Source organism: Salarias fasciatus, chromosome 15 (assembly GCF_902148845.1).
Source record: "Salarias fasciatus chromosome 15, fSalaFa1.1, whole genome shotgun sequence".
Lineage (NCBI taxonomy): Eukaryota > Metazoa > Chordata > Actinopteri > Blenniiformes > Blenniidae > Salarias > Salarias fasciatus.
In genome coordinates, this window is record NC_043759.1 from 9425410 (window position 1) to 9496384 (window position 70975).

Here is a 70975-nt window from a genome sequence, read left to right on the forward strand (position 1 = left end):
GTGTGTGTGTGTAGTGAGTGGGGGGCATGCTTTGTGTGTGTATTGCTCAAACACAAGTGAGAGACCTCGGTTGCTTTTGTTTAATCACAAACAGATACAAGTACGTTCGAAAGCGGATCAATTGGAAGGCGTGTGCGCGGATTGGAACAGGAAGCAATACCACACGCTGTTTGAATGTTACTCCCCACCCCAACCCACCCCCCCCCCCCCCCCCACCCCCACCCCCACCCCCCACCTCTCAAATCTTAACCGCTGAAGCACAACATGGCCTTATCACGTATCCTGCCTTCTCCTGACATCATTCTGCACCTTCGCCCCGACTCGCTCCCCAAATGCCACCCCAAAACATCCTTCTGTGTCAACACTTCCCACCCCCAGTCCAGCCACGAGCAGAGCCTTCACACACACACACACACACACTCATTAAAAAAAGGCTAAATCTCATCTGTAGGATTTAAGTTTGCCATAATCTTTGTAACACATACAGCAGCACAGTCTCAAAGAACGAACAGGTGTGTAACTGAAGCACACACTGACGACCTCCTTCTGCCGCCGCGATGCAGTCGGACTGCTCCACAGTCCTGCAACAGTTTGTTTTCAGAGCGCTTTCTTTTCTAGAGAGGGAGGAAGAAGCCACTTCACAAGACTTACTGCGACTGCTTCAATAACCAAACACTGGCTGTCCGTCTGTCAGACGCACAGCCCGGGCTGCAGGCCCGCGTCCTCCTGCAGGAAATTTACTGGTTTTACATTTTCGTCTGCGAGGAACCAGAAAATTAATGTTCTCAAATGGCCATGTGTCACACTTTACATTTTGTCTGTCAGTGTTTTCATATACACTTCTAAACAATGTGTGTGTTAAAGTCAGTTCATTTTGTGTTCTCATGTGCTTCTTACTGAGTCATTGATTTGTTAAATTGATACAAAACACTGTATTTTTTTATGTTATTTCTATGCTTGCACTTGACCAAAAGAAACTGGTCCGTCCAGTAATACCGACCAGTAACTTACAAATTAATTACATGCGACGTAGCCGGTAATGCAATAACTTCACAGAAATTTAAAAAAAAAAAAAATAAAATAAAATAGCATTCCATACTTAATTTTGATATTTGCTTTATTTCATTTCAAATGACTAAAAGTATAACATTACAGGCAGTTATTACACTGCTGGTTGCTACAAGGCGTGTCGCTTTGCAAAGTTCTGCAGTTTCTTAAGTGATCTCACTACCAGTTTTAAATGGAATTTAGTTCAGCCTCAAAAACTCAAAACGTTTCTTTTGGGTTTGAAATTTCACTCAGGCAACCACAAAAACACTCAACACTGTGACAGCAAGAAAGAATCATTTACATTTTTGTAATTTCTGTACAACTAAACAAAAGATCCATAAACTGTGCCTAAGAGGTGTTAGGTTTAATTGAAACGTTATCTATTGGCCGTGTGTTTTAATGCAAAATGTTCCCCAAAAACCATCTATTTTTTTAAGTGGAGGTTTCAGCCTAAATGAAAACAGGTTTACCTCATTTTTTCTTGAATCAGTGAATACAAACATTTTGTCAGATTGCAGAATTGGAATAAAAATGGTCTATTAGAAAAGAAAAGCGTGTTTAATGCGAGAGCCTCTCGTTGTGTTCCCGCTGCATCATTCGTCCGCTGCTCTCCTGGAAACAGCAGGGGTTTTCTCTGAGCACCGCGGTCACGCCGCATAATGCTGATGGCACTGTCATCATTTGCAAAACTAGTCTAAACATGGCTCAGCAGGGAATACCATAACATTTTTGCAGGTGTGTTAATGTTACAGCTGTAAATCTGGCATGGTCGGAGCTGGAGTGATTGTCTGTCTGCCTGAGCTTGATCTCACCTCCCCGAGATGTATTATCTGTGGAAACTTCTTTTTGTTCCTTTTATTTTTTCAGTCTGCTCTACTTTTATGTTCCCTGAGATTAAAATGAGAGCCGGACTGGACCACCAGAGGCAGCTGTCACGTGACTGTGATATGTTATAAAAATGAATTTATTCTGTTTCATCAGGCCTCATTTCACCTATTAATGGATTTTTTTGTATTTTCTGAGAATGTGCGCGAGTGCATCTACAAAGCTTGTAAGTAAACATTTCTCCGGTGTGTAAACAGGTGTGTGTCTGTGTGTGTGCTGCAGAGCCAGTGCCTTGGCCGTGCCACTGATGCCTGGCTGACCGGTCCCCGTAAGAACCGAGCTGATGTAAACAGGCTCGGCCGTTCCCACGTCTCTGTTTACACTGAGAGACCCCAGAGCAGCATAGCCAGAGGATTCCCTCTGCACGGCCAGCTCACACTCTATCTATCCCCGCCTCACACACAGACGCTCACCTTTAGGAAAGTGCCTCGACATGCAGATAGAGTTTAAGTGCATGCAAGTATAGAGCTTTAGGAGATGTACAAAACCGAACTCAGTGTTGTTGCTGTTCTGTTTTTCTTGGTCTTCATCTCTCAAAGTGAGCTTGCTTTTGACTGTATCACATCCAGCATGATCATTTTATTGTGTTTTTCCTACAGAAAGACCAGTAAACATCTGAAAGTTCCACACAGAGTTCCCACGAAGCACGCACTGACATATCTCAGTTTTACAACGCTGCAGCAAAGGGAAAAGGCTTTCACCTCGCTCCGGGTCCTTTTGAAACGGGCCTGTGATGTACGCCCAACATAAACACAACACTGGGGTCCTAACAAACAGGCAGCGGGGAGAGAGAGAGGTCTCCTCCAGCAGCATCTGCTAGCATGGGCCACTCAAGAAGCATGTTTTTGGAAAACAATGAAGAGTCTAAAGGGAGGAAGGGATGTTTGATGAGATTTTCATAGAGATACTTCAGAGATTTTGGGCTAAGTTATGTTGACCTTGAAGTTGCTATTCAAAGAAAGCCAGAAATGTCCAGATCAACTGGACCAGGGGAGGCCAGTCCTTTTTTCTGCAGCCACGTAATAAATTAGGACTGCTGTGGTGGGCTCATCCTTCAGTTGAACCCAATTCTATGGAGAAATTGGATATTTTATCATTCAAAAACAATCTGGATCTTCCATATAGTTTTGATACTACTTCTGTTATTCAAGTTTTTTCTTGTATTTGTGTGCATTCAGCCACAGCGTCTCCTCAGTTTTGTACAACCGTCAATGCAAACAAAGGTAAGTGAACATGCACCATCTTTTGATAAAGGCGAAGCATTTTTCCTCAATTTCTGTTGATTTCTAAACTCTCTCTGACCTCTGGTAGACCACTCAGGGACGAGTGGAGGGCTGCATGCGGCCCACAGACCGGATAATACCCCATCTGACCTGAGCAGTCAGGTTTCCTTTTCCTTTCCAACAATAGCAGTTTGTGCTCCGCTGAGCGGCGCGGCGACGGAGGGGTTTTCGCTGTAGACTTTTGGAATCGTCTGTGGTTTGACTCTGGGTCAGGCTTGAGGGGGTTCACATGTAGAGTTTGCATGTTTCGTTTTGGTTTTTCACTCACTTGAGGTTAATTGATGGATACGTGTGGACGCTTGTCCTCTGATTCCAGTGTGTAACCTGCTGTCAACTAGGGTGATACAGTAACAGCCTCAGATGATCCTTGTTAGTTTAATGTTGTTTCACCCAACATAAAACATCTGACTGTGTTACTTGTTCTATTCTGTGTTTATTGAAGGAAAACCGAGATCCTTAAACTTCCTGATAGCTTAAATGCACATTGTTTGTATCTAAAATTCAGTATCAAAACTATCTTTACTCACAGATCACAAAAAATATTAAACAATAATTAATCTATCACTCTACATGGGTCACTTTCTGTTTTACACACACACATACACACACACAGAGCACGGTTGCAGTGATGGACAGTCTATTTATCCGCGGACATATTTGCATCTCTTAAGGAGTAAGTGTTTGCATCTGTGGGTTTACATGCTGAATCTTATGACCTAATGAGAATAAGAGCATTGTTCCCCTGGGAAGAAGCTGCCCCAGCGATATGCGGACCAGGAAACTGTAAACACACTCCTGCGCCCTGCGTCAGCCAGCTCACAAACACATGCACGCCATCAATGCGAGTGGTCTGACTCTCCTAACCTGCCCTAAATCTAAACCTTTATAGTAAACAACCCGGGACATCTGAACAAGGCTCTTCTGCAGAATGGATGTGAGTAACTGCGCTATATTTCAACAGGAGAAACCCCGGAGGATTAAATGAAAGGAGGAAAGAGACAATTTGGTAACCAGGGAGGAAGAACAATAACAACAAGGCTGAATCATGAAGAAGTTATTTTTCAGTTTGGTTTGGGAGCAGGCCAGGCGGGAGAAGTGTTTGCAGTGGTCAGAGCAGAGGAGCTTGGTCACAGCATACAATGTAGGAATGCTTACAAGCAGGCAATAAGTTATGGATATTAGCACACAAACAAACACATTCACATATGGACTGTCTTTAGTTAAGAAATTTTATCTCACAAAGATAATAAGTCATGCTTATCAGCTGAACGCATCCAGGGAATGTTGTGCAAAGCTGCACAAAATGCTGCAAATCAAATGAGCCCAAAAAGTCAAACCGGAGCAAATGTTCATGATGTCATTATGAGGCTGCATGAAGACGACGGTTTCTGTAGAAAGACAGGACACAGACACTTCAGAACAACACTCACTGACAATATTCATTCATGAGTCAGGGGAGCGGCTGTAATTTCTCTGCTTGATAACGCAAACATTCTCAGACGCCTCTCACATCTCACTCCTTCTCTTCTATTGTTGGTTGTCTTAGAGTTCCCTGTGGAACATTTTCTCTTCCAGATGTGCTCATTTTGCTTGGAAATGTTACTAATCCACATAGTTTAAATGGTAATAAATCATAAATACTGAAAAGGTTACATGCTGTTGTCTTAAAGTTGTGTTAAGACGAGCCTTTTAAGCATAGTGTTGATTTAACAGTCACATTTGTGCATCAAAGAATCTTACAAATAACAATAACTCAAGCAACAAAATATTACATTTATTTTTTTCAAATTGTGGCAAAACTATGGCGATGTGTAACAGAATGAGTTGTCACTTCTAGAAAACGAAGAAGAAAATTAAAATCATGCATAAAATTGTGTGTTTTGATATTTGTGTTGTTCTAATTTGCACAAAAGAGATAATTTGACTTTCCAATTACATATTAAAAATGCACTTCTTAAAAACATGCAGCTGATGCGTGAGCTGAAATAAGGTTGTTTTTTCCCCAAAGTCTTATTCATATTTAAAAAGGACTTATGCTTATCTTAAATATGAATTTCATATGCCTATGTATTTGCTGATTTGTACGTTTTTTGTTTGTTTTTTTACTATTTCCATCACTTTTTATATTTTAAAATACATTTTATTAATAATATATATTTAGAACTTTATCCCACGTGCCAACAGGGTATGTACCACATTTTGAGGCTCACAGAATTTGATATAAGTTCATTATTTGCATGTCATTCACATCTTTGGTATTTTTTCCCAGAGACACAATGTTTGATATCGATGTTTCCCATGTGCTTATATTTTGAAGGTCGTAAGGTGAACTTCCGTTGTCCTTTATTTTGAAACACACAAGTGCCGGATGTTAGCATGTTTGCTGTTCGCTTGTCTGCAAAGGAAGCGGTTAGTCCACAAATTCTACCATTTTCCAGGCTAGTTTATCAGAGTAATGGTTCCGAGAGCAATAAAGAGGCAGCAGGAGACCTTTAGCGAGCGTTTTAGATTCACAGTACTCTCATTAAAATACAGATAACGGTGTAAATGAAGGAACTTCCTCGTCCTCAGTGTGACGCTTGCTAGCTGTTAGCTAGCGAAGCTAACAACTTTTCATTCATTACTGCCTCTTTGTTGCTAGCTAACGAGGAGCTTCACAACATTGGCCTCAGACTATCGCATTAATTCTTTAATTTATATCACGATGTTGTGGATATTTGTTAACAATCACAGTTATGTTTTCTTATTCTGTGACCAACTGTTGAAAGTCGTATTGTTCGGCAGATTTGTTAGCATCGTTAATAAATAGCCCTTAGATGCATCGACACATGAAGATACTGCAAGGAATATTTAATGCCACTGCATTAATTGTATGTTTTCACGATGATTGATGTTGCGTTGTGTTGTTGTTTTTTGTTGTTGTTTTATGCGTGCTGTTATAACGGTGCTGTGAATTACGGAGGCGGTTGTTGAATATTGATGCCAGAGGAAAATTATTAAAATAACTCGCGTTTCCTCGTTGCATCTTAATAATTCCTCCCACGTATTTGCAGGTATATCTGGCCGTTTTGAGTTTCTGGATTGATTAGTCTTTGGTGTCACATCTTCTCTTCAGAGACGCTCCACTTTCCTGTGTTTTGCTTCTGTAGAGTTATGGAGAAATTTAGCGCAAAGTTTTCTCCATTCATCCGTTTTTAACCGCTTATCCGTGACCGGGTGGCGGGGGCAGCAGTCTGAAAGCAAGGATGTCCTGACTTCCCTGTCCCCAGACTCTCCCTCCACCTCCAGGATTGCTATAGTAACAACACATTACCTGTAGGGTAAAACTAACCTGTCTCACGAGAGCTGAAGGAGGAGGTAAACTGTACTTCAAGGGTCAAATGACATCCAGCCAGTCTTTGTTTTAGTCAATCAACCTTTCAGCTTAAATGTTTCCCTTTAGCACTCTCCCATCACATTTAGAAGATCATGTGTTCAAATATAAGCTTTCAGTATGGAGTTTGCATGTTCTCCCAATGCCGAATACTTTCTGACTTTCAACATCTAATAAACCCTCTCTTCTTTTTTTTCTGTGCTTAGCTGAGTCTCCTTGTCATCCATGAAATGATGGTGTTGAAGCTTTCGGCGATGAATGTGTGAGAAGAAAGCCCCGGTGGTCCTCCTGCCACGCCACACACTTCCTCATGGATTCCAACAATGACGATGCTCTTGATATAATCATCACCAATGTGGTGGCCACCTTCAGGACCAGGTGTCACCTTAACCTGCGCACCATTGCCTTGGAGGGAACCAACGTGATCTATAAACCTGAAGTAGGGGTAAGGATACCGAACTTGGTGGAAGAGGACTTTCTTTTTGTTTTGACTTAGAAAGGGTCAGTTATGGAAGGACACTGATATCTTTGTCATTGGTTTTGTTTTCAGAAAGTCTTGATGAAACTCCGTAAACCCAAGATAACGGCCTCAATCTGGTCCTCAGGGAAAATCATCTGCACAGGTGCAACAAGGTAAGCAATCCACACACAAAATGAATTCTTGGACATATAGACACAAACGGTGAGGGTTGCAAATTTAATGCCTGTTGACCAAAACCAGCACTGAAACAGTTCCTATCCAGTCCGCCAAGCCACCAGGCAATTTATAAAAATTTCAAAGAAAACATTGATTTATTTGACAAATTTCTTAAGAGATCTGAGATCCGAGCAGAGAGATCTGTGACAGTGGCATGAAAGATAGATACCTTATTGCTAGCAAACTCAAAGACATGCCATCAGGGTGAGTTTCTAAAAACATGCTTTATACGACTGCTCCATGAGAAATTTTTGGACATTTCACTGTGTTTTTTTGCAGCAGAATATAACAAGAACTTTGGCTTTATGTTGAGATTGTTCTCATTTGGTGATGATTAATTGCTTGGTTTTTTTTTATTTGTTGCTGAGATCAGATCAATGCTGTGTGTGTTTTACAGGCTGTTCGATACATGTCTAACATATTTTTGTGCTGCCCTTCTCTGATTGTCAGTGAGGATGAGGCAAAGCTGGGCGCTCGCAGGCTCGCCCGCTGTCTGCAAAAACTAGGCTTCAAGGTGAGAGCAATGTTGTATGTAGTTGAAGACGAACTGCTTTGTTACAGAGAACACTTTCCTTTGAAACCTGTGATAAAAACATGCCTGACAGTGTGTAGAAACATAAGCGTTTGTGTCACATATGTGATGTCCCTTTTGTCTGATTCAAGACACTTAACCTGATGCAAAATACAGAATGTAAAGAAGCTATTGAAATGGGTTTGTAGCTTGCACCTTTGAAGATGCTGCACTGAAGCCAAAGGAAGAGTTTACCTTTAGTTATGTAAAGGAAAATATGTGTAGCTATCCAAACATGAATATTTGTCTATGTGGTGTGTTCAGGTTCGATTTTCAGCCTTCAAAGTTGTGAACGTGCTGGCTGTCTGCTCCATGCCGTTCGCTGTCCATCTTATAGACTTCACAGTGAAGAACCGGCCCATCGCCAGGTAATTCAGTCCTCCGTGTCTTGAAGCCCTTAACAACGGCCGATGATTTGAAAGCGGTGTTGCACCGATCAGTGAGCCTCTGGGAAGGATTGTTCTGTGTGCTTGTGGATGATGACCTCTGGTGGTGTGAAGCTGGAGTCCGTATTCTTCACACAGCTCAGAAGACTGGAAATGAATCATGATTATCATCTAGTGGTTGTTGTGATGATTATTAGCAGTCCTCACAAGAGGCATACACATGTTTTTGTAATGTATCTATATGTTGATTCAACTTAACTGTGCACGTGTGTGTGTGTACCAGCTATGAGCCCGAGCTCCATCCTGCTGCTACGTACAGGATCAAAAACCTAAAGGCGACCATACAAGTGTTCTCTACCGGCAGCCTCACTGTTACAGGTATCTCCTCCTCCGTACCTAACCTTTCTCAGCCTCCTGCACTCACAGCTTACCGGATTGAGGTCATGTTGTCATAATGTCTGTTAGCACCAGCAAAGAGGTTTGTGAATAACCCAATTCCCCAAAGAATTTCAGCCCGCGGGGAAATAGTTTAGCTGCCTGTTATGTGGCCGAGTGAATTTTCAGGTGACGCTTGAAGCACACGGCGAGACGTTGTTTGAAGTTGCTCCATTTCCCCCTCCGTGTTGTCTCAGGACCAAACGTGCAGAATGTGGCCACAGCGGTGGAGCAGGTCTATCCGCTGCTGTTCGAGGTTCAGAAGCCGCTCTGCAAGTGAAGGGAAACCGCGCGAGACAGAGAGGTGGAGACTGATGAGGACGCACGCTGTCTTGGGATGGGTTCGCTTGTTTCCGTCACTACATGGCGGCAGCCACACACTGCTAACACGACTGACCCACTTCAATTTGAACTCAATATTAAAATGACCCTTGTTGAAAGTTGAAGAAAAAGGTTTTTTATCACCAGGTTTTAATGTTGCTGTATTTGGGTTCTTCTGATTTAACAGCCTAATACTGCAAACGTCTTCCAAGTTTAATAATATTTAGAAGAAAGAACCCCTCCTTATCTGATAGACTCAATCTGACTCTGCTTTTGCTGTTTTGTTTTCTTTTGCATGGACAAAGAACGATCGGTGTAACTATTAATTATTAATGCTTAACACAGTGGCGACTCAGTGCGTTAAGATTGAGAAGCCTCACATGTAACTCTGTGTGCAGGAAGTTGTCCCGTTTGGCACTTTTCTTTGGAAGAATCTCCGTCCATACCTTGTTAGGGAAGGTTCCTACACTAAAGACTCCTCAGCATTAAAACCCTTATTGTGGTCGGGAGTGAAATAAACAGTGAGGCTGTTACAAGTGTACACAGTGTGAGAGCAGGTCCTCTGGCAGAAACATGTACATGTTTCCCATGTTCATCGTCCATTCATTCACTTCTGAGTTAACCTTTTTTGGATTGGTTTAGAATACACACACACACACACACACAGACGGTTTCACTGCATCATTTCCTAACCTTTGTACGCACTCGTTTTCTTACGCTTCAACAGTGTGATTTTTAGTCACTCAAATCACCATAACACAACTAGCCTGTTCATTCAAAATTACTCGTTTATTGAGGAAAAGGTGAGAGAATTAAAGACACGTTGTTCAAACTCGGCCACATTCAACGTGAACAAACCCTTAAAAAGTTCAAGAAACACAACAAAAACATTTTAGCAACTCTTTACAGTAAACAATGTGTTCAGGGGCTACAGTCAGAAAAATTTCACACAGTCTGCAAAACTAAACAAGTCAAGTTTCACAAAACGAGAAAGAGGGATGCGGAACGTTTCTGAACTAACGAGGACTCCCGGCGGGTTTATTGGGCTTAGCATGGGTATGTATATATTTAATGCATCTATCAGGAAAGATGTTGATAAAAGCTTTGATATGTTGTATGTGTGTAATGGAGTACTTTTTGAGCCCGTGTACGCAGATATTGTGGCACAATTTTTTTGTATTTTGTATAAAAATAAACTGATGGTTTAACTGGCCAACATGGAACACACGTTTCTGCTTTGATTGTTTTGGTGAATGCTCTGCATGTCCCCAGTTTCTGCACAGAATCCTCCTAAAAATAATAAAAAAAAAAAAATGTGATGGCACAAATAGATTTAAAAAAAATGCAATTTTAATAAGTCAGACAAAAAAAAAAAGCTTTATTTCAGTTAAAAAAAAAAAATCTAAATTATTTAACAAATGTCATTTTGCATTGCTGGTACCAATAAAAACATTCACTCGGCACTTTTTACACATTTTATGACACCAGTATCAGATGTTGCATCACTGAAGCAGAGACCTGTCAATTAGCCGCACTGATGGGATCCGCCCACAAAACGCAAACAAAAGACAAAGAGCTTTTCCTGAGAAATTGCTGGAATCACTCAAAAATATCTTAGTTAAAAAAAAAAAGAACGAATTACTTTCCCACTCCATTGAGAGAAAAAAAAAGCTACAAAAATACATTTTTAGTGTACAGTTGTCTACATGTCGCACAAGCCGTTTTTAAATTACTAATATGTTATGTAACCACAGCAGGGTGGGTGGACTTTACTAATATTGCACCATTTTATTGCTTGGCCGGCCTCAGCGCACCTAACAGGATCTATTCAATGATCTATCACATCCACCCGCTCACACACGCACACACACACACGGTTCGGACAGTGGCACACGTGAAATCGAAACCTCGCGGCAATGCAGAGATACCAAACAGCCCGTATGCTTGTTTTTTAGATGTAGAGAGAAATGCATAGAGAAAATATGCAAACTCCACACAGAAAGTCCACGGATCAATAGTTTGGAATCACAATTGGTCTGTCTTTTCTTAAAGAAAAGCATTAAATAATCGAGGGAAATTTCATTTATGTATTTTTTAGTTTGAGTGATTAAGATATGAGTGAGCTATCCTCAACAACACTTTATAATAGTTTTCTTGTGATTCACATCATACCTGATGCTTAAAAAAAAAAAAAAAAAAGAGACTGCATGACAGGAACCAGCTGTGACTGCAGGAAATACACAGATGCGGAGTCGTCTTTTCTTGAGCTTTGCACCCGACTCTCCGGTGGGGTCGAGCGGCGGCGCGTTAAAGGAGTTTGGCGTTTGCTGGGATCTCCGTGGAAGAGCTGACGGTGCGAATCAGGCTCTGCTGAGGCTGAACCGGTTTGCAAATCCTCACCTCGAAGTTCTTCCTAGAATAAAAAAATGAAGAATCAAAACACGTCATTTTCAAAAAATCAGTTTGCTGTTTCGGGGTTTTTTGTCTAATCAGTCACTCACTTCTTGGCCAGCTCTTTTGAGATCTCCTCCAGAGTGCGGCCTTTGGTCTCCGGGACGCAGAGGATGACGAACACCAGCAGGATGAAGCTCATAGCCGCATACAGGAAGATTACATTTGGGACACCAATTTTTTCTGTAAGAGAAAAGAAATTAAATGTTTTTTGTTAAAGTTTTGAAAATCTTTAAGAAGCAAACGTGATATTTGAACATCTGCAACAAAATGCATTCTACAATAAATAAGCTTTTTGCAGTTGCACTAGAATAGCCAGACCTCACTCCTCTGACCACAAAGTTTACATGACAGAGATATTTACATTGGCGTGGAACTAATGCGTCTAAATTATATTAATCTGCAGATTTTCATGACGCCGGCTTGTGGTCTCAGCCCAGAAGTGGGAATTTCCCCGCCTCATATCAGCTACATGAACTCTACAATATGAAAATCAATAACAGATTTCACACTTGGTGTATTCATCGCTCTTCTAAGTAATCCTGAGTCATCATCACCTGTAACCGTGAGGAAGGTCATGGAGATGAGGAGGTTTGTAGCCCAGTTCACAGCCGACACCACCGACACGGCCCTGCCTCGCACTCCCATCGGGAAGATCTCACTGAGGACGACGTACGTCACTAAAACACACAGAGATTTGTACGGTCATATCTTCTACTGGCAAGTTGTAAACGACACGTGAGTGTGCACGGCGGAGAACGTACTTGGCCCGAGGCTGAAGGAGAAAGCCGCCACGTACACGAGCAGGCTGATCAGCGAGGCCCACTTCAGAGAGGAGGACACTTCGATACGAGTGATCTCTCCGCTTGACGCCCAGTCCTCCAGCTCCTCGCCGCTCCACTGGCTTGGAACAGTCGGGAAAACGTCGCTGCTGTCCAAGTCCAGAGAAGTTCTGTTTGAGTCCCACTGCACGTGCGTGTGGTTTAGTGCGTTTGGACTTTTGCACAGGCTCGTCAGGTGTGTGTGGCTCTGCAGCGTCAGCGTGCCCAGCGCGGCCAGCGACACCGCCATGGTGACGGCGCCGACGCACAGGAAGCTCTTGGGTCCCAGGCGGTCGACCAGCAGCACGGCGGGGATGGTGCCCACCACTTTGACGATGCCGAACCCCGTGGAGGCCAGCGTGGCGGCGGCGTCGCTGTCGAAGCCGACGCTGCGCAGCAGCGGGGAGGCGTAGGACAGGATGTTGGGCTGTCCGGTCACCTGCTGCAGGAAGACCAGCGCCACGCCCGTCAGCAGCCGCGAGCGCAGGTTGGCCTTGGTGCTGAACAGCTCTCCGAAGCTGTGCTCCGACTCCTCCTTCAGCCCTCCCTGAATGTCCCTCAGCTCGGTGTCCACGTGCTCCTTGACCCCGCCCCTCAGCCGGGTCAGCACGGCGCGCGCCCGCTCCACGTCGCCCCGCCCGACCAGGAAGCGCGGGCTGGGCGGGAGGAACAGCAGCGCGCCGATCTGCAGCAGCGCCGGCGGGATGACCAGGCCGAACGTGTAGGCCCAGCCGTGGGGCACGGTGGCGAAGGCGTAGCTGCAGCCGAACCCCAGCATGACGCCCACCACCAGCATCAGCTCGTACAGGGTCACCAGCAGGCCCCTCCGCTCCCTCGGCGAGATCTCCGCGATGTACAGGCACGCCGCCGTGCCCGACAGGGCCGTCCCCATGCCCACTATCACCCGGCCCAGCGTCACCGCCACGAGCGAGGTCACGACCACGGCTACCGCGGTCCCCCCGACCACCATGGCGGCGCTCAGGAGCAGGGAGCAGCGCCGGCCGTAGCGGTCGAGGACGGGGCCGCCGGCCAGGCAGATGAGGAGCGCGCCCAGCAGGTGGGAGCTGACCAGCAGTTCCTGCTCCCTGCAGGAGAGGGAGAGGAGGCCCCGCAGCTGCAGGAGGACGCCGGAGGTCAGGCCCATTTCGTAGCCCAGCATCAGACCGCTCAGAGAGGCCGCCACAGCCGCCACCGCCACCAGCCAGCTGCAGCCTGGAGGCGGGAACAGACACGGGGAGAGCGGGAGTCAGAACACAGAAACCAGTCCAGATCTCGATCAGGCCACACAAGAGCAACCTTGTGTTTGACGCTGTAATGAAGAAGACCTGACTTCATTCTAGCTCTTCACGAGTCGGATAAACCAGAATAAAGACGGGTTAAAGGATGTGTCTTTGGGCACATTTTAAATCTAATAGTCACAATTAGTCACATTGGACTCAGGCTGTCCTCTTCTCTTTCAAGCTCGCACTAAAGACAGGACATCAGGACCAACAGCTTCTGATTCCAGCTTTTTATTTTATTGTTCTCTATCAAGTCGACTCATTAGACTGTATAGATAAGCCAGCTGCAGTGTAGTATGTAGCGCAGGAAGTGTGTAACTCTGCGTGATCATTGTGTAACTGGGTTGACTGGTTACATGAGGAGAGAAACACAAAAAACAAGAAAAAGTATTCATTTTGGTTATGCTGAATGACAACCTGATGTACAACCTGAAAGTAGACTAAAGTCCAAAAAACAGTCAATTCATTGTTTGTGGGCAAAATGCTTCTCTGTGCACTCTCTCTCCCTGCAGGTTCCACCCAGCCGTGAAGTGGCTTCACCAGCGCTGACTGCGTGGAATTAGAGGTCAGAGGTTCAAAAGAGGGGAGATGACTTGATCTTGTGAGCAGTAATGATTCAGTGTGTGTTTGAGTGTGAGTGTGTGTGTGTGTGTGTTGGACATGTGAGAGGAGGGTCGAGTCTGCTCGATCACTGCAGTCAGACCGATGGGGAGCAAATAGAAAATGGATGAGCTTATCCTACACTGATGAGATAAGTTGCACAATTGCCGCGCTATTAACACGGGCCGCAGTAAACGTCAGAATGACTGATTGATCTTAACGGCACCGTATCGCTGCGATCAATACTATCGTTGATTAGCACATGCGAGTCGGCTGAATCCATTCATTAGGAAGCCGCAGCGTACAGCTGCATGTGCAGCTGTACGTCGAGAGTGCTGGGGTCACGCTTGCGAGACCTTTTGTCATCGTTTGAAGTTTTGCATTGAACGTTAAAGAAAACCAAAGACGCAGCTGCAAACTGGAGGGCCTGGCAGATATTTTCATTGGCGGTGGAGCTGACCCCCACCCGTTCGATCTGCTTCGCTGTTCCCCAAAACGTGCGGTGGGAAGCGACGCTAGCTGCATCGCGTCGAATACCGAGAAAATCGCTCGCATTCTTCTGAACTGAGCTACACACCTCAGCGCCTGTCGGCCCACGGTAACAAGGTACTTATTAACAAAAACCGGTCAAAATAGTGTTGATAGACGGCTTTCTCGTGCAGAGCTGGAAACAGAGATAACCTGAAGTTTAATAAGTTTAAATCTATTGTTGAGAGAGAGAGAAAAAAAAGGATTGTATTGATGAGTTTGTTTATCTAAAGAATAACAATAAAATCCTGATTCCAGTCTGGGTTAGATGTTATGTGTGTCACACAGGTCAGGTTAACTAGATAGCAGCATAAACGCTGTCATAAACAGCTGGTTTCATCACGAAGCGCAGAGCGATAAACGATCAAAGTGGAAGAGTAAAAGATGCCGCAAACTTTTTTTTCTTTAATTCCCCCTCGGGCGATTGATCATCACTTGGAATTCTTAGACAAAGAAACATGTTTGGTGAGTTTCGTGTAAATTCTTTAAAGTTCAAAGAAACACTGCGTTAAAAACATGACTTTAAACTCAACATTCACAAAGGTTCACCAAATATCATGAATTATTCGGAGGATGTTAAGTGTGGAGACTAAAGGAACATTTGCAAGACTCATTTACCGCCGTCTCCTCGACTTTAAAAACAATCCAGCCGCACATTTTAACCAAAAGACTGTTAGAACACTGAAATCACTGAAAATACGGTGGGCTGCATAACAGTCACCAGGTTCTCCTCCACAGGCACTCTTAACAGTTACTGATGACTCTGGACAGTGTTTTGGGGACTCCTACCATCAACTGAACATATCAGAAACTAAAGACATGGTTACTGATTTCAGAAAAACTCACTGTAATTAAAGATCAGAAAACAGAGCAAGTGCAACCATATAAAGGGTTCGAGTTCAGACACAACATTATAAACAACTTCGTTTCTCTAGCTGAGCTGAATAAGACGCACTGCACTTTATTTCATTTTTATATATTCTATTTATTAGTTCTTATCTCAATTTTTAACTTTATGTTCTCAGTTTTTATATCAGATGCTGCTTTTATCTCCCTCGCGTTTTATAATGTGTTTTATCTTAATCTTATTTAATGTATCTTATCTTTTTACTTATCGTTGAATAGAGGAATTCTGTGCCAAACCACCGAATCACCTCCTGCAAACTGATCTACTCACAGGTACGATTGGAGTGACGTGTTTGTATACCTGATGTTTTGGGTGGGGTCAGTCTCTGGGTCTCAGAAGAGACATTGCATGGGAGGTGAGAGGTCATCTTCTTAGACTCACTGTTGGGATCCATCTTCAGTTTCCACCAATCACAGTAGGCCTGGAAGAAATGAAAAAGATTATGTAATTTAGCAAAATATTCATGCTGCAACTTGACAAGTGATGACATGTGCTGCCAGCTTGGTATGAGCTGATGTGTTGATTATTTTGACCAACTGATCCAACAGATTACTTCATTAGTCTGCATTTGGTAGAAAAAGTAAAAAAAAATGTAAAAATATCAGAACTTTTTTTGTTTGTTTGCTTCGGCAGCTCAAAGTTAAACTTAAAGCCCTGTCAAGCAGCCCAGCTCCGGGAGGCCGACTCTGACACTCAGCTGTTTGGAGTATTTGCACGTTTTCTCCCCAAGACTGCGGCTCGTGAAAGTTTGTCTCGTGCAGAGAGAAGAAGCTGTTGACTGTCCTCACAACTGCAGCATCTCATGACAGCGAGTACAGCAGCTGACAAACCCTCTGCTTTTGTTTCTGCAACCCGAGCAAGGTGATTCCTGAATTCTTTTTTTTTTTTTTTTTTTTTTTTTTTTACTTCTTTGGAAGTGTGCACGTGTATCGGCACGGAGTTGAACCGTCTTCCGGAGCGCGTGTCAGCGGCTCGCTCCTACCTGACACCCCGGCTGTGTCTCTCGTCTGTCGCTCAGATCCCAGCTTTTCGGGCCATCCGCTCCGGGCTCGGCAGTTTGTCGCACTTTTCCTCCGATGCTCACTTTTCCTGCGCTCGTGGCGGCGGTGCGCACACTCCGCTTGTTTTGGTGAGGCCTTCGCTTAGCCCCGCCCCCTTCTGTCGCAGCGACCAATCGGATGCGTGGATTTGACGCGGAACGCCCATTCTCGTTTCCTATTGGTGGGAATTGATCCAGCTTGCAGAAGCATTTAATAATTTAACAATGATGAATTCCTGAAGTGAAATATCTAATTGCTGTGGTTCTTTACGAGGAGTTTCTGAATGGAAACCTTGGTGGCGTTCTTTTTATTGCTTGAAACTACAATCATGGATGATAAAAAAATAAAAATTATCTTGTAATCACGACTATAAAGCACCTGTATCAATAGTGTCCTCTCCTCATACAGCATTTTACAACAAACACATCAGCCACCAGCTGTTATTTGAGGTCCCATTTCTGTGAATGCATCAGGCTGAGACAATCCCACCATGCCCTGCTGCTTCACGGATGACAGAATGTAACCTGCACTGCTCTGTTTTTACTTGGGTCACTTTTCTGTAGATGTATTTAGATGTTCTGACCTATATAACATACAGTTTGACCCATTTTGGACCTCTGTCATTTGATCCTCAGCTTAAGTTTGCTGAAGGTTATGTAGCGTGCCTGCGTTACGTAACGACTCTGGAACTAAGATAACTTGTTGGCTTTGACTGTGTCAGCAGAAATACTCACCTTATCATTTAATTGGAAAATCACAAATTGCTTGTACAGATATGAATAAATATTAGTGACTTTATGGTAGCTGTGAATCACATTCTTATACGGTGTTGCTGATTTATGTAAGAAACAATAAAGCAATGTAATTGGTGAGCACACCTATTGAGAGACAGATATGATGTAATAGTTATCAATGATGGATTTGGCTTGGGATTTCCCCCCCCCCAAAAAAAAAAAAAAACATCTAACAGAAAAATTAGATGACATAGAGGAACCAATACAGAAGTGCCGTTTGTGCAAAACAGTCAAATTAGATAACATGTTTATAAGAAGCAGATTAATTGTGCATAAACTGTGTAAAAAAAAAAAAAGCACACTTACAGCAAGTTGAGATGGATTAAAGTATAACTACAAAGTTAATTGTTAATATGTTGCATAAGACATATTAGAAAACTGTCTTTTTTTCTCGAAGCACCTTAAAACCTTAGTGATAGTGTTTATTCTTGAAAATGTCTTGCAATAAATTGCACACAACTATGATAGAACAGCTTTAATACACAAACAGAAAAATGAAAACAAAAGTGATCACAGATGTCTCTTGTAACCATTGCAGTTCATTTGGTCACTCTAGATTGTCTGTAGGTTTGAATGTGAGTGTGTGTGTTTGTGTGTTTATGTGTTGTCTTCAGTCACTTTGTCCTTTGATGGACTGGAAACCTGTCCAGTGTGTCTTGCCTTCACCAATAATGAGCTGGGATCTCTCTAAAGATTAAAAATTGAACATTAATAAGGGAGTATACATTATCACAATTTCATAGTAATAATAAAAGTGAATACCCATATATTTTACCAAAATTAACCACAAACAAACAGTTTTAGAAACTCCCAGCTGTATCAAACAAATAGACGACCCTCATCTTGCTCCTGAACCAGTAAAGAGGATTTTATCTCCTGCATTCTGGCTCATCTGATATTTTAAGGATTTCCTGCAGTGTCAAATTTCACATTTAACAGTACTGCAAGTGAGCATAAGAAGAGGCACGGACGTCAGTGATCTCCCACCTGCCCAAGTCCCTTAACAGCGAAAGGTCAAGCGTTTCAGCTCCAGCTGCCACATTTGTGTGAGTGTGAAACACGCTCTAACAACCCAGTGTAGATCTATTTCTCTAATTATCTTCACAGAAGCCTTATCCAACTGTCATGGGGAGTCGGCGCTGATCCCAGCTGACTAAGGGCATGATTAGAATACAGTTAGACCGACTGTTATTTCACCACAGCAAACACCTTTGGAGAAAAACTATTGTACACACACACACACACACATCTATTGAGCAATTCCAGTCATGATCTGTGTGATCTGCTAATGATTAATCTGATATATCAACAGACTACCACTAAAAGTGTCATTATCAACTCTTGTCACCAGGACCTTAAGTAATACAATTAAACACCAACCTGATTAAAAGTGCATCAAGAAAACATTTCGATCTGATTAAACTATGATCAGATCAGAGGAGGCGGCGTAACACAGCTCCTGATCTGATCAGGTTTCATGTTGTTACCACATTGTTTTGCTCTCCGCTGCCATGACATGTCCGTTTCGTCATGTGACGATGCTTCGCCGCAACATTTTGGGACTTCGTGGAGGAAGCAAAGCTCAACGAGGTAATGCAGGATTTTTGAATGATTGTTTTATCCAGGATTCATTTGATCACTCAGTTTGAAGGAATCCAGTCAAATCGAAATGATCGGTCAACATTTTGCAGTTTCTTCTTCTTTCTCTTCATCAAACCTGATATCACCCACGACAGGCCCAGACATATATCGTTGGCACGGATCATTTCCTCCTCTGCATGCAGCTTATATATTTGTTACAAACGTTACTGAAACCTTTGACTGTCACCTGACCTTTTTACTGGCTCTTAAACGTCAATCTGACGTTCGCTGTTCCTCATTTGCCCTCTTTAAATTCGCTGTCGGCTGCAGTGACCTAACTAATACAGAGTTTCTTCCAGTTATACGATGTAATTGCCTCTGCTTCATATAACTGTTATCAGATAGCACATTAAAACACTGAACATGTTGCTAACTGTCCCTTCGAGCAGGTCCTCGACTGGAAAATCGCCTCCTCTTCCCATCCATGTTTCCTTTTTGCAGCTAATGTGTCACATGCAGCTCGTCTTCTAATATTATTAAAAGTCAGAAAAACATTTTAGGAATACTGAAAAGAAGCAGCAGCCTCACACATTCAGCAAATCAAAACAGTTCCCTCCCTCCCTCCTTTCAGATAATGACTGAATCAGTCAAAAGACAACATAGATGTCTTGTCAGAGATCTTCACAAGACGTTTGGGGACTTGAACCACGGAGTCATTCGTGCCGTGCTGACTGCAAACTTCCAGCGTTGACTCGAGATAAACAGAAATGCTGACGGTTCACCCTTCTATACACATCATAATCTGGAAAAATTACGTTTTAGAAGTGTGTTTGTTTTGTTTCGAGTACTCTAGAACACGGTGACTGAAGGAGAGAATCTCATCACACAGTTTCTATCTTACACACGAACGCAGAATGCACACATTTCCATGTTTATTTACATCTATTCAACTCTGAATTTCTCCATAGAAAACCTGAGCCGCCCCGTCTGGTACACATGTTTGAGGCCTTGTACATGTGTGCTTGCACAGGGAGGTCTAATACTGAGAATCGTGGTGGGGTTATCAGAAAAACCAAAGTGCACAATGGCGTCTGTACCAGAGTCTTTTGATATGCTTGTGTTGTATATGGTGAAAATACAATGAACAAAACACTTTGTGCCGGGTCCGCCTGGTGATGTGGCGTTAGGGCTTCCTTGTCGAGATAAGGTGACGGCTGCTGTTTCTTCAGAGCGGTCAGCAAAGCCCCGAGTGATTCAGATGAACGCCACAAAGCAACAAGTCGGAGTCATGAGTCAGTTTTGCACAATACATCAGTAGAAACAAAATGCAGCCAAACTGTAGATTCAGGTCATTGCAGACTGACTTACACGTACTCGAGACAAGTTAACCATTTGTATAAAGAAAGGCTGGACCGCAGTCAACTGATGATGAAGCGATAGCTGGTTTGCACAGTTTAAGTGCATTGAGGATTCCAGAAAATCTTCATAGTGAATGAGTTAAAGACACAGAGATGCTGCTGGACTGTTTCTCAAGGATACAATCTGATGAATCTGGAACACCGCTGAATCTCTGTGAAAGGAAAATTTCTCCCCACCATAGGTTTGATTAACTAGCTGATCTAAATAATTCACATTCATTTAATTACTTTTAGATTTCTTAATATTGTTATTGGAATTTTTTCTTTTTATTATTATTACAACTACTTCTTGTGCTACTACCACTAAGCATAGAATCAAATCTGGTTGTGTTTGATCAGTTTATTCTGACCAACACAGCTATTCGTGTATTTTAGCTGTTCTATGAGTTACAGTCGAAAATGTTTCAAGATTTTTTAAAAAAATTGCATATTTTCATCTGATTGGTTGCAGTGAAGCAGTAAAGTGGTTATTCTCTTTTGTCACTTAGTCCTGTGATGTGTTCTGTTAAAAATCAGGAACAAATTGATATTTTTGAAGCGGTCTTTCTCACTTTTACTTGTCTCTTTTTCCAGAAATCAGCTCTGTTAAAAGATGAATTTAATCTGTAAAGTGACTGTGAGAGAAGAATCCAGGAATCTGACATATTTTAAGATCTGTCCAGCAGATGGCAGTGCAGGACTTCAGCTGAAGATGTGAGCTCTCTTCAGGCCGGGACGCTTCACCTGTCTATTTTTATACTGCTCAATTCACATCAGGGCTGCAGAGGCCTGAGGCCAATCCATCACTGGGCAAACACAGAGACAGACAATCTGAAGCATTCTCTCTCTCTCTCTCTTTGATTTAAACATTTTTGTTTATTTTGGATACCTAGATCATGAAGAAATACAGAACTAGGACATTTGAGAAAACATGGAAATCAACAGTAACAAGTAAGTATTTGAATATTCAAAACTCGCCGTAGACCAGCAGAGTGTATGGAGAAACACACACAGTCTCTTATATAACCGTGCACTTGTGTTACAAAGATCGTTTTCACATACTGTTAAGAGAGACATCTAGACTGTGCTCCAAGTTGACCATTTCTGTGAGCCATTTCTTAAAAGAAGTCACTTTTCCACTCTTGCTATGTTTTAGAATATTCCCTTTTGTAATGATACTACTATATCGTATTCATCTTTTATATAATGCAGTGATTTGGAGAGATATCACAGAAAACATGAATGTATATCAGATCAAAATTGGTTGAGTTTGGGACAGAAACAGAAACAAATCATCCGATTTGCATTCTGAGAAAGTTGGTTGAATAGAAAGTTGATGCAGGAGTAATGTGACCTGTGGCGACCTTTTAAAATTAATATTTCATTGATTAGAATTGACTTGTTATTATCTTTAAAATAGCTTTCCCAGTCCTCGTGATTTATCTCTTCAACACGGCCTTTTTAAATGCAGTAAGGAGAGATGAAATTAGTCTGCCTCGTGTCTTTGCAGGCAGGACGGCTATTCAAATATCTTTATGGCCTCCACCTTCCTCAGAGTCCTCCGCTGTAAATCTCAGCGAGTCACTTCTCTTCTCACGTCATCCTCCTCCCAGGGAGTGAGAGGTCGGCCTCAGTGTGACCTCTCACCTGGACGATACTGACGGCGCCCTGAACTCAGAATGACTGAAGACAAAGTCACTGGAACTGTTAATTAAGAAAAAGATGCAGGTTTCCATCCACATCATTGTTTTTATTGGTTGAAATATCAATTAGCTGTCCCTAAAGTGAGCGTTGCATTGTCTCTGCTGCTTTTCCAGGATCCATATTTTATTTTTTACAGTCGAGTTAACTGCAATAAATGATTTGACACACTTGCTGGTAACACTCGTTGTGTAACGCCGCTGACGCACGGCGGGGGGTGAAGTCCATCCATTGTACAATAATCTGGCTCATTAGTCAGTAGCTCCAGTAACTAATAGTTTACTTTTTAAATTCTGTTCTTCACAGTTTCTTCAAGTTCCCTGTTTAACTATTAAAAAATGCTTTGACGCGCTCCGAGCCGAGGAATGCAGTTAACATTTATTGACAATAAAGAGATGAGATCATGGAAAGTTTCCTTCATATTTCACATCGCATTAAATAAACCAGCAGCCTTAAGTTTTCCTTCTCAAAAACACATCCCCGAAACAGTTTAGGTTGTAATAAAGTTAAACTTTTATTGCAAACCAAACATGGTCACATAAATCTTAAACAATTTTACAATTTACATGACATTTAACATGACTTGTTACATATCCATATTTAGGCATACCTTTTAGTTTTATTCTTTTTTTTGTTGTTGTTGTTCTTGTTCAATATACATTAAAACTAGTACACATGACTCCAAATATACAAACAAACTTAAATACCGTCAAACTGCAGTACAGCAATATTAAAATGGAATGTTCAGTTGTCGATGTGGAGGGCACGTCTGCGGACCGCCGCGGTGTTACGGTGAGGAGAATGGAAGACTGCTGGAGGGGGGATGTGGCTGACAAGCAGGGCGACGGGAACACTTCTCAACACATCTCTCCCTCTCTCTCTCTCTCTCTCTCTCTCTCTTTCTCTCTCTCTCAGCTAGCAGCAGTGCTCTCTACTTTCATCTCTCGACCAGCAATTCAGTTTTCGTTGTGCAAACGGAGGTGTAAAACATCATCTGAGTGCGTCTCGCATGTTAAGTGACAAGTGTACTGATTTAGTGCTACATTGTTTCTCTCTGGTGTTGTCGAAAACAGAAAGAAAATTAAAAAAAAAAAAAATAATAAAAAGTCGACGACGCGGACAAACCCAAATGACGTGAGGTCTAATGGAGAGAAAGGAAACTAAAGGCACCATCGAGAGAAATCAAAGGTCCCCCGCCGTAACGTTCGGCTTCCTGTGACTCCCTTTTGAAAAAGACCCGAATAAAAATGGAAAGGAACTAAAGCACCACGATGAATGTCATCTCCACACTGCTCGTTCAGACTCAACGCGGAGGTCCCCGCAGCGCGGCAGGAAGACTCCTGCGAGGGGGGGGGGGGGGGGGGACGTCTCGCTACATAGATGAAATCAGAAATCCCCGCCGGGGCTGGAGCAGGACTTTCCATTCCAGTCTTCTTCTTTAAGAGAAAAAGTGGAAGATTGTGTGTGTGTGTGTGTGTGTGTGTGTGTGTGTGTGCTTGTGCTTGTCAGTTGTGATTTAAGGATTTAGGGGGTTGGGGGGGTTCGAGGAGGGGGGGGGGGCTTTTAAGCTGCCTGAGCTATGTGCAAAAAGATCTCCACTATCAAGTAATGACTACAGAAGGCTGGAGGGGACTCTAGGACCAAGCATTACAACCCCGACTGGCCGTGTGATCATGGCAGACGTCCTCTTTGCAGCAGGTTGCTTTTAAACGCATTCAAGACTTGGAGAGGATATGGCAAGTACACATTGTTTAAGTTTTGTCGCAGGTGCAGAACTGTTGCGGGATTCGGTTGGAGAGTATCCATCATTCGGAAAAAAGGACACACGGGGTCGGGGGGTCACGATGCAAGTCCGTGGACATGGCACGCGTCATGTCGAGTCTGTTGGAGAGTCCGAGTTAAATCCTATAGGTAGGAGTCCATGGACGGGGCGTAGGAAAAGCCCACGAAGGCCTCGGCCGCCTCTTTGATGCTGGCCGTGACGAGGGCGCTGTCCGGGGAGCAGCCGATGGAGCTGGGAACCGGCTCCTCTGTGAACTCTGGATCGAAGTGCCGCAGGTCGTTGGGTCCCGTCTGCAGCAGGGGAGAAAGGTCGGGTTAGCATGGTCGTGCTCTCTGCTCTTAATCCGATTATATGAATGGAAAAACTCAGGATGGGGATAAGAAAGTAGCTACTTTTTCTAATAAAGTCTTTAAAATCTTTAATAAAGTATTTAGAAAGTAATCTTACCACGTTGGGGTTGAATGGAGGCGTGATCTTCTTGGCGTTGAGGTCGTCCCAGTTGATTGGGGAGAAGAATACGTGGTTCTTTATTTCGATCTGAAAAGGAAAAGATCACCATCAATTAATTAAATTCTACATCTTAAGTTTCACGGACGCAACGGACAGACAAGTCGGTGAAAACTTACAAAGTCGTCGGTGCAGCCCAGCCTCTTGGTCCGGTCTTTCTGCAGCAGCCCCTCCAGCAGATGTCTGGCTGCGTTGGAAATGTTGGGCTTCAGCTGCAGCGGCTTGTTCAGGATGTTGTCGTACATCTCTGCAGTGTTGCGACTGTAGAACGGAGGCTGGCGGGGGGGACGGAGCAAAGGAAATCAATTAGCGTCTTGGCAGCAACGCATACGCACTGCTCAGGTGGAATTAGGTCTGCAACAGTCCTACTGCAACACTTGGCTGAACAGAGGTCTAGTGTTTTGTGAAGGTGTGTGTTTACTCACCAGGCCGTACAGCATTTCGTAGAGAACAGCTCCTAAACACCACCAGTCCACTGTCCGGTCGTAGGGCTGCTTGTGTAGCACCTCAGGAGCCAAATACTGTAGGAAGAACGGTGAACATGGTGAGTTGTTGCATTGCTGAATGTTGCAAAGAAAAAGAAAATGATGCCGGTCTGTGTCCGTGCGGGGTTTATCCTTACCTCCGGCGTACCGCAAAAGGTCGACGTGGTCCCGTTAGGCTCGATGTTTTCCTTGCAGAGACCAAAGTCTGTGAGAATGATGTGTCCCTGGGAGTCCAGCAGGATGTTCTCCGGCTTCAGGTCTCTGTAGACGATGTTGAGCGAATGGAGGTATCCCAGAGCGCTGGCGATCTCCGCGGCGTAGAACCTGGCCCGGGGTTCCAGGAAGCAGCGCTCTCTCTGCAAGTGGTAGAACAACTGGAAGAGAAAAAAATAAAAAGAGAGGAAATGTTACTTAAGTAAGTGAAGAGAAAAGTAGCAAAACTAGAACTGCCTGCCCTGTATATCCTCAGTCTAACAGTCCTAAGCAGAGATGGTAGATTAGTGAAAGAAAACCAGACAATTAAAAAGACAAACACAGAGACAGAGAGGAACGCAGAGGGGCGGAAGTGAAGAGACAGGAAGGCAACAGCCTGAAAGGTTTGAAAGTTAAAGACAGATGAAACGAGGGCCAAAGGTGGAGCGAGGCGCCAGCAGGATGGAGTACAAAAAGAAGGGAAGAAAAAGGGAAAGAACGGCGGAGAGCGAATGCCTCTCGCTTCCTGGTGAGGTCCATATTTAATCAGCTCTGTCTCTGCTCGTCCAACAATCACCGGAAATTAGCTCGATTAGACACACAGCCGGTCTGAATGCAGCTCTAATTTTGGCGCACAGTTTCTCCTGCTCTCCTAACCCACCCTATGATTTCCTGAGAGGTGTTTCCTTTTGTGATGAAAAGAAAAAAAAAAGAAGCAAAAGACAGAGCGACAGCTTCTATTCTGCGGCTCATGGCAGGAAATCCCCTCTGTCTGTCTCTGCTTCATCTTTGTTTTTGGCTCTGACAGAATATCGCCGCTTTAAAAAACGTTGCTAGTTTTATGGACCATTGATTTCCCTGTTCTTTGTTCCTCTAGCTTTTCCCTATTACCATATTTCATCTATAGCTCCTTCTTAAAACGGCTCAGCGTTTCTCTCTCTACCCCATCGTCTCTTATCTGTCTCGTCCTTGTTTTTTTTTTTGTTTTTTTGCTCACCTCTCCTCCGTTGATGTAGTCCAGGATGAAATAGAGTTTGTCCGCCGTTTGGAAAGAGTAGTGCAGTCCCACCAGAAATGGGTGCTTGACATTCTTTAGAAGCACATTCCTCTCTGACATGATGTGTTTCTCCTTTAAAAAAAACAGAACAGAGGTTAGACATACCTTGTCTGGTATGTAAACGTTTATCCGTCGCTTCAGCTGAAGGCACGTCTCGAGGAACGCTCACCTCCTTCTTTTTCAGAATGGCTTTTTTCTGTAAGACTTTGACGGCGTAAAACTGGTCATCTGTGCGGTGGCGCGCCAGCAGGACCTTCCCGAAGCTGCCCTTGCCGATCACCTTGAGGAAGTGGAAATCGCTGGGCTTGGCCGAAGGGTTGGACGACGGGCCGAGGTTGATCTGTTGGGATGGACTGGGCTGTGGAAAAAAACATGGCGGTCAGGCGCATACATGCGGTAAACATATAAACAAAACACCATGCTGAGGTGCATGCGTGCAAAAAGCGAACGTATAAACAAAGGAAGAAGCAGACAATACGCTGCTTAAATCAAGCGTACTCACAGGAGGTGAAGGGTTTGTGTTCATGAGTTCAGCATCCTGAGGGGAATTCAGGTTCAGAATAGACTGAACCTCGGGACTGAAAGAAGAAGAAAGCAGAGTTCAGACTGATAATGAAGCAAGAAGTGCGTCCTCGGTGTCTGCGGCGTGAATCAGCTGATGTGGGAGTCAGGAGGTCCAGGCCGCAGACTAATGTCTGACGTTTCCTCGCTGTGTTTCCCAATGTTTTGTTTCCCCGGTGAATGCAGAAGAATGACATTATTCAGATGGTACTCACTGTTTGCAGGCGTAGGAGTTTGTGGCAAGCCGCTGAATGAAGTCGTTCAGACCCATCTTCCTTTGTTTCATAAAAGCTGGAAAACAAAACAAGAAGAAAATAAAAAATAATAAATGAGACACTCTGAATAGAAGAAAACACAAATCTGTTAAGAAGCTCAGAAATCCCGCGTACCGGTTACTAACGCCACTAGTCCTCTGGACTTAGAGTAAGTCAGCGCAGCCTCTTTTGTTTCTGTTTTGATGATCATGCTGAGTCCAGCTGTTGCTCTCTTCTCATCCACAGCAGAAAGCCAAAATACAACTACCAGGTTTTGGCTGTGGGTTTATAAGAGGTCTGGAGGGGGGGAGGAGGTGCTCCCGTGCTCCCACACCCCCCCCCCCCCGGTGGGCGTGAACCTCTGTAAACAGTGAGTTACGGAACACAGAGCGTGAGGGGGATTGATCACGACCACGGCCAATCAGCGGCCGTTGCGCGCGCCGTGCGTCACGGCCTCACCTCGAGCGTGCCTAGGAAAACTAGGAAGACTTTTTTTTTTTTTTTTAACCGAAGTCAAACAACAGCACAGTCTGTATTATATGCACATGTTTGTGCAATACTGTGGAAACATTGCATTGCAAGTCCTGCGTCATGCGGTCTAACTCTAAAAAACCGCACAATGAGCCGTTTTGTAATTAATTATTTATTTATTTTCAATGAAAAGTTTAACATATGGGTGCTTTCAGGAGTTTAGAAAAGCCGTCTACAAAGAAATGACTGCATGTGAAGCCAAACTGCAATATTGAGCTCAGCTGGTTATTTGTGCCACAGCGCGTCTGGGTTTCTTATCCCTTGAAAGATTGTAACTAGGCACTAAACCAATAATTTGATAGCCTCTTAACTCAGACTGTCCGCGGTCCCTCGGTTAAGACTGGCGCAGGGTCTCTCCATATACAAAAGAGAGAAGAGGGCGAGTCTGAGCAGAGGGAGGCCAGTTGCCAAAAACGCCGCTGGTAGTGGAAAAGTACAGAGTGAGAAACTCCTGGATGCCCCAAGTTCAAAACACACAGAGGCGAGAACCGATACATAAGCTGAATGAGCCTATCAGAAGCCGGCAAAGCGTCTAAAAATGCGGCTCAAATATGGAAAATGCCACTTTACGCAATGTTTGGAGCGCATGAGGCGTTGATACGCTCTCGGGTTCAGACGCACTCGGTTACATAAGGCACCTGGTTCAAGTTTACCTACAGACCTCTCGGTGTAATGACAGTTTGTGAGAAGATGATATCACATTTAGAGATCCAAACTCTTCTGTAAAGAGCAAACATCGCTGTGCGTAAAAAGGAGGATAGAGACGGTGGATCCAAAATAAAGCACATTTCCGAAACATTTAGTGACAAAAGTTTGGTGGGTGCAATGCGTGAAAAACAACTGCGGAGCACAAAACTGTGTCTATGAATTGCTGCATAACATAATCTGCTTCAAAGCGAAAAAACTGATCGTAATAAAACAAATTAACCATTATAACCATTTTACTCCATATTCATCGAAGCGCAGCAGAATCCAAAACAACTGGGTCACGCCGGAGGGACTTCAACTCAGCAGGCTGAAAAAGACAGTTTCCAAGGTTTCTCTGGCACTTTAGTCACTATTACCCCCCATCAGGAGGCTTCTCCGTTTGACACCATAATAAATCCAGGTCACGGGCTGAAGGGGTGAATGGAGCGCCCCCAAGTATGTCTGCCAAAACCATCCTCACCGCACAAACTGGGTTAGCAGCGACAACATCTCCCTTTCTCATAAGAAAACCACAATTTTCTAACAGTTTTCAACCTGCAGTGTACTATAACTTGTACAAAAATAATTATCTTTTCTTTTTCCAGTTCACCTGAGTGCGTTTCTGTTAGAATTCGTCAGCCTTACTTACATGTCAGAGAGGTCGTTTTGTCTTTCATGGGGACGCTTTGATTCGCGGATCAGAGAAGAAGAAAGGTCTGAGGCTCCTTGGCAGCGAGGTAATCGAACTACACTACATTCCTCCTCCTGAAGGGCTTCTTCCAGATTTTTTTCGCCTCCTTCGCAGGGCGGAGACGTCCCGCCCGCCTCCCTGAGCGGCGCTGCGGGCGGGGTGGCGCGATGCCTTCACGGACCCTCCGTCACTTCAGCTCTCACGGCCTCAGCGCCAGCCAGACTTTTATTGAGCTTCAGTTGTATCTGTATCTGTCTCCATCTCACACATCCAGGCCATCAAGGCCTGTGTGCCAACACTGGCTCTGAGATAACACTGACATATCAGTGATGCTGTCACAGCAAACTTCCAAAAGCACCAAACTGCACTTTTCTAAATATTATTTTTTTTACTAGTTCATTTCAAGTTCCTCAACTATTTATTCTCCTGTTCTGATTGCATTTTGACTATTAAATGCTGTTTAATATTCTTGTCAATACTTACTTACTTACTTACTTCAAGGATTTTACTGCAATTTCATTTATTTGTTTGCCTTTGAGAAGCACTTTGAATTGCCTTGTGTTTGAATGATGCTACACAAATAAAGTAGTCTTGTCTCATTGCCTTAACATCAGTCTCAAATAGATGCTTTCAGGATGAGTTTGTAAAAACACCCATGATGCAACAGCTATAATAGAATTTTTTTTTATTTTGAAACATTTGACTTTATTTTGGATAAGAATGCATCATTACAATTCGATTGATGTTGAGATACCAATTTTTGGAAGTAATTACTTAGTTTTTTTGAAAATATGGGTATTTTTATCTCATATACTCTATGCAATAACAAAGAAAAACTTTCAAGTTTAGAGATAAAGGTCATTATGGTGGTATTTTAGCCATCCGGCACTCTCATAATGAAATTTGACAGTTTGTAGCCTCTGAAACAAAGTGTGTTTGACACTCCTGAGTTAGACCAACGCTCATCAAACTACGGTACTCTGAGATCTTCCTCTCCTCCGCATCTCTTGCTCCATCTCCAACATCCAACATATTCAATATATCCACCATCTGTTGTCAGCACATGTCCAGACCATCTCAGTTTTTCATCTCCAGCTTTTGGTCTGAAATATTCAACCTCAGCTGTCCCTCTGGCTGTCTGACCGTCCTACTTGAAATTCTGTCCTCCTCACCCTCTCACCATCTTCTTCATATCTGCCGCCTCCCGTTCAGCTTCCGATGTTAAAGATACTGCCGTGTCGCTCAGCAAGTTTCACTACGATCAAATGCCTGCAGTAGTCAGTTAAATAAAATCCTTTAAAGTACACAAACAAGTCACACTGGGAGGAAAATATGTACAGTGTATTAAACTCATCACAAATCCAGTCTTCACACTTTTTTCTCTGTCACTAGTTGAAATCAATCACACTCTGGGCTCAGAATTAAACAACAGTCCAGATGTGGAAATTCACTGTGTTCACACTGATTCAAAGCTGACACCAACAACATGTTTTATACTGCATTAATTAACCCCGTCTCTTGATAAATTGCTTTCCCTCTATCGTAAGCACTTGTATGTGTCCAGTTGTTGTTGTTGAGAGAAAGATGAAACAGAGGAAAGCCTGAAGTTAGACTGTAGCTATAGAAATGGGCCATGTTTACTGGAAGGAAAGAGAACTGGGATGAATCTGGAGGATTGTGTAGGATGATCGTATAGATTACTGAAAATAAATCTCTTATACAACAAACTGCACAACTCTTCAAGCCGTACAGGAAGGATGTCAACCAACAATCCTTTTTACGTAACAAAGTTTTGCAGCTTATATCTACTGTAGTTGTTATAATTATTTATTTTTAATTGCAAGTTTTGCTTGAACGTTTCATCGTCTCAGGCTGAACTGAACCTACCTGCTTTTTATCCTTTGTTTATTCTGAGAACAATGCACTCTTGTTTTAGCATGCCTTGCTCATAGGCGGTCACACACACTGGCTGGGAAACAGCCACGTCGTCCAGCCACAGTTTGATCAGAATGTTTGATTTGGTTTTCCAATGACAACAGTGACTCCACCTGTTTCACATTTCCCATCCAATACGGCCTGCCAATCCAGGGATCCGAACCGGCAACCTTCTGAGCATAAATCCAATGGCGAGCGACTGGCACGAATGTACAGACTGATGCAAGAAGTGCAAATGTAACCGGAGAGCATGTGTATGTGTGTGTGTGTGTGTGTGTGTGTGTGTGTGTGTGTGTGTGTGTGTGTGTGTTTGACTCTGCAGCATCTTAAATATAGCCTCAACTTTATACTTCTGTCTCTGTTCCCCCCGAACTCAGGTCAGATCTATTATTAATCTGTCCTATGAAGCCACCTGATGCACACATTCACTGAGCCAGAGGGCAAAACAAAGCACACACACACACGCGCGCACGCGCACACACACTGATACACACGAGCTGGAGGGCAAAAAAGTCATGCAGAGACACACACACACAGACACTTCTCACAGAGCGTAGGAGAAAGGACACATCAGTTTTCTCCTCAATTCCCACATGGTTCCTCCGACACGCCCCTTCCTCGGCGCGCCACCTGGAGCTCGCTGCTGTTTGTTAATTTCGACCTTGAGACGATACAGGTTGCGCTACTTTCACGACACCCCTCAGCAAGTATTTCATCTAAAATGCCGTTTTGCTGACACGGCAGTCGCCGTCCGTGAGGGACACAGACCGACGTCTCGTTTCAGAATTTCAAAGCATCACATGCAGGATAGAGGAAGCTCGCACCGCATGGTTCTTTCTCAAAACAGGACAGTAAAGAAGTCAAGAAATGCAGAAACCAGCAGAGAAATGATGGCAACCTTGAAAAAGTCCACGGTCTTTCGGTTAAATTCCTTCATGTTGTCTCAATAGGAAGCGAGTGAAATGCCGGGTAAGGCGCAGAACAGATGAGGGAGAAGACTCCACGTTACCTCCACTCAGGTCCGAGCACCGCTCCCGAGTCTGCATCTGCTGGCCATGGCCGAGAGGTGAATGAAACGAGAGCTCAGTGGTGAGAGAAGATCAGATGAGAGGAAAAATAGAGAGGGGGAGCGATGCTATAACAAAAGGTCCTCTCTCTCAGTGTTTTTCCAATCTGGCCCTCTTGCACTTGTGGATTTACATGCCCGAGGCTGATTCCCTGAAAAAAAAAAAAAAAAAAGAGGAGGCTCCACAATGCTCCAGCTTTGTGTTTGTTGCCTCGCTAAATGTGTGTGTTGGGCACTAGTATGTTATGTAACCCACTAGTGGCACTGTCATTGACGCCAAAGAAAGCACTGACTCACACACACGCTCTCTGTGGGCCATTTTGTGAAAGGACGGGAAGCGGGTGGCTTGGTTTTAAAGTTGCAGTGTGAACAAACCTAAACACAGAACGCAGATCCCTCCATCTATAAAGCGTATGGCCATAATCCCAATACCATCTTTTAAATCCGCTCTCTTGTATGAGGGCTCGTCACCTCTGCGCCGTAAAGTCCCGCTCTTCTTCTCGAAGATGCGGCGGTCTGTGGCTACGGCTGATCCGGTGGTGAATGTGAATGGCTGGTGAACCAGATGACACCGTTATATAAAGGCCGCTGCTATTCACAGAGGACAACAAGGCTTTATTTTGTCCCAGATGGGTCGATGGCCAATTGGGCAGCTAAATGTTAGCCTACTTATCACTTAATCTTCCTCTTTCAATAGTCATGTGACCACGGCCGTGCTTTAGTCTTGATTGTCAGGTTTTGACATTTGCAGGATTTGATGTGTTTCAGAGCTTTGGTTTTAGAGAAGCTGTGTGAAATATCTCATTGTATTATTTTTATTTGCAATATTTGTTGTTTATTTGTTATTCTGATCAACATTATGGTCGACTGAAAGCTGGTTAAAAGTCACTCGTTTTGGTTATTTTGGGCTGTTTGAGATCATTATGAGCATCCATTTGCAAGGGGATAGAATTTTCGCTAGTTATGCATAACTTATCATAACACCCGCTCTCAAAAGAAACAAATTACTGGAAGTTCTTCTAAAGTTATTATGACAGTAAACTAATATTTAATTAGGGCTGCAAATACTTCTCTGGCACTGTGGAGGAAGGCAAACGTCGCAAATGCTGAAGCAAACAGTGGACCAGGAAGAGAGAGAGCAAGAGAGAGAGAGAGAGACTGTTTACATCTACAGCAACTTCTATCGAAGCATCGGCAATAAATTGCAACTGCAATATCAATTTCATCAAAGTAATCAGTCACTTTCAAACACTGTGGTGTTTCAGTAATTTGTTTATAGCATAAAGATCATTATTTACAGCGCGGGCCGTGACGGAGGCGTTACACCGTAACAGCGTCTCGTATGGCGCTGCGGTAAATGATTGTTTTGCTGTGGCGGTCAGGATGTTCTGACACTGTCAAAGCGATTGACTGCCTTCACGTTTAGTGACGTGTTAGCATGCATTTGTTTGCGCAGATGGACGTGTGCGTGCTCGTTCATGCCCGTGTGCACGCAGGTGTGTGCACGTTTGTCCTGTTGAGTCGATGAGTCACAGAATACAGTTGGAGTGGAAAGTGATTAGCTATTGAAAAGATGTCCCAGCATTATGTTGCACTATTGGTAACAAAAGAGTAAAGTCTGAGAAAAAAAAACAGAGAGAGAGAGAACCCAGGTTAAGTAATCATATGTCCTAAAGATCTGATGGCATCTGATCAAGAAAAGCTCCATAATTCAGGCTGATTCACTGCAGTGCTGCTGATTGACAAGCACACTCATTTTTTTAATAAGGCCTTCTTCAGCAAATGCTCATTACATAACGCAACGCCGTACTTTTCATTTGAGAGAAGGACAGAATTACATTAATCCGCAAAATTAGACGGTCAAAACTCTTCTGCCTATAATTATCATTACTGAATCCTTCGCTTGGCTGCCGCTGCTTTCTGCCGCGTCTTCTGTCACAAACAAAACTGCATCCCTGCAAATGACGCACATGTGACAGTCTCCGGCTCAGAAGTGCTCCCGAAGCCGCTAATTGCCGAACGTGCACCGGCAGGGTGTAGCGGCGTGACGGCAGAGGCCGCAGGAACAGCCTGTCATCAGCTCGCCTAATTGCTCAGATTTCTCTGCGCACACAGAAAACTCCTATTAGCGGGCCGACGACTGCCAGTGGAAAACATTGTTAGCAAAACATGGCTTGGAGGTGTTCCAACAGGTAGCTGGTTCCTGCAGGTCTGTTAAAAATGTAATTCCTTCGACAGCACAGAAGTGGTATACTGAACCACAAAGCAGGCACGCAAAGTGTTTCCTCAATCTGATGCATCTTTATACTTTACACAACTTTAACGGCTCACTCAGCTTGAGTTTCAGTAAAGAGCATAAAGCATGCTTATCAGTCATGATATCGCTGCCAACAATGCGGAAACAACTCGGTCTTTCATATTTGCAGTGCACTGGCATCAGATGTACAGGAGATAAACACAGCAGCATGTAAACTGTGCATCCCACTGTTTTTCTCAGCCTGGACGGCTGGAAGGATACAGAAAGAAATAATGTAAAGGAGGAGCCTGCAGACTCCATAATTTAAGAACATTTTGTACATTTTGCCTTTCATGTTTCAACCGGCTTATTACTACTGATTCACCTTCCAGTCCAAAAGCCAAAAAAAAATTCAAGTGTCACGAGTTCAAAGTGTGGAATGTTGATTCATTTTCACCTGCTAATTATCGTTCATAGAGTGAAACCAATCTAAAGTTATTAAATAGAAAATAATACGGCAGCTGTTGTGGAGTCACTTAAGGGCAGATGTAGAAATGGCTGCATGAATAAAAAAAAACGTGACAAATCAGCTTCTGGCCAAAACGTGACACACAGGTCCAGATGGCGCACTTCAGATTTAACTACGATTTACGGCACAAATACGAGACATAATGAAGAAATAAACCACAATTGTCACACACTGTCCTCTTGGCAATGAACCAAGCTGGACTTTCTCCAAGTCACACAGCAGTCGGGGGCAACACACACTTCACTATCCACACATCTGCTAAAGTCGAACTGTAAACAACAAAAGCGTTGCTGAGTTTTGTGTCTCATGATCGGTCCCACGAGTCGTGAGCTCAACTACTGTTTTCCAGCCTCCGCTAAATAAATAGCAATTGTGGTTTTTTGGACAACTGTCATTACCCTCGGGGTTTCTGGGGCTGGATCAGAGGACCGACCAGGGAGCTGAGGTAGTCTTACAAATTCATGGTTTCAAAGAGAAACACGACAACAAACAGGAGAACAGCAAATTTAATAATGGGGGAAAAAAAAGGATCATTTAAATGAACTAAGCCGCAGACAGTAATGGGAAATGACTTGGGGCTGCCAGAGGGGGATGACAGAGACACAGTTCGTGCTCTGGAGTCACAGCATGAAAGCAGATGGAAAGAAGACGGCGGGAGGAAGTGGAAGAATACAGAACAACGGGCTGAGCTGCTGGTTACTTACAGTTGTCGCCAGGGCAACAGTAGCTGTCTGGGTCTGACTCATTGTGGTAGTACAGGTCCATCGCCTGGGGGGGAAATATGGCAACGCTCGGTGTAAAAACAATAACAATATGGTCAAATACTGGAATGAAACTAGCTGAGGGGAATCACCATCAGTAGGCTTATTAAACATGAAACAGACTGTTTACACATTCAACAATACTTTACGTAGATACACGTTATTCACAGTGACATTAGATAACATAACAAAAATATATAACAAAATGATTCTCATGTATTTATCTAATAATTACTATTTAGGTAATGAGGACTGTATGAATGAGGCGTGAATAGGTGAACTGCATATATTCCTGAAACCGGCGATTCGGACCACCAGCTGATTTGTGACCCAATTCCATTTAGTTCCTCCTGACATGTTTTACTGCAGCTGGGTTTCCAGGGTGAGACGGCACTCAATCACTTGCTTTCCCGCACCGAAAGTGGCGATAAACCCCTGCTCAAACAACTTTTTTTGGGCCAATTACAAGTTGGGCCAAGACATCTGTTGGATCTCGTCTTGCCGATTACTCCGCTCTTTTTATTTTAACCCGGAAACTAATTGTGTTTGTACTTATGTTTCTGAGACAGTCGAGGGAGCATTGTAGAACTTTAAGTGTTGCTCTGTATTTTTTTCTCACAGACCAAAAATCTTCGTAAAAGCCTAATTGGTGCCGATTACCCACAGGTGTTTATGTGTGGCTCTTTGTTTCTTTGTGGTTGATGATGATGGCTGATAGCTAATTACCAAGCAAACCCTCTCTTTAATGTGTTGAAGGCAGAATTTTTGGAATGATAAACCCACAGCAGCTCCACCTCCAGCTCCAGTTTTCCTTTTCACGTGCAGTAATGGCACAATTGCCATTTGTCACAGCAGCAGCGGCGTTTTACATTTCAAAACATCCTGGTGGGACTGCTGGGTACGACTTTTCTGTGATGTTGCTTGTCACTCATGAACTTTTCAAAGTGGCCAGAATCTTTTTTTTTTTTTTTTTTTTTTTTTTTAAATACGGTCTTAGCCTAGTTTTGCGATGGCGTCTGGTGAAAGACTCGTCGTCTTTTTTTCCCATGGGTGTTTTCCTGGGAGATCGAGACAAGCCGAGGCATGCGTGCGCACCCAAGTCGTTCCGGTCTCATCAGTTTGTTCAGTCGCTCAGAGGCGAAGCCTTCAACAGCTCGCCTCTTACAACGCTCGTTTCATCTTCATCTAAATTTTAATGCAGCTGTCAGTAGTCTCAGATACACACACACACACACGCATATATATATGGCCGTATGTTTATTCATACCACTTTATAGTGTCAACATTTGGAAGCTCTCCACCATTCATGCCCTTCTTATGCTTTCTCCTCGCGTTTGCCTCACCAGTAGCTGTCTGCCCGCTCTCCCTTCCCATGCCCTTCCTCTGTCTTTCCTCGGGTTGTTTATTGATTCAGTTGGTGTCTGATGGAGTTGTATCCATAGCGATGGTGAAATCTTGAGTTTCTGTTCATTAATATTTCATGGTGAATTTATTTCTTCAAAAGAAGACCGAAAGTTTGGCTCTTTGAAACGGCGGTGGAGAGAAGCAGGGTGGATTGGTGTTTTTTTTTATTTTATTTTTTTCCAGCACGGGTCAAGGAGAGGTAGATGTCTGTATAAAGTCTGTGAGTCAGAAGACGGAGCAACTGAATAAGTTTGATCTATTTGACGCCTGTCACGTTAAAATAAACTTAATGCTCGACCAATAATACCACACAGATAGTGTTGGTGGTGCTACAGCAGTCTTGTTGGCAGTGGGATGAACCTGCCTGTGTGCGTTGGCGTGGCTGCCAGGTGTCCTCCAGGGCGTAGGTGATGTAGGGTCCGCTGCAGATGGAGCACTCCAGCATGACGGGGCTGGCCAGGAGGGGCGAGGCGTGGACCCCCCAGGACTGACAGCAGCCCTGGTGGACGTCGGACTCCGCTTCCTTCTGCTTGCCGGCGTTGTCCCCGTGATGGCGCGCCAGCATCTTCCACTTCCTGACCTGTGGGTGAGGACGAAGCCAGTCCATCGCTCAGTTAATGATAATAATACAGTTTTAAACTGTAGCTTTCAGGGTCATGGATTATGTTAGGTTATAAAAATGTTGTGGATTTCTATGAAGACTGAGTCATGTAATGATCAAGCAGAATGCAGTTATTGAGGATGTATTTGATTTTGCAGTAACTTGAAAAATGTATTCATTCGTTTTTTTTTTAACTTCAAATGAAGGAAAGCAGGAGACGAATGACTCAAGTCTTTTCGCGAGTGTGATATTATTATTTCTTGATTGGATATTGAATGAAGCGATGCTGCAGCATAATGCAATTAAGAGAAAACAAACAGTGTAGGAACAAATCAATAGTCATAAAAGGATCATCAGAATATAAAAACACCTTTATGATAATAAAAAGGCACTTGTGGAATAAAGCAGTTATTAAAAATATCAAATTACAACAATATGAGCTGTTCAGTAGAAACATGTTTGCGTTTGCTCTGTGCAGAAGGCGGTGAGTGACTCGGTCTCAGTAAATCTTCATGTGAGAGCAGCGCAGAGAGAAACTCTCCAGGGAGCATTTCTTTCTACAGACCACTTCTTCTCCATCGCAGTGTAGCATGTGGCTGGCAGGACTGACAGAATGCATGCTCCAGAGAGAAAACACACACACACACACACACACACACACACACACACACACACACACACACACACACACACAGGAACACAAAATGACATGTGAAGGGAAAAATGTAAGATACACGACACACTCGAAGGAAAGGTCAAGGTGCACATATTTCTGGAAGAACCCAAATTGCAAGGATGGACGTGTCGGTGACCCAGAGCGACCGTTATGTGAGGTAAATGGCGTCCTTGGCGCGCAGAGCGGCCAGGTTCAGAGGCTGCGGCCGTTTGAAATGAGTCTTATCAAGGCCTCCATCAGCAGCTGCTGCTCCGCTGGCCCCAACATCACCACCGCTTGGCAACGAAAGGTGTGTGTGTGTTGGTTTGTGTGTGTGCGCACATGAAAACACCCTTCCCAATGTGTAAATTGGTCATCCTTTGACTTTTACTATAATCCTGTGCTGGAAGGACATAAACCATCACTGAAGGTCAGGAACAGTATACAAATCTCTCATTACACTGTGTGTGTGTGTATTTGTGCACGCACACACGTGCACCTTGCGTGACCGTCACTCCCACTGATGTGTGAATGGGTGAATGACCATGGCTAACATTGTAAAGTGCACTGGGGCTCTCTAAATGGACTCCATTCACAAGCACACGAGTATTTCCCGTTAAAGGAAAACGCGCTTTAATGTTTCTGCCACATATTTTTGTGCAAGAAGATAAACATCAAGCTCCGCCCTCCTGCGTCACACGAAAGCATTTAAAACTTTTCAACTGATCTCAATCAGAAATTCATTTTTGTGAGTTTTTGTCATAGTAAAGTCGTAATTCAAGTCTGGTATTTATGTAACATCGTGACCTTCTTCCTTCAGGGGAACAGACATTGAAGCATATACTGAACTTCATGAACTTCTTCGTTTCCATTTCGAGGTTCATATTGGAAACATATTAAAATGTCCAGGACAGGTTTCCTGTGCATCATGTTTCTATTTCATCGGTTTTAACATGTTCAGAACCACGAGCTGCTTGGCGTGTAACCTCTACCTTTCATTCAGCTCTGTTCCGGTAACAGACGGTATCACGCATTCCTTCAGGGGGCATGAAAATATGTGTGCAGCAAGGCCGCCCGCAGCAGACACATTTAAATGTATATATGTAGGTATGTATGCCATTTTCCAATCTCCCCTTCCTTCTGAACTGCTTCCCTGCCCTTTGACCCTGTTTTGTGCTTCAGCCCATTAAGACAACATCCCACATGTTGCATAAGGTTTATCCTACAAAATCTGCTCTCTCAGCTCACACACTCAGGAAGGAATTTATTCCAGAGAGACTCCTGCGCCGAGACCAGGATGTGTGTATCAGCCACACCGTTCTATAAATCAAGAAATGAAAACATCGCATGAATCACGTTCATACGCGGCTTCCAGCTTCTCCCTCACTAACCTCCTTATATGCGCAGGTTTGTCTCGGTCGGAGGAAAACATTTTAGTCACTCACATTGTTATGCAAAAACTTTGCCTGAAGGTTTTTGACCTTTACACCCATACGATAAACCTGTTCATAAATTGCCGGGTTGTATAACAGGACCATCACTCAATACTCCGTCCACTCCACAGCGGCTGCTGGTTCAGCGTGGCACACGGCGGCGTTCTGTGCGGTCGTTCGCCGGGCCCAGGTTCCACCCCCCCCCCCCTCCTTCACGCCTCGCACTGCTGCGTCTCCGCCCGTGTCCTCCGCCGACTCCCCTCAGCGCATTAAATCTAACAGGCCCGGAGTCGCGCGCGAGCGGAGATACAGACACAAAGCAAAATATGTTTGAAAGACAAAAAGATAAACAGAGAATGGGACTGTAAGACAGCCTTACATAAGCCATTCCATTCTCTGCCGGAGATAAGACTTTCTCATTAACGACAAGGTCGCCGCTCTTTCTTCCCGCCGTCTCTCCTCTGTCTCTGTTACGGGATCACAGACGGAGGTCTCATAATGAGCGGAGACGGAGGGAATTCTGATCCAAATGGTAAAAGAGGGAAAGAGCCGTGACTCAGGCTGTCCGCGAGGAACACAATCAGCGGGCGGACAATGCGCGGCGGAGGAGTCGGAGCCTCGGTGGAGTTTAGGAGACTGAATGTGAACAAAAGTGAAAACATCTGGGGAATGAGACAGGCTGTCGTGTTCCGAGTGTGCTCTTTTAAGAAACCGTGGCTTATGTTCTGTATTTTTGTCCAAATTCTAAAAGAATATTTCTCAAGCCAAAAAGAATTTATTTTTTTTCATCTCCCTGAAACCTGCTTGGCTTTGAGAAGTTATTTTACAGCAAATTTTACGAACCCCATCGACAGAATGTGATCAGGGATGTTATTTGGCTCGTTTTCAGTGTTGCTTTCTTCTGTTCATAATGTCACCGTTGAACAGTTCTGTATCTCAGGAGCCTCAGCTGAAGTTTATTATTGTTATAGTTTTCATTCTTCGTCAAGATGTTAATTATTTTATCTTCATTTCTTGATAATCTTTCTGACAGTGGACTAAAAGCCTTGATTTTGACCCCGTTTACAGAGAAAACACGTCATTTTGCTTTTTTGTTGCTGTTTCAGAAACATATTGTGTTTCCACAGAAAATGAGGCAGTTAGCATGTTGGGCGATTAGTTTGTCCAGGTTGCTTTTGTAATGAAACATTAATATTGGCGAGTACACGGATTTTCGTCTGGAGGGTTCACCTGTGCTTCAGCATTAAGCTTCCTTCTTAAACTCTCTAATGTCTAATTTATTTTTGTTTTTCTCTAAAGATGAAGTAGCAGCATTCGTTTAATCACTGAGGCTTATAAAGACTTTTATTGTCTGCTGTTTTGACATCAAACAAACCTTCTTGTCTTCCTGAGAAAAACATTTGTTCGGCAGACTGATTAAAAAAAAAAGCAAAGCAGAGATTAGAAAACAGCGTAAACAGCAAAATATTGCATTTCATCTCATCGAAAAATCTGCTGTTTTCTTTTACGTCTAATGAAGTCGACTCCTCTGAATGGACCTATATGAAAACACGACATACCTTTACCAGCGGCCTGTGATTCTGTATTTATGCACAGCCGGTGTTCTGACCTCCCGGCTAACGTCAGCGCGCCCTGCAGTGAGTCAGGCTGCAAACAGCTCCGCTTTACAGCAGCTGTTAAGACACTCGGATCCACCGGCGGTATCCTCACAGGGGCGGCGAAAGAAACAGATGTAATTATGGCACTCTGGCTGACGCAGAAATCTGCTGCCAAGCGTGTCAATAATCCAAACGGTTACTAGACCTGATGCCAGTGAGAGGTGGGATCGCCGTTTCAGAACAATCAGAGCAGATCATGGTAGCAATACTCATTAGTAGTATATGTTTGTGGCGACGTGAGTTTGAATAGAGCAAGTCGATTTTAAGCTCTGTTGAAAAGTGTGCCTAAAAACTCCGAGCCTCATTTCGCCCGTTCGAGCAGTGCTGAGTGTGTGAATGGGAGAGACAAAAAAAAAAAAAACTTGCACTGCATCGTCAGGGTGCTGCTGAGTCTCAGCAGTTCTGGCATTAGCTCCGGAACATCAAGATGGAAGACGGGATTAGCCGGGTTCTCAGGGTAGATTAGAACAACAATAATTCCCAAATTCCCTCACAATGAGCGCGGCGAGGGAGGGCGTTGCTCTCAGTAGGTCAAGGTCGGTGGAGGGATTAAACGAGCGGCAGAGCGAGGAGCAGGCAGCGATGCAGGCGAGGATCTCTCAGATATAGGGCGTTTCATCCACATGAGTGTATGAAGTGACACAGCACTTATCTCAGTTATGCAACTCTCAGCATCAGAAACATTTCAGACCAGGTTTGTTTTTTTCTCTCATGCTGCAATCTTTAATCAATCTTTGATGGATTTGAAAAAATAGAAGACACCATAGATGTAAATATCTTTTCGATACCTGACATGTGGATAACCGCTGCATGTCTCCGTGTTCCTTGAACTGCTTCGCTATCTATATCATTGTTGAGGTTTCCTCATGAAAATAACACACTGCTCGTACTTTTCCCTTCTCCAGCTTTCCTCATTATAGGTGGATTTGTGTGAAACACTGCAAAGCTCATCCAACCAAACCCAGGAAGCTGCAGCCAAGGTATGAAGTGCTTCCACTTATTTATCTCCTTCTTGGCTCAGGCAGACCCTGCCTGTAATAATGCCGCAGTAGCAATGGAAATACGCGCACCGTGCCACGCCGGGATATGGATACAGTACATCTACCGCGAGCCGGGAGGAGGGGTCATGCAAGGGAAGCTTATTGAAGTTTATTGGAGTGCGACCGCATTCTTCTCCTGCCAAAGCGCTTGGCTATTGAACAAAACAGAAGTAAAAGATTAGCAGTTTTCCACTGTTAAATTTATGCTAAACATTGGCATCATGGAGGCGTTTTCCAGGCCCCGGGAGAGCTCGCTCATTAGAGTGGTGCTAAAATAGCTGCTTTTTGAAGTTTAAAAATATTAGTCAATATGATGCAGGATAAAATATGAAGTATGTGGATATAAAGTGCCATGTTTCAACAGTCAACAGCTGATTCCTTCAAACTTCTGCCACTGATGCTTTTCTGTGCTGCATCTTATTTGTTTCACTGTGAGGTGTCTTAACCTTTGAGTGTGATTTTTGCAGAGGTCATTAACAAAAGAGAAAGGAAGCTGAGAGTGAATGGACTGGATCCTTTGAAGAGAGCAGACAGCGTTTTGGAATGAGAGGCATCTCTACGCAGTTCTGGTTACTTTATGTCTAACAAGTCAACAACTCGGAAAGGGATTTTGACTCCCAAGGCTCTCCGTGTTGCTCTTTGTGTCAAATATAATTGGGCCTGGCGCCTTGTTCCTCTTAATTCCTTCTTATTCCCAAGGCAAGATAAAAAAAAAAACCCTTACTGAGAGGAAAATGTAATTCATGGCGGACGCAAATAAAGCTGGAGGTCACTGGGTTTTTGTGAACTCGTTGATGGACGGAGACAAAACCAAGGGCTTGTCGGGAGAGATGACCTGGATAGAAAGAGTTACGTCAGGCCAAGGCAATACAACTCAGACAAACCAGCTTGGTGTTGTTTTCAACCTCAGAACGCAACTGATTATAACTCCCAGCTCTTAATTTCTCTGAGGAGAGGAGCCAAAGTACAGGTGATCCTGATTGATTTGAAATTTGCTCCTTTAAATTGACCACAGACTCATTTTTAAAGCAATGCAGCGACTCTTCCTTCACCAACGTAGAAATCTATTATTACCATTTGGATGCACAGAGTGAGTCCGCCCTTATTTATATGAATAATGTCATTTTATGTATTATGTAAACGCTTTGAACTGCCTCGTGTCTGAAAAGTGCTGAACAAATGAACTTGCCTTGCCTAAATCTGCAGCAAACTCAAGATTTTTCATCCAGTCTTCACAAGATTGAAGCAGCTGGTTTGTCTTTAGACCGAAGGTCAAGCTTCCGCCTCGGAAGCGTCAGCAGAGCGCCAGCAAAAGGGCACCAGTGCAGCTGTCCCGGCTTTGAATACGACACACAAGTCATTAACTATTAGCTCCCTCCAGGAGTGAAGCGTCGCAGGTCCGCCGCTTCTTGGAACAAGAAAGAGACACGTCTCCAATCAGGGAGCACCAGAGACAAAGTCTGGAGTTCAGAGTCCAGCAGAAACCCATTCGCACGTCGTAAAAAATAAAAAGAAATCAATGCACCATAAAAGTGACACATCGCTTTTTCCCAGAAGACAATGTCAGCAGTCAATATGTGAAAATAAAAAGAGGTCATTTCTAATCTCCTGCTTCCCGATATATCATGAAAAATTACACCGGAGTTTGGGATTTTGTCAGGATCTCACCTCCCGGACCGATCCACTGACTCAGACGCAAGACATTAGTATTCTCGAAACAGAGCTCTCAGCCTGCAGGGCCGTGTCGCTACTGAGGGTGTACAGAAAAGATGGATTTGTCAGAGTTCAGAGTTTTTTTTTAATTCTCTGTGGAGAACCGAGCGTCGCAGCCAACCAAAGCTTACAAAACCTACACGCAAGTTACCACATTTACTCCTGATTTCTTCCACTGATATCACTCAGTGACGCATTCAGGACTAAATATTTATATGTATTTTGCTCACTTTCATTGAAGAACGGCCTTTAAAAGATGAAAAACACAGCCATGTCATTTTTTAATGAGGACAAAGGTTAAGAATGACCGAACTAACAAATCATTACCCAGATGTGCTCACGTCGTTAACTAATGAGATAAAGCTTTTTCTCCATTTGAATTCAGTTGTTAGAGGTTTTTTATTCTAGTGTGTTTTCTTCTTTTAAGCTGAGATCTTATTGATCACCCTCATTTCATGGGAATGCATGGGAGTAGAGAGAAATCACCAGTTTTCTTGCATATCTTTGGGTTTTGTCACCTTTCGTCCTCCCCGCTTCGCCTCCTTCCTCTGTCCTGTCGTCTCACTGTTTTTTCCGCATGGATGAGTTTCGGACAGCAAACGCAAATGGAACCTGAGCAGGTCAGGTGAAGCCGGCGTTGAATTATTAACCCAATCACCTTATCCATTAACAAGCCATAAGGAACTGACCGCAAACCGACGCTACTGCGCTACTTAGATAATAGCTCTGGGTTTATGTAACGTATGGTGTAAATTATTAAAAGCATGAGCGTTTGAGAACATATTCCTTCAATACATCCATACAGCTTCTGCTACTGCTTTATATAGGTCGGTGTTGATGGGCCGGAGCCAGAACCAGCTCACGATGGGTCGACAGGAGCTACAGGTTAGCGGCGCATCACGAGTTAAATGGAAATCACATTCGCACGTTTGAGTCAGCAGTTGATCTCAAGCGCATTTGCATGAACTTAGAGAGGATACTTCTTCCAAAAGGCTCTAAACTTGGCGCCTACTGGCTGCGAGGATGCAAATCTCTGTATCTTTTTGTTGTGGTTGTTCCAGAAATCAGTGTTTAAAACAGTGACAAGCACATAAAATGTCAACATAGTTTTATGGAAAAGGAAGTTGTATTGCACGGATGGATCGATATCTCGCAGCTTTTTTTTTTTTTTTTTTAATTATGGTACTTTCTACAAGTTATTCAAACTTCACACCATTGTTCTTTATTATTGGGCCAACATATCCTATCCTTGATAATAGCTGGATGGCAATGTCTTTATGGTATTCTGAAATTTAACCTAGATAATCAATACAGTAAATAACAAAACAAACAAACACACAAAGAATCATCGCTGTGTCTTTAGATAAAGTGTGATCCTTCTCCATTATAAAAATATGTTTTATTTTTTTATGAAAGATGTCTTTTTTTTCTCCACATAATTTGCAGAGCAGTCCAGCTTATAGACAACAACTGTTAAAGGCAGTAAAGGTTTTGAGAAACCACATCTTTGGAAAAGTACTGACATTTCATGATGATAGAGCGATAAAATTTTGCGACAACTACAAGTCAGCAAGTCCGTTTTCTTTTTCTTTTGATTAAGTCGTCATCAAGAACAGTACAGGCCTGATTAAAGAGATTAATGAAAAGGCTGCGTTCGCATGGTGTGTGTGTGTGTGTGTGTGTGTGTGTGTGTGTGCGTGCGTGGACGGTACAGGATGTCCTCTTCACAGGGCTATGCCTTTGATTTCTGTCCACGGCCTGACCTCATCTCCTACCTTCTCATAAAACTGTCACCTCAGCTCTTCCCGTCTCGTTCTGTCGCTGCAGTATTTCTGAACTTTATGTCTTTATGTTGCTTCCATAAATTCCTCATTTGCCCCCTACAATAGCCCACAGGCTAATGTTTACCCCTTTAAAAGACCAGAAAATAAAAATTTTAAGATTTTGAAGAACTTCCCTATTCCTCATTCTTCTGCTTCAGTTCAGCTCGTCCCTGCTCGGTTCCTCCCTGCAGTCTGTAACTCGCAGGAAAGTGCAGAGTCATAAATCTGGTACAGTGATGATAAAATCAGCACCATAAAGCTTGGTCTACATTTATATTTAGCTCTCACAGACTCATCAGAAGTAGCGGCGGGGCGACGGCTTTGTAGCGCACCGGGTCAAGGCTAAGCTAAGTCGCCTGCATTTTTAATGGCGCCGATGCTTTGCAATTTGAAAAAAAGGGGGGGGGGGGAAACTGGTGTGATGGATTTTTAATGAGGAGGAGAAGGAAGTGGGCAATCTGTCAGGGAGGGAAACAGCATTCAAGTGTTAGACGACTCGGTAAATGTCCTTATATTAATTGAAAAGTTGAGTTTATAAAATGTATTTTTGTTCCTCTTGCAGTTTGACATTCACTGTTAAACAGCCGCAGTGAAACAATGTAGTTCAACATTGAAAACTGCAAAAAAATCAGCAAAGAACAGGAACAATATGCATCAAAATTGTGACAAACGCCTCGTGAGAATTCCCCCTCTGTCGATGTGAACTTAACAGTAATCTGACACAGTTGTCATCCAGTGTCTTAGTCGCGGCCTTTGAAATGTGACAGCAGCCTCTCAGAGCCGTCGCCCCACTTTCTTAAGCCCGAGTCGGAGACAGTCGCTTGACAGCGCCTGATGCGGCTCACTTTGATGGGCTGATAAATTTCATAGTGAGGCTTTCGCTCATTTGCATTTGAGTCAGGTCGTGGGTGGCCCTGCGCCGAGCGGAGCGTGTGACCGCAGTGTTTCTATTAGAGCGCCGTTTGTTGAACAAGCGTCATGCCCCGCAAGTATTTAGCAAGCCAACATTAAAGTTCCCCGAGTCGTGAGTTATTTGGACGGCGTGTACAAAAGGTACAGTGTGGCTCACAGGAACAAATAACAGTTCAGTTTGTACAGTGTCAAACATTTAACAAAGTGTCGATCAAAAACCCGCAGGGAGATAAGAAACGCTACTGTAGCTCAATGGCTCTCCCACGAACCACAACATCCCGATCTTTCATTATTCTACACACATATACACCAGTTATCTCCACTGAGGCAGATGACTCGGACTACTGGAGAGTCACAGGGTGAAATTCAAGCTAAAAAAAAAAGGAAAAATAGCGAAGATCTGCAGCATGGAGAGTGGAAGTGATGGACAATAACACGATCCCGTTTTCCTGTCTTTACACATCTGAGCGTGGTTTCTTACTGAGCACGCTGAAATCCAAAGGGAGGAGACAGAGTGTGGCTTTGTCTTGCTGAGATGGCGATGAGTCATCCTCCCCTGACGCCCATGGGACCGGAGAAACACAAAGACACACGAGCGGGGAGCCGGCTGATGGATACAGTGATTGATAAGCAGTGGGACAGCTATTGTGATTGCCGTTGCATAACCAAGGTCAAACTGGACACCTGCAGCAGCATTAGCATATATGGAAAGATGACTGTGTGTGTGTGTGTGTGTGTGTTTGGGTTTGGGATAGCCATGTGTTGACAGCTTGTTTTCTTTCCATGCTGCAGGGTTTATATTTTAGAGTTACAGTGTTTGGACTTCCACTTGAATGTGTGCCTTGTGCGCTAATTTGAGAAAAAGCAGAGGATGATGTGCAGCAGGGCAGACTTAAAAAAAAAAACAAAACAAAAGACTGTTTATGTTATGCAACCAAACTCGTGATGAAGCATAACGGCAGAACAAAGCGAAGCAGAACAATGGCTCGAGTCCTTTTAGTATTTAATTTGCTCCTTTGACTTGTTTCAAACTGCACCTAATGGGCAAACAGTGGTGGGTCTGTGAAATGAGTCAAGTGATGCGAGGGAGTGTGTTTGTTGATGCAGTTCCACCGTCAGGCCACAGGGGGAGTTTTAAGGTGGGAGGACAGAAGTTGAGTGGGTGACTTCCCTGCTGTACATGATGGAGAAATCAGCTGTAGTCGCCTCATTTTCACCTGTTATTAAGTTTTCAAAACATATGAACAGTTGTATTTTCTCTAAGAAAAAACAGCTTCATGTGTCCTACCTTGCATCCCTTGCTCTTCTCGTGGTTGCTGGTCTGTCCGCCGGCGGGACACGGCGAGCACGGCTCCGGGTGGTAGTACTGAGCGCAGTGCAGCCCCGTGTAGTGGCAGCAGCCGTACGGCGAGGGGAAGTGTGTGTACCACAGCTCGTCAGCCAGCGGGCACTTGGAGCAGGGGTAGACCAGGCCTTTCCCCGGGGCCTTCTCCACGCTCACTTTGGGGTTCCTCATCCATCTTCTGACCTGCGCGAGCAAAAGAAACAGACGTCGGTTTGATTTCCACCTTTGCTCCTCGCTTGCTTTCAGCTGCAGTCACGTGCGTTCAGAAGCGCTCACACAGGTGCTCCACAAGCACACACACGCACAGTGTGCACACACACTGCCAGCCTTGCCAGCTGCGACTTTTGATCAGAGAAGATAGGTTTGTCACGTTATCCCTGACTACATGGCAGCTCGAGTGGGACACACACACACACACACACACACACACACACAGAAACGCTCTTCAAAGAGGCACAGATTGCTTCTGTGCTTTCCCACACAGGGGAACGCTCACCAGAGACATGTATAAGCAATGTGCACGCATATGCTGCATACTGATGACACAAAGTACAATTCTGATGGCTCTCTTAAGCGAGATGAGGTATAAAATCAAAGTCTAGCTGCCAGTGCTCGTCTGCCTGTGTTTGACTGGCCTGAGTTTCTTTCGCTTCTGGAAAAAAAAAAAAAAAAACGAGAAAATCTCAGGAGGCTGGTCTGCAGAGGCGAAGGTCAGTCGACACGAGTGCAACTCCGACGAATTGTTGCGAGTTAAAATGTTTGAATTTGCTGCCAGTGGCGGAAACACACGCATTACGCAGCCATATGGCGTCAACAGCGAACGGGGCTTCGTCCGTGATGGGGTTGCATCACAAACGCTGGCACGAGTCGGTGCATGCGAGCACACAACGTACAACGCTCCTGCTGTCACTAAGACCTACCAGAGTGGAAAGCTGGGTGTGTGTGTGTGTGTGTTTCTATAAAATATACAGACCTACGGCACACAGAAGCCAATTGACATGGACAAACTGCAACATTTTCATGAGGATCCCTGTGAAATCATCCTGCCGCGTCAGTCGAACACTGAGCAAACACCACAGGGCTATAGCTTCTGTGACTGAGCAGCGTAAGGTTCAGACAGCTGTAGAACACACACACACACACACACACACACACACACACACACACTGAATGCTGAAGTCGAAGGGTAGCCAGACAGCGTGTCAAGGCATGTCGGCTGAAGAGGAAAAACGGACTCGGAAAAACACTCCAGCAGGTCAACACGAAAACAAGCAAGTCACAGCAGGACTGGCACAGAAGTCTGATCTCTCACACACACATACACACACACACACACATACACACACAGGAAAAGAATTGTGCAACACGAACCTCTTCACACCAAAGTGAAAAGAGTGAACCTGTGATCGACATTCCATCTAATTAGAGGACTTTTGGTTTGTTGTCTCCTTTGTTTGTCATCAGATTGAAAGCCGAGTGAAAAATGCTCGGGTATGATCTAACAGATCAAACAGACTGAGTTCGTGTCTCTTGTTAACACATCACACTGACAAGCGAACTGATGATAGGTGTCGACAAAACCCCGTGGATTCACCTCACTGGCCAGAACACATGCAGCAGCCTCAGATGTCTCGTCTGCTCTGCATCGTTCTGAAAACGATCGCAACGCCGCCATTCTGATATCATTCTTGATTTGTCATTCTCTGTTGAAATGCCCAGCATTCATCCCAAGTGCTATTGATTTTATATTTCCTTCTATCATTTCCCATCCTCGTTTGTAGATCTGTGCGACGCAAAGCTGCGTCTGGACTCACCCTCTCCTCGTTATGTGATTAGAGCTACTTAGACACAGATAGGGAGGCAAATAAACCCCGAACAGCAGCAGGCATTAATTCTGATTTGGTGCTGCGTGCTGATGCATATCGAGAAGCTCCTGAGCGTGTGTGTGCTCGCACTTGTTGGTTTGTTTTTTGTTTTGTGTTGGTCTGAATCACTTATCAGTTATTCATCATCGATGAATGCATGGTTAGATAGATAGATAGATAGATAGATAGATAGATAGATAGATAGATAGACGGACATTTCACATGTCTTGTGGGAGACTCGGAGCAGCAGACGGTCCCTGTGGGAGTACATGTGTGTTTTGCGTGGGTGTTAACACAACACAATCTGCCCGTATTCGCGGAGCGACTCATCAGTGATCCGCACCATACTGCACACCATATGAGGCCGAAACAGACACCAGAACGTACATTTTGGATGACCCAGTTGGGAAGGCAGAAATAAATTAAAAAAAAAAAAAAAACAACAACAGCACACCGAGACCGAAGATCCACACAAAGCAAAGAAAAATAACAATTGATGTTACAATTCTGTTGAAATTTTCACCTCAGGGCTCCAAATCTGTCAATTTGGTGTAAATAACACGTGCATTAAAACCCTCTATTTATTATTTTCTTGATGTTATTACACTGTTTGAGAGTAATGAATAAAATAATAATGTTGGGCTGTATTCCCAGAGCCACACACTGATTATTGAATGAATGCATCAATCCGCTTCTCTTCCCCAAGCTGGAAGTGATGTTAGTTATTCCTTCCTGTTATGGCCCGGAGCCACATTACTCCGTCTTCTCCTTTGATCTCATGGAAATCAGCCGCGAATTATTCACATTTAAGCAGGCAGAAGTTGAGCAGTTTGTCAAACTCGGCATGTTTTAGTCAGTTTGCAGCTTATACTGAAGCTCGCCACTCTGACAAACACTGATGGTTTTTTTTTCTTTTTAAATTTACATATAGAAACCTTGAGCACAGTTATTGTCAGCATGTCGCCAACATGCAGCAGCATGCCTTCTTGATGTTTCTTGGAAAAAGTTGTTTACATCTATTCATGGTTATGAGGATTTAATGGTGAGTGAATAAAATGTCAATTAATTTCTCACTGGCTCCTCAATGTTTTGTTTTTTTCTTTAATGAATCAGGAAATGATGCACAAATATTATTGGCAAAAGTCCAACAAAGTTATGTAAGAAATGTTTACACTTTTTTTGTGCTAACTGTCTGATTTCTCACATGTACAGAAATATTTTGATCAAAGAAGTACGAAAAAAAGAGTCTTTATAAGCTACTGTCTCCTCTCATTGATGCAGAGTAGCAGAGTACGCCTCTTCCAAATCTATTTTTAGGAGCACTTGCGGTGTGCTTGATATTCCTGATAAAGTTTTAATGCGTCTGTGATTCTGCGAGATCTGACGTCAGCCAGATGACCGAGAAGCTTCACGATCCATTAACCTACTGCTGGTATCTGAGGTTTCCGCTCCTCTAGAGAACATCCCTGAAGAGCAGAGGGCGGTTTGGGTGTTCGGTTAAGTTCCGTTTCCTCTTAAAAATGGATAGATGCATTGATGGACCAGTGGATCGACTGACCTACTGATGAATGTGTTGATAAATAGACTAGAATATATCAGTTTAGACTGTAATATTGTCATTTGATTGCATGGTTGTGATCTGTGACTATATATTTTGGTTCCATTAACATGTTTTTTTTTTCCAGTTCCTGGGACTTTTTGTCATAAAATTATCACAGTTTTTGTTGGTTTGTGTCCTGAATGTCTCACTGTGTAGCATGTGGCTTATGACACCATAAAAACAGATCAGTAATGAGACATGTCTGACACATCCACGACATAAGAATCCAGTGTTGCAATAATAAAAGTCAAGGCTGTTAGTCACCATTTATAAGTACTTATGAGGTGTCATTAAAAAAAAATTGCACATAACCCACGAGGTACAATTTTGTACTCCATTAGCTCTCTGGATTGCGCGTTTGCGAAAGTACTTCCACAAACACGTCGACCAATGAAAGCGTTTGAAGCAAATCATTAACATTACACGTGCACTGAGCCTTGTGACAACGCCGCGCCATAAAGCAGGATACGCTGCGTGGATCCTAACTATGGGATCTAATCTGCTCGGCGGCATCGTTATAGCTGTGTCACACACATATACACGCACACACTCACACACACTTGGGAGTTCTTTAACGCAACAGTGTGTTTTCAAAGAGAGGTGCCCTCCTCACACTCACTGTTAGAACAGATACGCAGTCAGTGAAATGTGTTCATTAGAGCAGCTGAGCTTTCAGTGACATCATCTTTGGCACACACACACGCACGCACACACACATACGTGTGTGTGCGTGCATGTGTGTGTGTGTGTGGGCAAACGATGAAAGTGCAGTATCCCAAAATGTTGGTGTCATCCCAACTCACCTTTCTCTTGACAAACTGGAAGGCAGAGCACTTCTTAAAGGAGAAGGCAGTCTTCTCTCCCCCTCCTCCTCCTCCTCCTCCTCCTCCTCCACCTCCTCCACCTCCACCTCCTCCGTTCATCAGCTTCATGGCTGACACCGGCACCCCGGTAGCCTCGGTAGATCCCAGGATGACGGGCAGGGCTGGCGAGGAGCGAAGGGGACAGAGCGAGGCAGAGTTGATATCTCAGCCGTGAGCGCAGGACGGGAAAACAGGAGAGATGCAGGGAAGAGGCAGCAACAAGAGGATGCAGGAGGAAAGAGAGAGCGGGAGGAGGTGGTGAAGGCAGATGGACCTGAGCGTGAGGCAGCGAGAGGCGGGATGCTGCGATAAGAACGGGATCAATGAGAGACTGACGTGTTGAGGCAGATAGAAGAAGACGTGAGATACGTTAAAAACAGAAAGATAAACTGAGGGAAAAGCGAAGGGGGATGACACAAGCTCCTGTTGCTGTGAGGAGGAAGCAGCTTTGTTTACAGCTCAGCACTGTCACAGCATCAACGCCGTGTGTGTGAAGTTTATACATGCAGGTCTGAGTGCATCAACATGCTGAGTGCATCACTGGAAGTGAGAGTAAGTTCGCCACATGCAGGGAATCGACACGTACCTCTACCTTTACGCTGTTGTGTTGGCTGGCTTCCACTGATCCTGCTGCAGTCTGTTTGTGTCTGAGGACAAAGCTGGATCCCACTCCTCAGTTACAGGTGTCCCTCTGCTTCCTGCTAAGCCTGCATTCCCCAAAAACAGGATGGAGCGAGGAGGAGGAGGAGGAGGAGGAGGAGGAGGAGGAGGAGGAGGAGGAGGAGGAGAGGAGGAGGAGGGAGAGTCTGTGATGATGCTGATGATGCTGTGCGATTCAGTGAGAGCGTGTCAGTGTGTGATCAGTGCCTGTGAGGGAGTGTGCGTGTGCGTGTGTGTGCGTGTGTGTGTGTGTGTGTGTGTGTGTGTCCTCGGCAGGGTTTGAGGTGCACTGAGGAGGACTCAGTCAGAGCGTGATGAAGAGTGCGCGATGTGTCCAGCTGCAGTCCCCTGCCTCACATCACCACTACTTTATCAATGAAAGGCTCTGCAGTGAGCAGATGCTGCCTCCCCTCCCCTCCCCTCCTCTCCCCTTCTCTCTCTCGCTCTCTCTCTCTCTCTCTCTCTCAACTCTTCCCTCCCCCTTCTCCTCCGCTCACTCAGCTTTCTGCTGCAGTCGCCGGTGGCTCCTCCCCCTCTCCTCTCTCCCTCCTTTCATCCACCTCACCTCACCTCTCTCCATGTTTTCCTTCTCCTCCTCTCACTGAAATTGTCCCAGCGAGGACTGTGGCACATGAAATATGTCTCCACTGAGATGAGTGCTGAGGGCGTAATGAAAGAGCACAAACACACACACACACCTCGTCACAGCTGTGTGTGAGTCCCGGGCTTTATGTACTCAGAGTATGGGAGCTGTTTAATTTCCTGTTGTGACATCCACGTATGATAACGCAGAATACTTTATGAATCCATGTACTTTATGTGTACCGCAGGAACAAAAGCATCTTCAGTCAACACATGAACAAGCTTTATTGTCCAAAAACAAATCGCAGTGAGGGAACAGCTCATTTTTTTTAATGTGCATTTTAATATAGCAATCAGATATCCTCCTCTCTGCTGCTTTAGGGCCTGGAGCCACAAGCAGGGAACACCCTGGACGGGTCGCGAGTCCATCATTAAGTACGTCCCTCTGCTTTTCATCTATCAAATGAATTCTGACTTTACTTCACTCATGAGAAAATTAATTTATACTCTGACCTTCATCCGCTGTGTCTCACAAACCCCAATGCTTGGGGCGCTTCCAGCGCCTAATGTCAAAGTGTGACTCGAATCATAAGTAACGAGAGCAGAGTCAAGGAGCTGTGTGTTTTTCTCTCTCGCAGCAACAGGCTGAGTCGGTGTGTGTCCGTGTAAGTGCTATCGATGTTTCAGGAGCGAATACCTGCAGGCAAATTATCTTTCAAAGCACAATGTTTAATTGTAGACATCTTCGCCCTTTTTGAGGATCACATGGAGTCTATAAAGTCCCTCTCAGCAGTGTCACTGAAAGACAAACATACAAGGAGATCAGACACTTTTTCATTATTTAAGCTTCACCTACTACTTTAGTTTTAAAAAAAATGTATAATAATTCTATCATATGCTTTCCCTCGATGTCAGTATTGGTGGAAGAAATGTTTCCAGGAAATCCTAATTCAGCCAGTAAAAGGTTAACGCATCTATTTAACCATATTCTTGCCGTCGATATGCTGAGATAGCCTATGCCCCTGTTTTGTCCCGGGCTATTTCCCAAAACATCAAACCCTCAAATTATCCGTTTAATCCAACAGAGTATTGACATACTAACAGTCCTTCGCTTCACTGTAAATATTAACTCTGCTGAAAGTCTGCTCAAGGAGATGAACTGTGAAATAGTGCAGCCAATACAGCAGTTAACACACTGAATTCACAATTTGTCTGCAAAAAGAGTCTTTTTTATTAACAGTAATGCAATCGTACAATTGTCATGGTTGTTACTGTATTGATCAAACAGAAACAATTACAAAGGAAAGACTGGAGCCTGATGCTTCACTGGAGATAAATGACTCAACTCTCTGTGTAATTTAAAGGTATTTCTTAATAGCACTCCGTTGAGTACAAGGAAATGAAACTCGTAATTGTGCGGCAGGAGAGTCTCTTTGCCTCGGCTTCCTGCAGAGATGGATGTAGCGCTCGTTGCGGGGCGAAACAATGACTGTGCAGGATTCGCTGCAATCAGGATCAGTCAGGAGCCCAATCAACACTGACTCAGAGGTAATGACGGCAAGCAATGATTGGGAGAATCAGCTGTGAACTCAGCTGCACAACAACAGAGACAGACCTGATTTTACTGACAACACTTCTTGTCTGATCGACGGTTTGTTATCATTTCTTAACTGAACAGTGAATAAAATGACAGCAGTGTTTTTGAGCAGATCATGCCATTACATAATGTGTATTCACATTCAGAGGGAGATGGTCCAAGTTGCCGCTGTCGTTGACAGGCAGGGTGCAGCGCATCAAGATGAATATCTTGCCGAAGTTTCTATTTCTTTTTCAGCGCTCACCTCTCTTCCAGACTAAAGCATTCTTTAAAAACCTTGATCAAGTTATTCTCTGTTTTGTGTGGGCAGGCAAAGTAGCAAGGATTAATAAAAGCACCTTACAGACGGCAAAACCAAAGGGAGGACTGGGCCTGCCTGACTTTATGTTATTTTATTGGGCAGCAAATATACAAAAGGTTCTCAGCTGGTGGCATCAGAGTGACTTGGTCTGGTGCAAAATGGAGTCCCTGTCCTGCCATACCTCATCATTAATGGCTCTGACATGTTCTCCTCTGCCACTCTCTTTTTCAAACTTTACTTAGAATCCTGTGACTCTGTCGACCTTGAAGGTATGGACACAGTTCTGTGAACACTTGGTCGATCTTGTCCTCTTAGGTCCACCATCTAACAACCATGCATTTTTATCTTCTAGATTTGATTCTGCATTTGCTTTTTGGAAAAAAAAAAGGGTATGATTTCATTCGAAGACCTGTTTTTAAATGGCATATTTTTTTTATTTTAAAGTCCTGTCTCGAAGACATGGTTCGCCTCAGAATAACTTTTTTCACTGTCTCCAGGTGCGCACTGCGCAGCTTCGTTAAGGATCAATGCAGCACATTTCCGCAACTGCTAGGAGACTAGCCTAAAATTCTTGGCAGATCTTGGACAAAAATTATATCAACACTATAAACAGGACTTCTCAGGGAAAACTCTTCATCATGGACCAACACCAAACAGGAGTGGGAAAAGGAACTGGGAACTCAACTCAATGATCTTTGGTGGGAGAGAGCCAAATAACAAGTGAATAGCTCCTCATCTTGTGCTCGTCTTAATTTAATACAATTTAAAGTGCTGCATCGGATTCTTTTCAGCAGAGCACGATTCGCTAAAATCTTTCCCGACAGTACTGCGGCCTGCAATAGGTGTGTCTTTGTCCCAGCGGACTTGGCCCATACTTCCTGGTCATGCAAGATTGACAGGGTTTTGGAAGAGTTTTTTTCAAGATTATGTCTGAGGTTACAGATAGAGCTATCACCCCTTGTCCTCTCATTGCCATTTTTGGAGACCCCCTCAACTATTCAGATTTTAGTAACAAGATGTTGAACACTTTAGCATTTGCCTCACTGATTGCCCTCATGACCTGGCAAAAGCCATATTGACATGTGCAGGAACGAACTGCTTCACATGTCAATCTGGGATTTCACTCGGCAAATCCGTTCGGGGAAGGAGGGACTTGCTGTAGAACTCTTTGCGTTCATTGGACGGAAGTACACAGTGCGCCCGCCTAACCATGTTTGGTTTCAGCCAATCACCGCAAAGGAAAAATGACGTCGACAGCATGCGCCCAGCAAGTGAATATCAACAATCCAGCCCACAGTGGATAGAAAGTGAGATTCGTGACAAGATGTCGAGTGATTTTTTGCCGTTTATGTAGCGAAAATCTGCACATTAAGGGCGTACTGACAAACACTGTGCTAATTTTTTAACAACCCCGCTTGACCAACGACAAATGCGTGGCGGACGGATTAGCAGAAATCGGCTGTCAGTTTAACCTTCCCGGCAAGCCGAATTCTCACAGTATTTGTTCACACACACCATGAGAATCCATCATGCTCTGCTCATGCTCATGCGCTCGGGCTCGAATTTTTGTCCTGCGATCCAATCACGTGTCGTTTAGGGTCGTTTACATCCACTGTTGTCGCTAGTCATGCTAATATCATTAGCAGTCCGTCACTTCCTGCTTTCGTCAAAGCTTCATGTCCCGCCTTAAACGACGCATGATTGGTCCGAAGGAAAACAAACCGAGCCCGAGCGCATAAGCGCAAGCGGTACAAGATGGATTCTCGTGGTGTGTGTGAACAAATACCGCGAGAATTTGGCTTGCCGACAAGGTTATGCCCGCAGGCGCTTTCTTCAACACTGGACATTGACTAAACCCCCAGCAGAACAATCCTGGCAGACTGACCTAATGTCATTTCTTAAGTTGGAGAAAATCTAATTCTCACTTCGAGGGTCGACTGATAAATTTTATACTACATGGCAGCCTCTTATCTCAGGATGAATGGTAAAATAGGAATGATTGTTTAGAAACTCTGTTTTCACAAATGCAAGACCTGTGGTGGGGTGGTGGGGTGAATTTGTTAATGTCTGTCTATTGGAAAAAATAAATCAAAACATGCATATATGTGTAATTGTCACGCAAATGTGTCTCAATAAAAAAAATTGAAGAAAAACACTGACTCAGTGGTAATGACAGAAAGCAATGATTGGGAGAATCAGCTGTGAACTCAGCGGCACAACAACAGAGACAGACCTGATTTTTCTGACAACACTTCTTGTCTGATCGACGGTTTGTTATCATTTCTGAACTGAACAGTGAATAAAATAGCAACAATGTTTTTGAGCAGATCATGCCTTTACATAATGTGCATTCACATTTAGGAATGAGGATGACCAGTCGAAGAAGGGAGGAGATCGGGGTGGATGGTTGAATCAACAAAGCAGAGTTTACAGAGGAAGACTGCTATTCACTTCTAAATAAACAGTCAGTCAATGGATCACCCTAATGACAGTCTTTTAACTTTAATCAAGTACGATTTTAACTGTTTGTTTGCACTAAATGAATTTCTGGAGGCCATTGATACTGTGGGGCTATTTTCTTCGTCAATTTGATGAAAAGTGAGGAATTTCCTCGTAAACCATATTAAAGAAAATGATGCACCATGAAAGCACAATTTCAATGTATTTGAATACAATTTGAACCCTGGAGTATATTCCTCTCCATTTTCAGAGATCAGACTAAAATAATCAATCTTCCAATATTCTCAATATTCTTCAATCCAGTCAAGCCGTTTTCACAGTTTCCACAGCGTTACCAAATCACACAATAGATATTTTGCATTTTACTTCTTACTTAACAGTGACTGTTTTTAGTTTGCCAAAGTTGCAGGTGCACTCCTTCAGGTGCAATATTAGAGCAGGGACGGATTGCCACCGAGGTCATAAAAGCTCGCGGCCTTTAATAGTATAAAAGTTACACAACGTTGTTTTGGCTATTACATCCAGGTTTAATATGCGCCTCACTGCGGCTCCTCTATATAAAAAAAGAAATGTTTCTTAAGCTTTTAAGCATCGCTGGCTTGCTTCAGTGAATTCAGTCGGGGCAGAAGAGACAAAAACCTGGTTTGCTAAAATATCTCCTAATAGAGCTGTAAGAGCTCAAGGGTGCTGTTACATAGTCTGACAGCAGCTCCAGCCTTACATAACCGCAGCAGATTCCCATACAAATATATAGCTCTATAGCACATAAATAATTCTGTGATCTCCCAAAAGATTATCCGCTGCTCTTGTGAATTAAAATGCAGTCAATGAATTATTAACAACAAGGTTTCTTAAATGATTCAGAGAATTGCCAAAATGTTAGCAAAGCCAATAAATTATGAATTTTCCTCAAAGTTATGCAAATGCAGCGAAGTAACATATATAACCAATCATCTTTTCAAAAAAAAAGAAAGAAACATTTAAATATGACAGCCGCATGACACAGCAGGAGGAGGGGAGTGTGCATTTTAATGCTTTATATTTACTCGGGATAATTAGACGGCACATCTGAGACCAGGAACTTTCAATAGAAAGCCAAGTGAAGCTGTTTTAAGCCCCTGTGATGGTCAGAGATGATATGCGCTCTCTGTTTCAGACGGCTAATGAGGTCCTCTGGGCATGTTTTGATCATATACTCAACAAGATCTAATGAAAAAAAAATAGAAGAAGCAAAAAAAAAAAAAAATGGTTTTAAAAAATGCTGCTAATCCTCAGCAGTTCTGTAGAGAGAGAAGAAAGAACCATCTTGAGGTTATATTCTGGGAAAACCAGTGTGTTTGAAACAGCTCCACCAGGAAAAAATAGAGTACGGTGAAAAAAAAACAAGTCTATTTTGCAATATTTTGGTCCCTAATTTTCAACCTTTGAAGTGCTTAAATGTTCCTAAGACTGAATTTTCAGAGTAAGGACAGCAGAGTTAAGATCAAAGGTCAATAGATGTTCATGAATGGAAGTCGGTGAAACTTTCCAACGCAAAAGCGTCCTCATAAATTTAAAATGCCTAAAATCAAATTGAAAAAAACAAATTACTGTCTGTCTTCAATTTACAGTCCCTCTGCTTTTGGCCGGCTCCTCTGTGACCCATCTCCTCTCTATGAAATAGAATTTATGAGCGCTGTCCTCCTCGGCTGCACCGGTCCGCAGGGTCAAGGGCTGCAGGCAGAGGCCGACTGACCGCCGGCTGCCACCGTCCCATCCCTGAAACACGTCCTGTCTCTCTGTCTTCCACTTTCAAGAGGATGCTCTTCGCTCTGAGTCACTTTCATAAATTAAGTATATCCTCGCTCTGCTTCCACATCCTGCAGTGACGAGCACCTGTAGGGAAAAGGGCTTCTTTTTTTGTCGCAAGTCCTCTCTCAATCTAAAAATAGTAACCCGGCTTTGCACATGTTCCTATAAAGCCCCTGATTTCTTCAAATGTGACGCACTGCAGGTAGAGAGGTGTACGTCGAAATGTGTGTTGGTTTTTGTTTTGGTTTGTTTTTCTCCTAAATCGAGTGTGTGCGCTGCATTCGGATGCGCTTGAGCGCGACGATGTTTGAAATGCATGGTATGAAAACATTTACAGTCTGAATGATTTCAGGGAAGGTGCTTAAACGACAGAAGACCACAAAGTGTTGCATAAGACAACAACCATCCACAACGTGTGTGTATGTGTGGGATTGTATTAAAACAAATGATCAATCAATCAATCAATCAATCAATTTATTTTTGTATAGCCCAGTATCACAACAACAGTTGCCTCAGAGGGCTTCAAGATGTTACATTTGTCGGTAAAAGTAAAAACAGTGAATAAGCATAATGGTAATATGTCAATATTTACAGTAACGAGACAGAACGAAGCAACCACCGCCTTCGACCCTCACATCCGGCAAGAAAAAACTCCAAAAACCCAGTGGGAAAAGAAGAAATCTTGGGGAGAACCACAGTATGGAGGGATCCCTCTCCCAGGGACGGACAGCTTTGGCAACAGCTAGCATGAGACAATAAGAAGTAAAGCCTAGGACTATGTTGAGGACAGTCCGTTGGACGGTCCAGCACAAGAACCACGGATCCCAGCAGTAGAACCGAAGCCATGAGTAAAAGACAGAATCAACAAATCCTGACTTTTGCGACTAAGTAAACAATATCCATTCATTTTGACACCCACATTCGACTAATGAAAAAGGTGATAAACAGTGTTTTAGCTGTGTGTGTTTTTGTGTCTGTGTGCGTCCTCCTGTCTGTGTTGTACATACTTATTAGGTGTAGTTTACTTTAAGCCTCTTTCAGGGCCTAAAGTCAAGCTTACAGAATTTATCTTCTCTTAATGAGCTCCCCACACTCACACCGGCCACGTGCCTGCTGGGGTGTGTGTGTGTGTGTGTATGTGTGTGTGTGTACGCGTGATGCGGGGGAGATAGAACTGATGCTCCTTGCAAATGATAGGAGGGAATGTGAGAATGCAGCTGAGTGTGTAAACGCACTTTCACGTGATCATGGTGGTTTCATGTGCAGTACTGTGTGTATGCATGTGTGTGTGTGTGTGTGTGTGTGTGTGTGTGTGTGTGTGTGTGTGTGTGTGTGTGTGTGTGTGTGTGTGTGTGTGTGTTGTTTGTCTGCTACTGCATAGCAATGTATGTGTGTGTGGGGGAAAGTGTAGCCGTGGAACTCCCAGTGGGACTGACAACACTGCAGTGCTGAGCTCAGGAGAAGCAGGGAGACGAACCGGGCTGCAGAGAACCAATTAGAACGGCCGAGCGTTCCACTGTCAGCTGAAACACCGGCGCCGACTGCCGCCGGAGCATCCACAGCTCGGGACTCATTCTGCATAATGCTTGGTTTGGCGTGACACCTGTTGTGTATGGTTCCACATTTCTGAACCAAGCAGAAGAGTTGATTTTAAAATAAAATTGAAACGCTGCATCCTGCTCAGTGTAAACACACTTTAGCCAATTCTTGACAAATATGGTCAGTGCTGTTTAACAAGTGAAGGCCTCTCATGTCCAGATCTTAAAAAAACTTCAGAATAAACCCAAACGGTGCTGCCAATATTAAATAACCAGCCATGTTGCTGGTCAGGAATGTGTGTCAGTCTTTCTGAGATGAAGATCTGTTATGTATCAGTGGCACTCGTGACACACACCTGTGTAAGTCTGCAGAATGCGAAGGTACGAGCCAGGTTAGTCACAAGATTGAGGTGGAGTGAAGAATGTTGAGCGTTTCTCTTGTGATTCAGCAAAGCATCCGAAACACGTGGCAGTGAAATTAGTACTGCGGTTGAAAACAGTTGAAAAACATGCTGCCAGTCTGCTCACGTTTCGAGTGAAGCCACAGAAAAGTTAGAGTCTGAACATGATGCTTGTTTACATGAAAATGGCAGAAACGCTGAAAACGGTGTAGTTTTCGTGTTCGGCCACTTCTGGATCCTTTTGGTTGTTTTTGCAATGAAAGCACACAAACATGCACGCAGACAAGAATACGCTAAAGATGGCTAGTGCACAGATATTCGTATGGACAGAAGATGAAGTTGCGTTGCTGTTATGGAAGAGTCCGCCATTGGAGGACAGACGATTTTCGAAAAGTTCCACCTTGGAAGCCGCTTTGTAAAACATTTGCATTTTCAGTGATTCCATGCACCACTGTAACGCTAATGGACTCCCAAAACTCAACGGAGGTTTTCTATTTTCCCTTCAAAGCTTTGAGTTTTAGCCAAAGTGGCCAATGGCTCACCGTTACTCTATCACTTAACTCCTGTTTACTGGAGGAGCAGTGCCTCGTTCATTTTGGATTAACGCGGCAAAATGAATCCCTGAATCCACAGTAACGGAGGCATCTGTGGCCCTAAAAGCATCAGCTCGTCTCTATAAAGGCTAGCTTGTCTCAACTCTTTTGTTGCTGCATCACTTTTTTTTTGTCATGACTTGAATTTGTTTCATCCTGCTTATACAGAATATAAAAATCCAACCGGGACAGGCCGACCTGACGGAGTGAGTCAAAATAACACATTTTGCATCAGACTGTGCTCCACAAAAGATTTTAGGTAGGCAACTGTCAGTCTCTTTATGTGTTTGCTGTTTCTCCAGGATCGTTTCCAGATAGTTTGATGCCGCTTACAGCAATCAGTCAAACATGCGTTCGAGTAAAGAGGCGTGTAGTCTGACCTCGACACAGATCGGGCCGTCTGCACCATCCTCAACCATGTGCTACTTATGTCACCGGCTCTCCCTGTTTACCTCGCTCACATTGGACGAATCACACGAGAAGAAAGGCAGAGATTGGCTGCCAATCGCTGGGGCGACATACCTGAGCCGGGCAGGTGTGGGTGGAACTTGAAAGAACATTCAGTCTTTGTGCTGCTTCTGGACGACCGAGAATGTCGAGCAACGAGTTTCCATGTGACTCCAACCCATACAGCGCCTGATCGTGTTTTTGTCATGGGATGAGGCACACGCAGGCAGGAAGGTGACCTGAAGCAGTCATCAGACCAGGAGAGACAATCCATCCATCCATCGATCAGTGCTTCCCCCCTCTTTTCCGGTTTTTAATCTTAATAAATATTTAAAACATTCATCTCCGTCCCTGTCTGGTTGCCGGTTCAGCAGACGCCTTGTGACCTTTTCAGAAATGCAGCCTTCGGTGGAGTGATTGGCAGGAATAAGCCAGGAGACACAGAGACATGCAACCTGCTGATACACACCGGCGCCTCGGCCGCAGGTCTCGGAGGACACAGTTGAAAGGGCAAGTTATCATATCTGCGTATCTTTCATCTTCTGCTCACGAAAGAAAAAACACACACGCCATGCAGGAAGGACGACATGCACCCACACTTGTTGACTCCACATGGAACCTCACATTTTAGTCTTCAGCATCACTTTATCACCTCAGCGAACACGCAGAGGTTAGTGAACCTTGGATTTTAGTGCATGCGGATGAAAATCTTTCTAGCAGTTTCTTGACCCCCCCTGTCCGCCTGTGTAATTTGGAAGCAAGGTGAGAGCAGAGAGATGTTATAAGGAGAGTCGGCACCAGCAGCAGAGCGAGCCTCATTAATGCCTGAACACACCGGCTCCTCTCTCCTCCTCCGAGAGCCGCAGACTGTTTCCTAATGAGTCAAGAGGAGAGTCCAGGATGGACACCAAGCAGGCGCAGATTCACAAACTCTCTAAATGTATTACTCTAACCCTCTCTCTAAAGGCAGATCATAAACATACTATAACAATTTATGCTGGATTTTTTTGGAGATTCAAACAGAGTAGATGCTAAAATCTCACTTTGTTGCCTGATCTGCATAAACTCCACCTCAGCTGCGCCGCTCCATCTGCTGCAGCATAAATTAGTTTGTTTGCAATACATGAGACATGACATTCAGCCTGCAGTGTTCCTCCTGTGTAAACACGGAATCACACTATTTCACTATTTCCACACCGGCACGCTGACATTTCTATTAAAAATTCACAACCTGATTCTCTCTGCCGACAGTCCCGACTGTGGCAAGTTTACACGAGCTGTAAAGTTTCTCACTCCGCTTGAAAAGTGTCTTGAGAGCCAAATTTGAAAAAAATAAAATAAAAAATGTATTCTCTAAAAAAATTGTAATTATTACCAAATTATACTGAGCAAGAATCAATGTTTACCCTTTAAAGGGCACTCCAGAATTACAAAATTGTAATCAGAGTGCCGCGATAATTATGTATTAAATTATGAAAATATGCATAAATATGTGCATCTGTAAAAGCTCTGTGCCACTTTATACGATAAAATTTGTCGTAACTAATCAAAGTGACCAAAATTACACATATTTTACCATTTCTTTTCCAAAAAACTGTAAAGTGGATCATTTTCTAAATTTATTTCTTAAAATATTTTGCACTGAGCAGTTGTTCTACCTGTAATATATACATTATGTGCAAAAATTTCCATTATAACTTACTATTGAGGTTATATATTTCAAAATAATCATGCAGTCACTTGCTCCAGTTAAACCAAACTAAACCAATGTGAACAGCAATCAATCATTAAAAAAAACACACACACAAAAAAGTCTCATGGAGTGTTCACCATCCACCCCATTGTCATTTCTTCTACCATATAAGTGCATGTTGGGCCTTAACGGTACGCTGTGTCCCCACACTGTCACTCCCATCGCACCAGCTATGAAATTCCAGTCTTTCCAGGAACAATGGGAAGCGTTGACTTCAGAGGGGCGCTCGAGCCGATGCCTCTCAGATAAGGAAGTCTGCAGGAGCCACGGGGAGCGCTCAGCCGCACCGCGGCACTATTTACAGACACGCTTTGTTTCAGCCTTTTGTCTCTCAGGCAGCTCATGGCATGCCAATCATTCCCCCTTTTGTCTGATCTGTGCCTTGGGTAATGGTTATATTTACTCTGTACAATACAATATGATCGACATTAGCGCAGCGATAAGGATTAGAAAGTCCCTGTCATACGTCAGATCATCAGTAAGTCATTGTTTTCTACTTTAATCTTTTGAATCAATATTGCACCTAATGATTAAACATGATAAGAACTGAAGCTTTATTTTAAGTATTTATTAAATCGGTGCATTTTTGACCGTCACACACTGATATGACACATCTGCCCTTTTGCGATGATTGCATCAACCTTTGATATACGCTCAATAAGATCAAAATCAATATTTTCACACTGGCACAGACACTTGTAGAACCATTTGCTTTGGTTGATTTTGAGGGGTTATTGCAGTTAATGTGCTTTTTTGATCGTTTTTCACGCCTTCAGCAGCAGTTATAAAGCAGTGGTGTTGATAATGTGCGACAGGCCTTTAGAGAGAGCGTCAAGTGAGACACAGTGATAACAATGTGAAAACATGAGGACGTTTGGGGGGAAATGCTACAAGAAAGATCAAATATGAGGCTTAGACCCTTGTTGTTCTTGATATAAAAACTGTATATTGTGTAAAATAGTTCCCTACTGTCTCTCAAACATTCGTGGATTCATTAAAATGCAATGATAAAGAGTAAATCAGAAAGCTAAATGTGACGAAGTACACAGAGAGAAGCTCTTTATCCTCACTTCATCTGGACGTGGCACCACTGAACACAATGGTCTGCGCACTCATTCTCCATGATGTACACGTTCACCGACACACACGATGTATGCCCGCATTCACACTCCTCTTTTCTTGTCTGAGCTCCGGCGCTGCCTTTATTGTCCACTTCCTCCCTTTCCTGCACAAGTGGTCAACTGCTTCCTATCTGGCGCCAGACCAGTGATCAACCGCCGGCCCCCCGTCACCGCGGTAACACCACGAGCGGGGGGCCCGGGTGACGACGGGAACCGCCGACAGTAAAATGAAAGGACGCTCCTGCGTTTGAAGTGCCAGAGTTAAGTAAGTTGTTGAAACTGTTGAATGATTTTGTAACGCCACAGACCAAACAATGCAGGATTGTGTCTCAGGTGGTTACTGGAGGCCATAAAAAAAAAAAACTATTTCATGACTCTTTGGTAATATATCTGTTTAATGAGGTTCACAGGTCAGCACCACATCTACTTAACTCATCACCTCATCTTTTCAAAATACTTCAAGGGAAATCTAAATGAATTTATTCATCTGGAAAAAAAAAAAAAAAAGAAATCACCAGTCGAGACGTCAACCCGCGGCTTTTGTAGTTTCATCATGGATGCCCTGGACATGTGTGTGAGAGAGGAAGCCGGTTCAAAGAGAAATCCTGATAGATTCTGAGAAGAGATGTGGAGAGTCGGGCAAATGAAGCACAGGCGCCTGAGCTGGAGGGACGAGTGGATGTGAGAGAAGAGAAAGAGATGAATATAAAGAGGAGAGAGAGATCTGACAGTGGGGACAGCTTTTCTTTCATAAAGTGCATTGGATATGAGCCTCAGTCTGCCTCTCCAGGGGATGTGGCCTGGTTTCTCTTTTCCCCCCGCTCACACACAGTGTGATGTGTCAGTCGAAATTAATGCCACGCAAACTCAGAGCACACAAACCGAAACACGTGCCCCTCAACATTCTGACGCCGAACACCAAGAGCGCGAGCGGAGGGCGCGATGTAAATCTGACGTACCGGCCAAATTAATTTCGCTCCCCTCCCCTCCCTCTCTCTGGACGGCTTTGATGGAAACTTAAAGCTGCACATCAGCATCTCCGGTAAATGTCGGCTTCTGCTGTCGGTTCCTCAGCAACAGGGACCTCCTCACTCACAGCCCCCTCAGAAAACTTTACAGTAACACGGCGAAATGCTTAGCATTCACAATCTACGATTCCTCCGCACCTTCTCTTCTTTTCATTGAGGAGTTTGTGCAGTAAAGTCCTTCATAAGTATTAAGTAATCTCAAAGTCGGGATCATTGCACCATAAAGCTAAAAGAATGAGCCGAACCACTGAAGAGAAGAGTTCGGAGAGGATTTATTGTTTGATATGTCTGCGTCCGTGATCAGATCAGTCGCTCGTTTCACCAGGTTATCCCTGTGTAAACGTGTCTCTTAGTCTCTCAGTTAACTAAGCAGGGTCACTCAATAAAAGGCCGGTCCAACCAGCTCAGGTCGTAAGCTACATAATCACCTCCCAGATAAAGGAGCTGGAAGCAGGGAGTGGAACAGGACTGTCCGGACACGCTGCCGTTCCTCCAGCCGCACAAACACAACGTTCGGGAATTGAAAAGGTTTATTGGAAATGTGAAGCTTCCCTGTTCGCTCACAGAGGAAACAAAGGCATTTACAAGAAAACCTGTACAAGTTTTTATTAAACATTTTCAAGACTGATAATCGATGTACTTGTGATTCACTTAGTTTGTGTTTCTAGTCTCAGTGTAAAACTGCAGCGGATGCTAATCTGAAATCACTGACACCATTTAACTCGAAGATTTGCTCAAAACAATAACTGCTGATTCACCGTGGTGCAAACAGAATCGTGCGCCAGCCTTCCTTTCACGACTGTTTCAGTGCCAGGACTTGTCAGATAACCTGTGTGTGGCCTGTTACAGCAGCGGCTACTGGTTGCCATGGTTCCACGTCCCGACAAACACAAAGTTGCAGAGCGGAGGAAAGGATTTGCACTGAAGAGTTAAAGACTTTCCTGTGAGAGGCCGAGGGATCATTTAGATTTTATTGCCAGTGGGCCAAAGTTTAATGCCTTGTGCAGGTCATTTGCCCGGACGGTGGAGTATCTTATCGGTTTTATGCTTTCTTGTCTGCATAGGTGACCCTAAACGTCCCAGTAAAGGTCTCTGTTTTCCGTGGTATTTCCTTCAAATTCCATTCAGGCCAAAAGTTCTTGCTGAGAAGGACAATATTCCCTGCTGGGGCCTCTGGAGATTTCAGTCTGATTTATCATCTTTAAATGAAGTTAAGAGCAAAGCTTAAGCTTCTCCCCGTTTCCTCTGTTTTATCATTTCTTCCCCCCTAAAATGTGCATTAAGTGAAATTAGTGTCGACAGACAGCACAGTGCTTCCTCCTGAACTTGTTGAAGAATAGGTAAAAAGGGGTGATGTCAAAAATAAACAGAAACTCATTGTGTGGCGGGGGAAAGGCGGAGAGAGACAGCGAGCTGAGCTGCAGCCTCCAGTGAGAATCACTTTATCTCCCTCCACTTCCTTATTCTGTTTTATCTTTCAGGCTGCCTGCTACACCGCCTCAGTCAGACATGCATTTGTTATCCGTGCACACAGAATTTTGGGCTCTTACTACACCCACTCGCACCTCCATTACACACTGATTATTCTATTTAAGATCGCCCTCCCTCACACACCACACACACATAAACACAGTTTTTTTCATGCTTTCCTGGATACAATGCAATGAATTTGATTATTTTCTTGCCTATTGCTCGACACTGAGCATGACCGATTCCTGCCGGAATAAATAAAATATAAAAATGAATGATTTCCCTGACGCAGACTACATTTCTGTCCCCATGAGTTTGTTTACAATCGTGTTTATATCACAACAAGTTCAGATAAGGGAGGATTTCGTCACAGATGTTTGCTCAGGCATACTTACGCAGCTGATTATTTGTAATCATGAATTCTTGACCAACATAAACTAACCTGACCTGAATTTCTGACTTGCAGTCATTGCCATAAAAGCCAGACATATACAAACACACACACAAGCATGCACAAACACACACCCGTTGTGCCAACATTGAATTGCCAAACGCCTTCTTTCATAATTAATGTGTGTCTTTTGAGAAGGCGTTGAGAAACACAAATCCGGCCTGAAGGGCATGAAGTCAACAAAACATATAAAAACCTTCCATGACAAAGTCTCTTTCTCACATTGATATATTGGAATTCTTTGTCTGTTGAGATGTAATTTTCCATGTGGAGCAAGTATTCAGAAAGGGCCGCAGAGAGGCTGGCGTGGTCGTTTTTTGTGGGCGGTCTTGGAAAAAAATGGGTTTTGGTAAAAGCTTTATTCAGATGGTGAAGGTTCTGTACTCAAATCCCTCAGCCTTGGTGCTCACCGGTCAACTTTCTTCTACATTGTTCCCAGTCACCAGATCATCCCGACAGGGCTGTCCCTTGAGTCCGGCACTGTTTGCACTCTCGCTTGAGCCACTTGCTCAAATGATTCGTCAGTCCTGCTCTGTGTGCCCAATTTCAGTTACCGATACTCAGCATCAGCTATCATTATATGCTGACGATGCGCTGGTATTTATGGAGAAGCCTCTGCAATCTCTACCTAATTTATTATCCATCTGTGAAGAATTTAGCTCTCTCTCAGGCTTTAAGATCAATTGGACAAAATCTGCATTGCTCCCTTTTAATGACTCGGCTAAAAGTTTGCAATTTCCATCTGGAATTCCAGTTGTATAGGATTTTAAGTACCTCGGAATACAAATTTTCCCATCTCTGAACCGTACGGTAACTTATAACTACACACAAACACTAAATAGAATCCAAGCAGAGTTCAACAGGTGGATCAGCCTTCCCAGCTCCCTCAGAGCTCGTGTCTCTATAGTTAAAATGAACATCCTGTCCAGGATAAATTTTATCAGCTCAATGATTCCCCTCTCGCCTCCTGTGAACTATTGGGACAAGACAAATTCCGCTATCTCCCGGTTTATCTGGAACAGGAAGCGCCCACGCCTCAAACGATCCACAATACAGAGAGGAATAGATAGCGGTGGCCTATCCGTTCCAAACTTTAAATATTACTTTTGGTCGTTTGTGCTCAGACCAGTACTGGTGTGGCATGACACAGACGCTTCAGTCTCCTGGCGCAAGCTGGAAGAAAACTGTGTTAGACCCTGGAGCTTGCAGGAGGTTCTTTTCGCTAATCTATCCAATAAACAATGCCGCTTACGCTTTGGCCCAATTGTATCACAACTTATTCAGACATGGCGTGCTGTTGAGCTTCACTGTAAAATCTCCTGTAAGCGGCACACCCTTACGCCACTCTATAACAACTCTGGTCTCTTGATTGGAGGTAGATGTGTGCCACGATCTGCCTGGATTAATAGTAATATTCGCACTTTGAATGACATTTATTCTAATGCTGGGCTGTGTTCATTCCAGGACATAAGAGATCGATATAATGTTCCAACACAATCTTTCTCTTTCTATCTTCAACTTAGATCTTCGTTACAGACACATGGTGCCCCGATGCAACAAGCATTACCTTTACATCCTTTACACAAATTAATTCTTGCTCGTTGTAAGAACAGAGGACCAGTATCTGTATTATATTATTTTCTCCTGAAGGCTTCCTACACTGAACTTCCTCTTGACAGAATATGGAGGCGTGACTGTCCTAATTTGAACTCAGATTTTTCTTGGTCACAAGTTTGGACACGTATTAAAGAGGCTTCCCGTAACCCAGACCATCAGCAAATTCATTTTAACTATATACACAGAACATATTTCACCCCCCGCAAACTCCACTGTATGAGGCTGATAGCTGATCCTTTGTGTAGCTTATGCCCTTTGAAAGTCCCTGGCACTTTTTTTACACATGTTTTGGGACTGTCCTCCGGTCTTCGCAATTCTGGTCTGAAGTGGCAGCCAAGTTATCTGAATTAGTGTTAGTAACTATTCCAGTGTCTAGTCAGTCCGTCACTGATGACAAAATGTTTTGGTTGTACTGCCAATTCATGTCTTGGACTGTTTCTGTTATTGTTAAATAAAAAACATTTGATCACAAAAAAGAAAAGGCTGCAGAGATGGAAAAACTGAAGACTCCATTTTCACCAAATACTGTAAATAAGTAAAGATGTGCAGTGAGCTGACTGTTGGGAGGGAAAAACTACTTTCATCTTTGGTGAACTGGAGTCGATCAGACTGTTAGGAACATTATTATATCTAGAAAATTGTGACCAAAGTCTGTGTGGCACATTGTAAAAGAAATTACAAGTTTGTTTTTTGTTTTGTATTTTTCGGATTTGGCTCCACCACATACAAAAGAAACTTCAAAAAAAGACAATTAACACTTTGTTAAATAAACTTGTGAGTGCAGCAGGCTGGCTAGCTTTGGACCTCAAAGTTCTTTGCACTCCACACGTGCACTTAGAAAGCAAAAGTCTTGAAACCGAAGTTGTCTTTTTATCTT

The 70975-nt window shown here is 43.8% G+C and overlaps 3 protein-coding genes and 1 long non-coding RNA gene across 8 annotated transcripts; 2 read left to right on the forward strand and 2 right to left on the reverse strand.

The window, feature by feature from the left end:
- Nucleotides 1-5578: 5578 nt before the first annotated feature.
- tbpl1 (TBP-like 1) lies at nt 5579-10214 on the forward strand. 2 transcript variants are annotated; one of them, XM_030110525.1, is made up of 7 exons: nt 5579-5627; nt 6798-7036; nt 7142-7224; nt 7739-7802; nt 8124-8227; nt 8529-8623; nt 8878-10214. In XM_030110525.1, exons 2-7 carry the CDS (start codon nt 6902-6904, stop codon nt 8958-8960), a joined length of 564 nt encoding a protein of 187 aa, XP_029966385.1. In that variant the 5' UTR covers nt 5579-5627; nt 6798-6901; the 3' UTR covers nt 8961-10214. The 2 variants fall into 2 exon arrangements, with proteins under 2 accessions (XP_029966385.1, XP_029966386.1); XM_030110526.1 differs by having other exon boundaries at nt 5582-5864; nt 6797-7036.
- A 14-nt stretch (nt 10215-10228) lies between these two features.
- On the reverse strand, nt 10229-16693 carry slc2a12 (solute carrier family 2 member 12). Its single transcript, XM_030110524.1, has 6 exons — nt 16571-16693; nt 15889-16009; nt 12217-13485; nt 12010-12132; nt 11503-11635; nt 10229-11414 (listed from the first exon to the last, which is right to left on the reverse strand). The coding sequence occupies exons 2-6, from the start codon at nt 15980-15982 to the stop codon at nt 11309-11311; spliced, it is 1725 nt and encodes a 574-aa protein (XP_029966384.1). The 5' UTR covers nt 15983-16009; nt 16571-16693; the 3' UTR covers nt 10229-11308.
- Nucleotides 16694-17214: 521 nt separating this feature from the next.
- LOC115401459 (uncharacterized) lies at nt 17215-39206 on the forward strand. Its single transcript, XR_003932956.1, has 3 exons — nt 17215-17225; nt 25361-25368; nt 39117-39206. It is a non-coding gene; the product is annotated as an uncharacterized LOC115401459 (long non-coding RNA).
- On the reverse strand, nt 22596-53038 carry sgk1 (serum/glucocorticoid regulated kinase 1). Of its 4 annotated transcripts, XM_030109648.1 has the most exons (14): nt 52875-53038; nt 52229-52409; nt 47904-48143; nt 37145-37360; nt 35320-35383; nt 26902-26977; nt 26628-26703; nt 26295-26483; nt 26066-26197; nt 25014-25250; nt 24817-24912; nt 24511-24666; nt 24332-24421; nt 22596-24174 (listed from the first exon to the last, which is right to left on the reverse strand). In XM_030109648.1, exons 2-14 carry the CDS (start codon nt 52355-52357, stop codon nt 24007-24009), a joined length of 1869 nt encoding a protein of 622 aa, XP_029965508.1. In that variant the 5' UTR covers nt 52358-52409; nt 52875-53038; the 3' UTR covers nt 22596-24006. The 4 variants fall into 4 exon arrangements, with proteins under 4 accessions (XP_029965508.1, XP_029965510.1, XP_029965511.1 ...); XM_030109650.1 differs by lacking the exons at nt 35320-35383; nt 37145-37360; nt 47904-48143; nt 52229-52409; nt 52875-53038 and adding an exon at nt 31794-31941; XM_030109651.1 differs by lacking the exons at nt 35320-35383; nt 37145-37360; nt 47904-48143; nt 52229-52409; nt 52875-53038 and adding an exon at nt 28808-28955.
- Nucleotides 53039-70975: the final 17937 nt, after the last annotated feature.

Bases quoted from the DNA above. Each gene is read 5' to 3' on its own strand.
- tbpl1 (XM_030110525.1), top strand. From the start codon at position 6,902: ATGGATTCCAACAATGACGATGCTCTTGATATAATCATCACCAATGTG. The intron at 7,225-7,738 runs GTAAGCAATCCA...TCTGATTGTCAG, and splicing joins ATCTGCACAGGTGCAACAAG to TGAGGATGAGGCAAAGCTGG. The intron at 8,624-8,877 runs GTATCTCCTCCT...GTGTTGTCTCAG, and splicing joins CGGCAGCCTCACTGTTACAG to GACCAAACGTGCAGAATGTG.
- slc2a12 (XM_030110524.1), bottom strand. From the start codon at position 15,982: ATGGATCCCAACAGTGAGTCTAAGAAGATGACCTCTCACCTCCCATGC. The intron at 11,636-12,009 runs GTGATGATGACT...TTTCTCTTACAG, and splicing joins GACCTTCCTCACGGTTACAG to AAAAAATTGGTGTCCCAAAT. The intron at 11,415-11,502 runs GTGAGTGACTGA...TTTTTATTCTAG, and splicing joins TCAAAAGAGCTGGCCAAGAA to GAAGAACTTCGAGGTGAGGA.
- sgk1 (XM_030109648.1), bottom strand. From the start codon at position 52,357: ATGAAGCTGATGAACGGAGGAGGTGGAGGTGGAGGAGGTGGAGGAGGA. The intron at 26,198-26,294 runs GTGAGCGTTCCT...TTTTTTTTAAAG, and splicing joins CCATTCTGAAAAAGAAGGAG to GAGAAACACATCATGTCAGA. The intron at 24,913-25,013 runs GTAAGGATAAAC...TTCTTCCTACAG, and splicing joins CCTTTTGCGGTACGCCGGAG to TATTTGGCTCCTGAGGTGCT.